Source organism: Dioscorea cayenensis, chromosome 9 (assembly GCF_009730915.1).
Source record: "Dioscorea cayenensis subsp. rotundata cultivar TDr96_F1 chromosome 9, TDr96_F1_v2_PseudoChromosome.rev07_lg8_w22 25.fasta, whole genome shotgun sequence".
Taxonomy (NCBI): domain Eukaryota; kingdom Viridiplantae; phylum Streptophyta; class Magnoliopsida; order Dioscoreales; family Dioscoreaceae; genus Dioscorea; species Dioscorea cayenensis.
Genome location: NC_052479.1, coordinates 6,399,129 through 6,471,217, shown reverse-complemented (window position 1 = coordinate 6,471,217; position 72,089 = coordinate 6,399,129). Strand labels below are relative to the sequence as shown.

General features: G+C 35.9%; 1 protein-coding gene and 3 non-coding genes across 4 annotated transcripts; 2 read left to right on the top strand and 2 right to left on the bottom strand.

Moving 5' to 3' along the window:
- Positions 1 to 24,176: 24,176 nt before the first annotated feature.
- On the bottom strand, positions 24,177 to 24,283 carry LOC120269579. The gene has a single exon (XR_005539228.1). It is a non-coding gene; the product is annotated as a small nucleolar RNA R71 (small nucleolar RNA).
- Positions 24,284 to 30,797: 6,514 nt separating this feature from the next.
- Positions 30,798 to 30,904, bottom strand: LOC120269757. Its single transcript, XR_005539394.1, has one exon. It is a non-coding gene; the product is annotated as a small nucleolar RNA R71 (small nucleolar RNA).
- Positions 30,905 to 36,431: 5,527 nt separating this feature from the next.
- LOC120269528 lies at positions 36,432 to 36,538 on the top strand. Its single transcript, XR_005539179.1, has one exon. It is a non-coding gene; the product is annotated as a small nucleolar RNA R71 (small nucleolar RNA).
- Positions 36,539 to 40,521: 3,983 nt separating this feature from the next.
- On the top strand, positions 40,522 to 41,034 carry LOC120268435. Its single transcript, XM_039275848.1, has one exon. The coding sequence runs from the start codon at positions 40,522 to 40,524 to the stop codon at positions 41,032 to 41,034; it is 513 nt and encodes a 170-aa protein (XP_039131782.1).
- The last annotated feature ends 31,055 nt before the right edge of the window (positions 41,035 to 72,089 follow it).

Below are 72,089 nucleotides of genomic sequence, written 5' to 3'. Positions count from 1 at the left end.
CTAATCCTATGTTTTCTTATATTAATATGTCATATTCTTTAATCAAAACCCTAGTCCTATGATTTCTTTTTGGTATAACCCTATTTTTGGAATCCAAAAACACTAAACTCCGTGCTTTCTTAATGTCCACTATTTTCTAATCAAACCCTAATCCAATCTCATATAGTAATGTTTTCTTATTTTTCAATCAAAACCCTAATCCTATGTCTAAATCTATACTCTTTTGTATCAAAAACCCTAATCCTATGTCTTACGTTTTTCTTTATATTAATGTATCTCTATTTTCAATTAAAAACCCTAATCTTATGTTTCTTTTCGAAATGTATCATATTTTTCAATTAAAAACCTACTTCTATGTTTTCTTGAAGGAATGCCTTCTATTTTTTAATCAAAACCTCATCTATGTTCACTTATATTTTATGACTCTAGCTTTCAATAAAAACCTTAATCTTTTACTCCATGTTTTCTTTTTAAATGTCTCATAGTTTTTGGGTACAAGAGACATTTCCAATAGAAAACGATACTAATCATTTCTTCTTTAAATAAAAACTAAAATTATTTGTTTTCTCTTTCGAAATGTTTTCATTTTTCAAATCAAAAAGATAATCGTATGTTTTTCTTTTTGAGATGTCCGCTCATTTTGAATAAAAATCGAAATCCTATTTTTCTTCTTCGGGATGCCTTTTAGTAATCGAAACACTAAATCTTATTTTTCCCTTTTGGAAATATACGCTATTTATGAATGAAAACCCTAATCCTATGTAAATGTCCCCCATTTTATAATTTTTAATCAAAACCCTAATCCTATGTTTTCTTTTCAGAATGCATCCAATTTTGAATTAAATTCTAATCCTATGTTTTCTTTTCGAATGCCTCCTATTTTTCGAATCCAAACACTAATCTTATCTCTGAGAATGACTACTATTTTTGAATCAAAACAATAATCGTTTGTTTTTTATTTGTAATGTCCCAAATTTTTTAATCAAAATCCTAACCTTAATTTTTTTTGGGAATACCTCCTACTTTTTAATCAAAACGCTAACTATATGGTGAATGTTTACATGATTTTTCAATCAAAACGATAATCCTATTTTTCCCTTTTGTAGTGTCTCATATTATTAATCAAAACCCAAATCCTTTGTTTTCTTTTATATATGCCTCCTATTTTTCAGCTAAAACCCAAATCTTATGTTTTCTTTTGAATGCTTTGGGTGCTTTGAATATCTACTATTTTTGAAATGAAATTAGGGTTTTGAATGAAATGGGAGAATTGTTATAAGAAAATAGTCAATTAGGTTTTCATTCAAAAATAGCGAACATTCGTAAAAAGAAACATGAGTTATCGTTTTGATTAAAAATATGGGACATTTTGAAAAAGAAACATAGTATTAGAGTTTTGATTGATAAGAGACGTATTTGAAAAGAGCATAGTATTATAAGTTTTGATTTGAAAAATAAGGACATTACTATAAGAAAACATAGGATTGGGGTTTTGATTCAAAAATAGTAGACATTATGAAAAGAAAACATAGAATTATTTTTCTGATCGAACAATAGAAGACATTCCAAAAGAAAACATAATCGATTGTTATTTTGATTCAAAAGTAGCGAGACATTACCAAAAAGAAAACAAAAAGATTAGGAGCTTTGATTAAAAAAACTAGGCATTCCCAAACCTTGGATTAGGGGTTTTGATTTTAAAAAGTACGCATTACTATAACAAAAGCGTAGGATTAGGGGTTTTGATTAAAAAATAGTTGACATTCGATAGAAAAAACGTAGGGATTAGGGTTTTGATTGAAAAATAGTAGGCCTCCCGAAAAGAAAAACATAGAATTAGGGTTTTAATTGAAAATTATAAGATATTCTAAAAAGAAAACATCTTATTAAGATTTTGATTAAAAATAGCAGAGATTTCCAAAACAAAACGTATGATTAGGGTTTTGATTAAAAAAATGAGACATTATGAAAAGAAAACAAAGGATTATGGTAAACCTATAAAATAAGACACATTCCTAAAAGGAAACATAGGATTAGGGTTTTGATTTGAAAATAGTAGGCATTCCAAAAAGAACTAAAAATTAGGTTTTTTTGATGAAAAATATGAGATACTTCAAAAAGGAAACATAGGCTATGGTTTTGATTCAATATTAATTCATAGGAGACAATAATAAATATGATTCGGGTTTTGATCGAAAGATAGGAGAAATTCTGAAAAGAAAACATCGGATCTATTTTGATTCAAATATGAGTGGCATTTCCAAAAATGTTGGATTAGGGTTTTGATTGAAAAATAGGAGGCATTACTATAACAAAGCATAGGATTAGGGTTTTGATTTAAAAATAGCAGACATTCAAAAAGAAAAGATAAGATTACAATTTTGATTAAAAAATATGAGACATTACTATAACAAAAGATAAGATTAAGGGTTTGATTAAAAACCAAAAAGTAGGGTACATTCCTAAAAGAAAACCAAGGATTAGAATTTTGATTCAAGAATAACAGACATTTCCAAAATAAAATATATTATTAGGGTTTCAGTTAAAAAATAGCCAACATTCTAAAAAGAAAAGAATGGGTTAAGTTTTTGATTAAAAAATATGACAATTCCGAAAAGAAAACATAGGATTTGGGTTTTGATTGAAAAAAATTTGAGATATTACTATAAAAAAACATGGGATTATAGTTTAAATTGCAAAAATAGTAGACATTCCAAAACGAAAACTTAGGATTACGTTTTTCATTGAAAAATATTAGACATTTAAAAAAAACATAGAATTAGGGATTTGATTGAAAGATAGGAGGCATTTTGAAAAGAACACATAATATTAAGATAGTTATTCAAAAATCGGAGTTATTACAAAAAGAAGACATGATTAGGATTTTGATTAAAAATTAGGAGAGATTACCAAAACAAAAGATAGGATTGGGATATTGAATAAAAAAATCAGACATTCTAAAAAAACAAAGGATTAGGGTTTTTATTCAAAAAGAAAAAAATAGTACACATTCTAAAAAGAAAAGATACTATTAGGGTTTTGATTAAAAAATAGTAGATAATCTGAAAAGAAAAGAAAGAATTAGTTTTTTGATTAAAAAATAAGAGAAATTTTGAGAAAAAAAAAGTTTAAGGTTTTGATTCAAAATTGATAAATAGGAGACCTTGAAAAAGAAAGCATAGGATTATAGTTATGATTGAAAGATAGGAGACATTCTGAAGAGAAGACATAGGATGAGGTTTTTGATTCAAATATAGTAGGCATTCTGAAAAGAAAACAAAGGATTAGTATTTTGATTGAAAAATAGGAGACATTCCAAAAAGAAAACATAGGATTAGGGTTTGATTCAAAAATAGTACACATTCTAAAAAAAAAAAACATAGGATTATGTTTTTCTTTGAAAAATATGGGGCATTTCAAAAAGAATACATAGGATTAGGGTTTTGATTGAAAAATAGGAGACATCATTATAAGAAAATATAGAATTACCATTTTGATTAAAAACCAAAAAAATAGTGGGCATTTCAAAATGAAAGTATAAGATTTGGGTTTTTGATTAAAAAAACTAAAATTATTGTTTTTAGTAAAAAAATAGCAGATTATTCCACATAAGATTAGTATTTTGATTGAAAAATAAGAGGTATTACAAAAAAAAATTTAGGATTAGGATTTTGAATGAAAAAATATGAGACATTACGAAAAGGAAATGTACAATTATTGTTTTGATTAAAAGTAGGCATTCACTAAACAAAAACATAAAAATTAGGGTTTTGATTGAAAAAAATAACGAGGCATTCAAAAAGAAAACATTGGATTAGGGTATTCATTGAAAAATATGAGACATTCCGAAAGAAAACATTGGATTAGGGTTTTGATTAAAAATTAGCAACATTTCACAAAAAAAAAAAGATAGGAATATGGTTTTGATTCATAAAAATGAGATATTCCAAAAAAACAAAGGTTTAGGGTTTTGATTCACAACTGAATAATAGGACACATTCGCAAAAGAAAACATAGGATTAGTGATTTGAATAAAAATAGTAGACATTCAGAAAAAGAAAAAAAAGAATTAGGTATTTGATTGAAAAAAATAGCGAGACATTATTAAAAAGAAAAACATAGGATTAAGATTTTTATTCAAAAAAATAACGAGATATTTCCACATAAGAATAGGGTTTTTCATTAAACAATAGGAGGCATTTTTGAAAAGAAAAATATAGGACTAGAATTTTTTTATTCAAAAAAATAGCGAGACATTCCCAAAAGAAAACATCAAACTAGGGTTTTGATTGAAAAATATGAGACATTTCAAAATGAAAACTTAGAATTCGGGTTTTGAGTGAAAGATGGCATTAGTAATGTTTTCTTTTTGGAAATGTAACCTTTTTAAAATTATGAGAAATTTTTAAAAAAAGAAGACATTACAAATTCTATCTTTCAATCCAAACCAAAAATTCTAAGTCGAAATGTCTCTTATTTTTCAATCAAAACATAATCCTATGTTTTATGTTCTGAATGTCTACTATTTTTGAATTAAAACACTAATATAATGTTTTTCTTATAATAATGTCTCATATTTTTCCAAACAAAACCCTAATCCTAATTAGGGTTTTTCAAATGAAAAAAATCAGAGATATTAGTATAAGAAAAACATAGAGTAAGGTTTTTGAATGAAAAAAATAGGAAACATTACTATAGGAAAAATATCAGATTAGGGTTTTTGATTAAAAAAATTATAAACATTTAGAAGGAAAACATAGGATTACGGTTTTGATTAAAAAAATATGGGACATTTTAAAAAAAGTAAACCCAAGATTAGGGTTTTGATTGAAAAAAATAAGAGATATTACAATAAGAAAAACATAGGATTAGGGTTTTTGATTCAAAAAATAGTAGACATTCAAAAAATAAAAGAAAGGATTAGAGTTTTGATTAAAAAAAAAAGAGGCATTCTAAAATAAGAGGCATAACTATAAGAAAACATAGGATTAAGGTTTTGATTCAAAAAAGTAGCGAGACATTCCGAATAGAAAAAGAAAGGATTAGGTTTTTTTGATTGAAAAAAATTGGAGACATTCAAAAAAAGAAAACATTGGTTAGGGGTTTTGATCGAAAAACTTATAAATAGGAGACATTAATAAATGAAAAACATAGGATCCAAGTTTTTAATAAAAAAATAGGATATATTCGGAAGAAAAACACATTATTATGGTTTTGATTAAAAAAATATGAGACAATAAAAAGAAAAACATACAATTAGTGTTTTTTTATTCAAAAATAGCAGGCATTAAAAAAACAAATACTATTAGGAAATTTCCAAATCAAAACCCTATTGTTTTTTTAATAAAAACCCTAATCCTTTGTTTTCTTTTCAGAATGTCTCATATTTTTCAATGAAAACCCTATACCTATGTTTTCTTCCGGGTATGCCTCCTATTTTTTCTTTTCAAATGTCTCCAAGTTTTGTTATAGTAATGTCTATTTTTCATTCTCAAATAATCTGAATGTTTTCTTAATGTCTCCATTTATCAGTAATGTTATATTTTTCTTTCGGAATATCAATTCTTTTTAAATAAAACTCTAATAATAAAAAGTTGCCATTTGACGAGTGCTCCCACAAGTGCACGGAGTTGTCGAGTAATAAATCCAAGGTGAGTGGGGTATCGTATCCACAGGGAAAAGGGGATAAAAAATTCTTAATTTGCTTCTTAACTATATGAAAGATGAATAGTGATATGTGTGACAAGATTCAATTCTCAAAAGTAAAACAACCCAAAAAAGAGCAAAAGTAAAGGAGAAGGTAAGGCATCGATAAAGATGGGGTACCCCGGGTATTGATCCGCCTAAGAAAATCATTTCAAGTGCAAGAACTCTCTATTATGCTTCCTAACTAATGCAATTGTGAGTCAGGGACATCCTTAAATGCATGGCCCCGAATCTAGGGTTAACCAAGCCTAATCCTCTACATGTAACGGAGGAGAGGTTGAACAACCTCTCAACCTCGCACTCGTAAGAAGGATTTCATTAAGCTCTGGGGATTGCAAGTGATAAATATCTTCCTAATTATAGACCTAACCCTTTGGTCCAGAAGAAATGTCCCTAACAACAATTAAGTCGTAGATGCTAAAATCACCTCAACGCTTCACTCCGTTGCACTCGCAACTAAGCCCCAGCGGAGGGTCATCTTGTACCTCTCGACTCACCCTGTCAATCATCTCCAATCAAGCATTGTCTAACTCTCGTGGTGTGTCACTCACTCACAAGGGTTACCACATGAATTCTCAACCCTAGTGTCACTCTAAGGGAATATTCAAACAATCAAACATTCAAGATTGGAACTCACAATAGCATCAATTAATTGAAAGCATAATAAAAAGATTCAATGAAACTAATACATCCTAGGGTTCACAAATGCCCAAGTACCCACTAGGGGTTTAGCTCTCCATGGAGCACAATACAAATGATAATGAAATCAAATGTAAAAGAAAATAATCCATAAGAAAACCCCCCTCAATAGTCATGGCGATGGTCTTAAGGAGAGTCCTCTACTCATTGCAAGATCCCCTTGTCCGGTATAAGATACGCCTCGCCGAATCAATCCGACGGAGGCTCCCTTACCAACCATATTCCAAAGATATGACAATGTCAGAGCTGGAGAACCTCTCAAAATCCCTAGCCAATACCTCTCAAAACCCTAGCCGCAACCCTCTCTCGAGTTGGTTAAAAGATGGAGAAAAGAAGCCTCAAATCAGGGCTGAAATCGACCTTAAATAGGATTGGAATCCGGATTCCACACGCCCCTGTGGATATTCCACACGCCCGTGTGGCTCCTCTGTTTTGCTCCTTATTCTCCCGGCTGTGAACAGTACCTGCTACTGTTGCCGCCCGAAATACTCCCGAATCCATGCTTTCATCGAGGTAACATAAACGGGCACACGTTCACATCATAGATCGTCTTGGTTCTTCAATAAACATCCACGTTAGTGGATATCTTGCTAAATATGCACAAGCCAGAATACAAGGATGTAACTGCCTTCGTACCCCTCCGAATCATTGCCTTAGCTCGAATACAAAGAGGTTGGCATACATTCTAGCATTCTAAACCCGACTCATGTCTCCGCGTTTTAGCCTTCTCAAGATCTCCTCCAAATAATGCGTAAAACGATCTACAATGGCTTCTTTCACAAGTAATCGGCCTCACAACCCAACCTCGATAAAAGTACATAAATACACACGTATTAGCGCTAAAACCTAAGTAATGCTTATCATAAGGAAAGAACGCTTCGCATTCTTATCGCACAAGCACTTATCACCATTCCTATTTTTAAATTAAAACACTAGTTTTTTCTTTTGGTTTGGAATTGTCAACTATTTTCGGCTTTTAATCAAAACAAAAATAATATAGGACATTTATTATTCAAATATAGTATATTTGATTCAAATATTGTAGGCATTTCCAAAAGAAAAAATGGGATTAGGGTTTGATTGAAAAATAGGAGACACAACTATATGAAATCATCAGATTAGGTATTGATTAAAAACTGATAAATAGGAGACATTAAGAAAAGAAAACATAGAATTATGGTTTTGTTTGCAACATAGGAGACCTTCGGGAAAAAAATAGGATTATGACTTTCATTCAATTATAGTTGGCATTATGAAAAGAAAACATAGGATTAGGGTTTTGATTAAAAAATAGTATACACTTCAAAAAGAAAACATAAAAAGATTATTGTTTTGGCTGAAAAAATAACACATTTCTATAAGAAAAAATAGGATTAGGCTTTTGATTAAAACCCAAAAAATAGGGGACATTTCCAATAGAAAACATAGGATTAGGGTTTTGATTCAAAACTAGCAGACATCCCCAAAAGAAAACATAGAATTAGAGTTTTGATTAAAAAATATGAGACATTCCGAAAAGTAAATATCGAATTTGTGTTTTGAGTGAAAATTAGGAGACATTACCAAAAGAAGATTTAGGATTATTTGTTTGAAAGATAGGACTAGGGTTTTAATTAAAAAATGAGGTATTTTGAAAAAAATCATAGGATTCAGGTTTTGATTGAAAGATTGGTTTAGTAATATTTTTTTTGGAAATGTCTCCTTTTTTTCAAAAATATGAGACATTTCGAAACCTTTCATAATGCCTCATATTTTTCAATAATATTTCCAGAAGAAACTATTGGATTAGGGTTTTTATTGAAAAATAGCATACATTCCCAAAAGAAAATGTATGTTAGGGTTTTGAGTGAAAAATAGTAAACATTCCAAAAAGAAAACATAGGATTATGGTTTTCAATATAAAAATAGGACATATTCTGATTAGGGTTTTTGATTAATAAAAACCATACATTTCAAAAACAAAAGATAGGAGACGAGAGGAAAAGAAAAAGAAAAGCATAGAATTCAGATCTTGATACAAAAAAAGATAGAATTAGAAAAAGAAAACAAAGGTTTTGGGTTTTGATTCAAAAACTGAAAAACATATCATTTGGGTTTTTAATTGGAAAAATATGAGACATTACGAAAAGAAAAATATAGGATTATTTTTGTTTTAAAAAAATAGGAGATATTACCAAAAAGAAAAACTTAAGATTAGGGTATTTATTAAAAAAATAGGAGCCATTTAAAAAAACATAGGATTAATTTTTTTAATTAAAAAAATATAAGACATTCAAAAAAAGGAACATAGGATAAGTATTTTTATTAAAAAAATAGTAGACCTTTTCTAAAAAGAAAAACATAAGATTAGGGTTTTGATTCAAAAAAATAGGAGGCGTTCGGAAAAAGAAACATAGGATTAGGGTTTTGATTGAAAAAAATAAAAAGACATTACTATAAAAAAACATAGGGATGATTGTTTTTGATTAAAAAAACAAAAAAATAGGGCACATTTTCAAAAGAAGACACTGATTAAGGTTTTTTTATTAAAAAATAGCATGCATTAAAAAAATATAGGATTAGGGTTTTTGATTGAAAAAAATATAAGACATTACAAAAAAACATAACATAGGATTATTGGTTTGATTTAAAAAAATAGGAGATATTCCTAAAAAAGAAAACAGGTTTTGATTGAAAAATAATGAGACATTACTATAAAAAAAACTTAGGATTACGGGTTTTAATGAAAAATGGGAGAGATTACTATTTTTTTATAGTAGAAAGGATTAAGCTTTTGATTCAAAAAAACATAGGAGCCATTTCAAACTCTCCTTCACTTGTCTCTTATTTTTCCAAACAAAACATAATATTAGGGATTTCAATCCTTTGTTTCTTAATCAAAAGAATAGATTGTTTTGGAATGAGAAAATAAATCATAGGATTATGGTTTTGATTTATGTATTGTAGCCATTCCCATAGAATTAAGGTTTTTGATTGAAAAAAATAAAAAAATATTATTATAAGAAAAACATAGGACTAGGTTTTTGATTAAAAAATAGTAGACATTGCGAAAAAAACATAAGATTGTGGTTTTGATAAAAAAAAGTAGACATTTAGAAAAAGAAAAAGAAAGAATTAGAGATTTGATTCAAAAAAATAGGATACATTCTGAAAAAGATAGGAGACATATCGGAAAGAAAACTTTGGATTAGGCTTTCCAAATATCCCTTGATCTGAAGAGAAAACATCAAATTGGGGTTTAGATTGAAAAATATGAGACATTATGAGAAAGAAAAACATAGGCGAGAGATTCCAAAAAAATAAAAAGATAAGATTAGGATTTTTGATTAAAAAAATGAGACATTCTGAAAAAAATAAACATAGTATGATAATTTTTTTATTCAAAACTCATAAATAGGAGATGTTATGAAAAAGAAAACATAGGATTTGGGTTTTTCATTCAAAAGATAAGAAACATTTCAAAAAAAGAAACATAGGATGAAGTTTATATTCAAATATAATAGGCATTCCGAGAAAAAAATATAGGATTAAGGTTTTGATTAAAAAGAGGAAACATTACAATAGTAAAAACATATGATTAGGGTTTTTGATTAAAAAAATAGTACACATTCTACAAAGAAAAAAATATGGGATTAGGGTTTTGAAAGATAGGATTTAGGCTTTGATTGATAGATGGGAGACATTCCAAAAAGAAAACATAGGTTAGGGTATTGATTCAAATCCCTAAGATTTGAATCAAAACCAAAATCCTATGTTTTCTTCTGGGAATGCCTTCTATTTTTTAAAAAGCTAATCCTATATTTTTTTAGAATGTCTCCTTTATATCATAACATTACTAATAAATAGGAGACATTAAGAAAAGAAAACATAGGATTCGGCTTTTCAATCAAAACACTAATTCTATTGTTTCTTTTCGGAATGCCTACTATATTTGAATCAAACCTTAATCCTACATTTTCTTTTTAGAATATCTCATATTTTTTAATCAAAACACTAATTCTAAGTTTTTGTAGAATGCCTCTTAATTTTTAATCAAAACCCTAATCTTATGTTTCCTTTAGGAAATGTCTCTTATTTTTAAATCAAAACAATAATCATATGTTTTCTTTTGGTAATGTCTCATATTTTTCAATTAAAACTCTAATCATTTGTTTACTTCTCAGAATGGCTCCTATTTTTGAATCAAAGCCAAAATCTCATGTTTTTTTTGGGAATGTCTTCTATTTTTGAATCAAAACCCTAAACCTATGTTTTCTTTTGGGAATTTCTACTTTGTTTTGGATCAAACAATAATTGTACATTTTCTTTTCATAATGTCTCCTGTTTTTCAATCAAAACAGTAATCCTATATTATTTTTTCGGAACGCCTACTATATTTGAATCAAACCTCTATTCCTGTGTTTTCTTATTGAGATGTGTCCTATTTTTTTATTTAAAACTCTAATCCTATCTTTTCTTTTGAAAATATCCCCTATTTATTAGTTTTGAATCAAAAAAGTAACCTATGTTTTCATTTTTGAATATCTACTATTTTTTAATCAAAACCAAAATTCTATGTTTTGTTATAGTAATGTCTCCTATCATTCAATCAAAACCCGAATCCTATGTTTTGTTTTTTTTAAATGTCTACTATTTTTAACTCAAAACCTAGATCATATGGTTTTTTTAATGCCTAATATTTTTTAATCAAAGCCCTAACCTTATCTTTTATTTCGTAACACCCCTTTTTTTTAATCAAAACACTACTCCTATGTTTTCTTTTCGCAATGACAACTATTTTCGAATAAGAACCCTAATCCTATTTTTTATTATAGGAATTTCACCTATTTTTCAATCAAAATTTTAATCCAATATTTTCATTTTTCAATTCCTACTATATTTGAATCAAAACCCTAATCCTATGTTTTTTTTTCGGAATGTCTCCTATCTTTCAATTAAAAGCAGAATCTTATAATTTTTTTTCTTAATATCTTCTATTTATCAGTATTGAATCAAAACCCTAATCAAATGTTTTCTTTTTGGATTAGGGGACAATGCAAACCCTAACCCTAAGTTTTCTTTGCGGAATGCTTCCTATCTTTTCAGAATGCCTCCTGTTTTTAAATGAAAACCCTAATAATTTTTTTCTTTTCGAAATTTCTGTTATTTTTTATCAAAAGACTAATCTTATGTTTTTCTTTTGGGAATGTGTACTATTTTTTAATCAAAACCCTAATCCTAAATATTCTTATAGTAATGTCTCTTTTTTCAATTAACACTTAATCATATGTTTTCTTCTCATAATGCCTACTATATTCAAATCAAAAGCATAATCCTACATTTTCTTTTTCGAATGTCATCTATCTTCTAATCAAAACTTGAATCCTTCATTCTCGATTCTTAATGTCTCCTATTTATCAGTTTTCAATCAAAAGTGTAATCCTACGTATTTTTTCCCAATGTCAACTATTTTTTCATAATGTCTCATATTTTTCAATCAAACCCCTAATCTTATGTTTTTTTTACTTAATATTTCCTATTTTTGAATTTAAACCTTAAACCCATGTTTTACTTTTGCAATGTGTCTTATTTTTCAATCAAAACACTAATTCTATGTTTTATTTTAGAAATGTCTGCTATTTATCTGTTTTAAATCAAAATCCTAATCTTATATTTTACTTTTATAATTTCTCCTATTTTCAATAAAAACCCTTAGACTATATTTTTTTTAGAATGTCTCCTATTTTTTAATCAAACCCTAATCCGATGTTTTCTTTTAAGAATATTTCATATTTTTTTGTTTTGAATAAAAACCTTAATCCTCTGCTGTCTATTTAAAATATCTCCCATTTTTTAATCTAAACCTTATTCCTATGTTTTCGTTTTGATATGTCTCTTATTTTTTTGAACTAAAAACCCTAATCCTATGTTTTCTTTTTTTGAAATGTCACTTCAATTTTTGGTTTTCAATCAAAAAAACCTAAACCTATTATTTCTTCCAAAAAAATGTCTTCTAGTTTTTTAATCAAAACTCTAATCCTATGTTTTCTTTTCAGAATGTTTAATTTTTTTCTTTTTTTCTATCAAAACAATAATCCTATGTTTTCTCTTCAGAATGTCTATTTTGTTTTGTTTTTGTAATGTGTCCTATCTTTGAAAGCAAAAACCCTAATAATATATTTTCTTTTTGTAGTGCCTCCTATTTTTTAATCAAAATCATAATACATATCTTATGTTTTCTTTTAGTTATGTCTCGTATTTTTTAATCAAAACAATAATACTCTTTTTTTTTAATTAAAACAATAGTCGTTTTTTCAGTTTTAAATACATTTGTTTTCTTTTTGGAATGTCTCATTTTTGTTTAATCAAAAACCCTAATCCTATCTTTTTGTTTTTTTAGAGTGGTTGCTAATTTTTAAATCAAAAAAACCTAATCCGATGTTTTCTTTTTTTCGAATGTCTCATATTTTTTTCAATCGAATTCCTAATCCTATGTTTTTCTTTTTCGGAAAGCCTCATATTCTTAGTCAAAAACCCTCATCATAAATTTTTCTTTTGAATACCTCATATTTTTTAACCAAAAACCCTAATCCTATGTCTTCATTTCGTAATTTCTACTATTTTTTAATCAACACCCTAATCCTATGTTTTCATATAGTAATGTCCCCTATTTTTATATTTTCTTTTTAGAATGTCTACTATTTTTGAATCAAAACCCTAATCTTATGTTTTATATAGTAATGTCTCCTATTTCTAAATCAAAACACTAATCTTATGTTTTCTTTTGGCAATGTCTACTATTTTTGAATCAAAACAATAATCGTATGATTTTCTTTTGTGATGTCTCATATTTTTTATCTAAACCCATATCCTAAGATTTTTTTTTTGTTTTTTTTGTAATTCTTCCTATTTTTTAATCAAAACTCTAATCCTATATTTATTTTTAATGCCTCCTATTTTTGAATAAAAATCCGAACTTTATGTATTCTTTTGGGAATGTTTGCTATTTTTGATTGAGAACAATAATCATATGTTTTGTTTTCGCAATTTCTCATATTCTTTAATAAAAAATAATCCTAAGTTTCTTTCTTGGAATGTTTCCTATTTTTTAGTAGAAACCCCAATCTTATGTTTTCTTTTGGGGATGTAATCTATTTTTAAATAAAAAAACAATAATCCTACGTTTTCTTTTTCGAATGTCTCATATTTTTCAGTCAAAACCTCTAATCCTATGTTGTTTTTTTTAGAATATCTACTATTTTTTAATCAAAACCATAATCCTATGTTTTCTTATAGTAATATCTCTTATTTTCATTCAAAACCCTAATCCTATATTTTCTTATAGTAATGTCTCCTATTTTTTTAATCAAAACCCAAATCCTATGTTTTCTTCTTGGAATGCCTTGTATATTTGAATTAAACCGTAATCCTATATTTTCTTTTCGGAATGTCTTCTATCTTTCAATCAAAATCCTAATCCTATGTTTTTTTCAGAATGTTTCCTATCTTTCAATCAAAGCATGAATCCTATGCTTTCTTTTCTTAATGTTTACAATTTATCAGTTTTGAATCAAAATCCTAACCTATTTATTATTTCAGGAATTTCTCCTATTTTTCAATCAAAAACCTAATCATTTCCTTTCTTTACGTAATGTCAGCTATTTTTGACTCAAACCCTAATCCTATGTTTTGTTCGGAATGTGTCCTATATTTCAATTGTGAATCAAAACCCTAATCTGTTGTTTTATGTTTAGAATGTCATATTTTTTTGGATGAAAACTATAATTCTATGTCTTCTTTTTCTGAAAGATACAATTAGGATTTTGATTCAAAACCCAATTTTGGATATGACACATTAATATGAGAAAAACATTGGATTAGTGTTTGAATCAAAAACTTAATTCTATGTTTTCTTATAGTAATATCTCCTATTTTTCGAATAAAAAAATATTAATTGTATGTTTTCCTTTTTGGAATGCCTCTTATTTTTTTAATGAAAAAAACCCTAATTCTATTTTTTTTCTTTTTCGCTAGGCCTACAATATTTGAATCAAAATCCTATATTTTTTTAGTTTTTCAATCAAAAACTCTAATCCTATATTTTTGTTTTCGTAATATCTCATATTTCTTAATTAAAAACTATAATCCTACTTTTTTTCCATATAGTAATGTCTACTATTTTTTTAATCTAAACCCTAATCCTAGGTATTCTTTTTCGAATGTGTCTTATTTTTTTCGAGTTTTTGAATCAAAAACCCTAATCCTCTGTTTTTCTTTTCAAAAATATCTTATATTTTGGAATCAAAACAATAATGTGGTAATTCAACTTTTTTGTATTTCTTCCTTAGTGTTTCAACTTGTTTTGGTCAGTAATTTTAATGTGTGATAGTGTTTTAGAGTATCCCAAGTCGTTATCATAAAAAGGAGGTCAAACAACAATTAATTGAGTGGCTTAGACCCATTTTGTATAGGCTGAACGGGCATGACGGGGTTCATATGGGGCCGTATGCACCCTGGTATGAATGTCCAGAAACTTTCTATAAGGTCATGCGGCGCCGTATGGGCCGTATGGAACTCGGCATAGGGCGAGATTTTAGGGTTTAAAAGCCATTTTTCTTATCATTTTCTCATTCTTTTTACACTCTTCCTTGAGCTCTTTTCCCTTTTACTTTCCTTCTCCTCTAGAACCTTCATCTCCACTTCTCAAACCCATCATCTTTTGCCTTAAATCAAGAACAAACTTGAAGATCTCTTCTTTCTCTCTTGAGAAGTGCTTTTCCTTGGTGTTTTGGAGAAGCTTTGAGGTAAGGCCCCTTGGTCTTCTTCTTTTCCCTTTCTCTTTGTTGAATTTCTTTGAGGTTATTAGTGTAAAATCCTAGTTTTGGTTGGATCTAGAGTATAGAAGAAGTTTGAAGTTGTAAAACCTTGAATCCATTGAGAATTGAGAGAGATCTTTCATCTCTTCATAAGGGTTACTGTAAAAAAGATGCAAGTTGAGTTTCTTTTGCTTTTCTTATTAGTTTTGATGGTTGTGAGAGTTTCATTCTTGTTATATCTTCTTGTTAGAATGCTTAGCAACCCCTAGGAGCAAATATTTTCCCATTTGGAGCATTTTCCTTCATTCAAGTTTATCAAGTTGTTGATGATGTTTGGTTGTTGTTTTGGGTTGCTTAATTGCTTCTAGGAGGTGAGAGTTCAAGCAAAGTAAAAGAGCCAGTACATAAGTAACACTCTGGTGTTTTAGCTCGCTAAGTTTGTGAGTGGTATTTACTAAATTATGGATTATAAATCATGCATGTTTCCAAATGTTTAAGTTGCCTTGCCCTTGAATGATAATTTATGGTTGCTAACACTCTTGAAATGTTTTCTATGGCATTTATAAACTATGATGATTTATTTTTTAACTTATTTCAAGAACATTTGAAAATTATACATTACTTGTGATAGGAAACTCTATGTTTTGGATCATACGTTTCGAAGTGTGTATTTTCAAGAAAACTTGATGTTTTTGTTATAATGACGAAATGACTTGTGCCAACAAAGTTGAATTTCATTATGATGATGTTATACTTATATTTTACTTTCAAAGGTTGCTCTTACATGATGCTTTCTTCATGAATAAGGATCTCTTTGGAGGCTTATGGTCAATTGATTCACTCCTCTAAAATTATGGTCGGTTTTTTAAATAATATATTTAGAATATTTACTATAACGTTATTTGTGTTGAAAAACTCAGTTCTTGAAATACATCTTCAAGGAATTATTGAAATTGGTGTCTTCCTATATTAAAAAATTTGTTTTATGATTGTCGTAGCATTTATTTGATTTGATATGTGCAATTTACTCATCCTTGGAGTGAGGATGGTTTATGTGAAAAGTTGAGAATTTAAGATGAGAATGATTTTACATTTTCTTTAAATGATATGTCAACATTTCTAAAAGTTCTCGAATTGTTTTCTATGGTGTCTGAAAAAATAATAATTGGATCATGACTGATTTCATTGAAAGATACTTACAAGAATGTCGTATTTGTATTTGAAAACTTTATTATTGTGTTTTAAATATTCCAAAATGTATGTTTTTACGAAACTTGGGACTCTTGTTATGATATTAAATGAGTTTACGCAAACCCTTTCTGCAACACATTTTGTGTTATTATTGAAGTTATTCTTGAAAAGTATACTCAAGGATTATTTTTCAAATGATGCTTATTTGATTAAAAGATGTCCAAATGTGGTGTTTTGAATAGCTTACTCACTAATGGAGTGAAAGTTATATATGATAAACCTTGTGATAATTTGATGAGATTGATGCTATATTTGAAGTATATTTTCAAAGAATACTCTTGTATGATGTTCTTGATGAAAATGTTTTCATTGAAGATGTTATAAACAGGTTATTCACTCTTGGAGTGAAAGTTGGTGAAAACTTATGATCTCTTGATGAGACTTATGCTATCATATTGATGTATATACTTAGCCTACGGGTTGTATTGTTATTTAATGTTTCAATGGTGACATGGGGGGATCCCCAATACTTACTGCAGTAAGGGTTTGAGTTTCCACGGGCAGGCCTAGTTGAGGTGGCGTGGAGTACTTAAATGAGGTTTCACCCTTTCAGGGGGCGTGTAGAAACATTGAAAGGTGTGCAGGGTTAGGTGCCTGGAGTCACCCCACGGGTTCCCCAATGGCTAACGCCAAGATACGCGTGTCTTGGTGGCTCTAGACCTAACCAAGGCCATGATTAGTGATGAAGGGTTTTCAAGGCAATTTTTTATACTATCGACATTTCATTTATTTATTTATACATTTATTTTTTCAATATTTTCAATTGTTGAGTTATTGAAAGAAAATGTATAATTTTTGGATTTTAGACATGTTTCTGTTTCCTCGACGAATTAAAAAGGTTGTTGACTTGTACTTCTTGGTGAAAGGCTCACATTCATGGTTTCATACTTGATGTCTACAATATTTTATCATTGTTGACTTTTAAAGCTTATTCTTGTCTCGCATTTTCTATTTATTCATGTATAAGCTATAGTTCCATGTTTGTCCATCACTTGGTAACCTAATTATTTTGAGGCTATTTACTATGATTAGGTCATCAATTGAAATATTGAAAGTAATGGATGCCTTTGGAATTATAATTGGTTTTAAATCATTTATGCTTTAAAATGGTTATTAATAGCGTATATTGTTTATGTGAACATGGGTTCTTGTTTCGTGCTGGTTAATTATACTATCTTGGTTATGATTGCCCTTTTGAATCATTTAACATGTTACAACTATTAAACTTCGTGTTATGCAAATACCTGGGTTTGAAATTATTGAAAGAAAATTATTTTTGTTTAGCTATTGTTTTTTTCCGCAGACTTATATTTCTTGAATTGTTTGGAAAGTGATTCCTGTTTGAGTTAGCTCTTGGCTTTGATCAATTGTTATTGTAAATATGTTTGTTGCTATACTTTGTTCTTTGTAATTTTAGTGTTACTATATGGTTACTATTTTCTTTATTTTGGGTATTGGTAAACTCTTTAAAAGTTTATTGTTATATTGCTTATATTATTTTGACATTTATGATTTTCTAGTTCCATACAATTCCCCTCACTGAGTAACAAAGTTACTCAGGCCCTCTTTCTTCTTCCTAGGTGTTAGTTTAGTGAAGCGATGCAGACGTGAAGTGGTTGCCAAGATTTTGTTTCAGTGTATTTACTTTAAGTCTATGTATGTATATTCTAGTACTCGGCATGCATGGTGTCGGACCATTTGTATATTTTTTTTCTTCCTTGAGTGTTCATGTATGTTGCTATTCTCAAGTGTTGTTTGAAAAACTGTGCCCAGTGTTTGGGGGTTGTTATCATTGTTGTTATGACTTTCTATGTTGTGATTATCCATGTGTCTACCTTGTGTTAAATTGATGTTTTTGTGTAGAAATGTTGTTATTTGTCCTCATTTGTTAAATTATTCCTTGAGGTTATAATAACATTGTACAGAGAACAGGTTAGCCTTACGTCGAATCTTTGGTTGAGGCAGATGTTTGACCTCCCCTCGGTTGTCGTGGTGGTATGCCACATGTCGGACCCACAGGTCAGGGTGTGACAAATAATCCTAGTTTTTTTTGGAATGTCACCTATTTTGCAAACAAAACCAGAATCTTATGTTTTCTTTTCTTAATGTCATCAATTTATTAGTTTCGAATCAAAACCCTAACATATGATTTCTTTTGGAATGTCTACTATTTTTTTCAATTAAAAATATTAATCCTTTGTTTTTATTGGAATGTCTACTATTTTTTTGAAAAAACATATTCCTATGTTTTCTTTTTTTGGAATTTATCTTATTTTTCAACTTTTGAATCAAAAACCCTAATCCTATATTTTCTTATAGTAATGTTTCAAATTATTCAATCAAAAATTGTAATCCTATGCTTTCTTTTCGAAACGTCTCATATTTTTTAATCAAAACTCTAATTCTATATTTTCTTTTCCATATGTCTACTATTTTTTAATCAAAACCCTAATCCTATGTTTTTCAATCATTGAATCAAAAACCCTAATCCTTTGTTTTCATTTTTGGAATGTCACATTTTTTTGAATTAAAACCCTAATCCTATTTTTTTCAAAAAAACCTAATCCTTTGTATTCTTTTTCATTATGTCTTCTATCTTTCAATCAAAAACTATAATCTTAAGTTTTCTTATAGTAATGTCTCCTATTTTTTTTCGGTTTTCAATCAAAACCCTAATCCTTTCTTTTCCTTTTTTTGGAATGACACCTATTTTTTTTCAGTCAAAAACCCTAAGCCTTTCTTTTTTTGGTAATGTCTACTATTTTTTTCAATTCATACCTTAATCCTAGTTTTTTTCTTATAATAATGTCTCGCATTTTTTTAATGGAAACACTAATCCTATGTCGAATGACTACTATAATTTAATCAAAAACCCTAATCCTATGTATTCTTTTTTTGGAATGTCTACTATTTTTTTGAATGAAAACCATAATTCTATGATTTCTTTTGGAAATGTCACCGATTTTTCAATGAAACCCTAATCCTATGTTTTTCTTTTTAGAAATGTCTCATATTTTTTTGAAACAAACCCGTAATAGTATGTTTTTATTTTTTTGAATGTCTACTATTTTTTAATCAAACTACTATTCATATGTTTTCTTTTCAGAATGCCTACTATATTTGAATCTGATGAGTGCATTTTCTATTGTATTCACTCACCCTCTTTGCACTCATTTACTTATCATTTAGCACGATTTTATCCATTTGAGGTGCTATTCCGAGTATTTTTTGTTCATGTACAAAAATCAGGGGCTCGAAGCAAAGTGGAGTGAATTCGGGGAGTAATTGAGTAGAAGAATCAGGGTTCTGTTAAGTTTCGGGACTAACACCAGCAGTGCACAACTGTGTGATGCCCCCTTAAATTCCACAGCCTGGCAAAAAATGAGAAAGAACTTAAACAGGATTGTGCAATCAGGCTTGATACGGTCGCTGCACGACTGTGCGCGTTCCTGTGAAAATCTCGACCTGAAGCCAGTTTCCTCGATACAAGGGTACCACGATCTGGAAGCTCTTCGCATGACTGTGCATAGGCTAGACACGGGCATGACATGATCGTGTCTCTTCTTTTAAATATTCCAGGCCTATTTCAGTCAGAACCATCATTGGGGACACAGTCATAGCAAATTCGTGCGTGGACTATTTCAAGCCTAAAATGTGACATATTAATTCAGAATTCTTGGGTTTTGGGATCATCTTTGTTCGGGGATTCTTTTCTCCACTGGGATGACTTGTATGAGATCGAAGATCAGGCTTTACAACACCATCTATGGAGATCAAGGGCGAGTTGGAGGCACAAGAGAAGTGGGGTTGGCACCAATGAAGATCATCTTGTGCAGAAAGGGGAGAATCATGTCCTCTTTCTCTAGATTTTCATTTATTTCTTCCTTGTTGTACTCATCCATGAGGGGCTAACCATCCACGATGCCCTTGGGTGTTGATATACAATGTTTTGTATGCTTTGACTAATTGTTTTTAGTGTCTACAATGTTCTTTAGATTCTAATGTTAAATCTTGTGTTGCATAACTTGATGTGTTTGATGTGCACACATACTTTGAAAAAACTTGGTGTATGGATGACCATAGTTGTGATTGCTTCTTGTGATTACAAAACATGAAGTGTTTGATGTGCACACATGCTTTGGTAAAACTTGGTGCATGGATGACTATAGTTGTGATTGCTACTTGTGATTGCAAAACTTGATGTGTTTGAGATGCACAGTTACCCTATTATACATTCGTGTATTTGAGAACCATAGATGCAATATCGCTTTTGAGCACACACTTGAACCTTAGGATGTGATAAGTGCTTGTGTGTTAAGAATGCGATGTATTCTTTCCTTATGATGAGCATGACTTTTATCAGGTTTAAGCGCTAATACATGTGTATTTGTGTTTTTTTGCGCATGTAGGTTTGTAAAGCTAAGTATTAAGAAAAGAAATCAAAAGTAGATCGTGAACGCACTATTTGTTGGAATCTTGGAAGAAACAAATGCGAAGACACAAGTGGGGCTCTAAGATACGTGAATGTGTGCCAACCTCTATGTATTCAAGCCATTATAATGAGTTGGAGGGGCACGAAGGCAATCAAATTTGCGTATCCCAACTTGTGCAATGATAGCAAGATCTTCACCAATGAACCCGTTTATTGAAAAAGCGACGCGATCTACGGCATAAACGGGAGTGTTTTTGCCGAAAATCAGAATTCCAGAGAATCCACACGGGCGTGTAGAAATTCAAGACGCCCGTATGGAAATTCCACAGGGTCGTATGGAACATCCACATGCCCATGTGGAAACCCGATTCCAGTCTATTTAAAGCCGTTTTTCAGCTAGATTGGAGAGAGTTGAGAGGGTGAGTCGAGAGGTAGCAGAGCGTCCCCTTTCCCCTCCGGTGTGATTTATCCTAGATCCATTTTCTTGAGTTCTTTGCGGCCACAATAAAGTGAAGTGCTAGAGGATGAACTCCGCTATGGCATAGTTATGCGAGTGACAAATTGAAGCATTGAAGTGAACTTTAGCATCTAGGGCTTAATTGTGACTAGGGGCCTTTCACCTGGAAAAAAGGGTTAGGTCTAAAAATAGGAATAGGGTTTATCACTTGGAATTCCTAGAACTCCATGCAACTTTATATCGTGTTAGGTGTTGAGACTGTTTGATTTCTCCACCGGGGTATAGTATAAAGTTAGTGATAAGTGCTTGTGTGATATGAATGCGAAGCATTCTTTCCTTATGTTGAGCATTACTTTTCCCTGGTTTTTACACTAATATGTGTGTTTTTATGTTACTTTCGTGCAGGTAGGGTTGTGAGGCTGAGTATGGAGGAAAGAAGCCAATGTGGATCATAATGCACCGATTTTGGAGGAAATCTTGCTAAGGTTCAAACGCGAAGACATAGGTCAGGTGCGAGATGCTAGAGTGTGTGCCAACCTCCTCGTATTTGAGTTAGCAAAACCATTTGGAGGGGCACAAGGGCAGTCACACTCAAGGATTCTGACTTATGCACATAGAACAAGATCTCCACCAACTTGTCCGTCATTAAAGAAGCAAAGCGATCCACAACGTTAACGTGTGCCCGTTTGCGTCACCTCGATGAAAGTATGGACTCGGGAAGTATTTTAGGCCAAGTACTGTAATGGAACACTGTAGCAAAAGTTCTGTAGAAGCACTGTTCACAGCCGGCCGAGAAAATAGGAATTTAGAGAATCCACACGGGCGTGTGGAAATTATACACGCCCGTGTGGAAATTCCAGATGGGCGTGTGAAAAATCCATAGGCCTGTGTGGTCACCCGATTCTAGCACTATTTAAAGCCGATTCAACACCGATTTCAGTATTCTTTTCTCCATCTTTTCCCCAACTTGAGAGAGGGTTTTGGCTAGGGTTTTGAGAGGTATTGGCTAGGGTTTTGGAGAGGTTCTACGGCTCCGACATCGTCATTCCTTAGGAAGAAGGTTGGTAGGGGAGCTTCCGTCGAGGCGTATCCTATACCGGACAAGGGAATCTTTGGACGACGAGTAGAGGACTTTCCACAAGACCATCGACATGACTATCGAGGGGGTTTATCTATGGATTAATTGCTTTTACATTCTATTTCTTTCATTGTACTTAGCTACATGGAGAGCTAAACCCCTAGTGGGTACTTGGGTATTTGTGAACCCTAGGATGTATTTGTTTCATTGAATCTCTTTATTATGCTTTCAATTAATTGATGTTTATTGTGAGTTCCAACCTTGAATGCTTGATTGTATGAAGATTTCCCCTAGAGTGACACTAGAGTTGAGAGTTCTTGTTGGTAACCTTATGAGTGAGTGACACACCACGAGCGTTAGACAAAGCTAGATTGGAGAGGGTTGAGAGGGTGAGTCGAGAGGTACAGGAGAGTCCCCTTTCCCCTCTGACGTGATAGATTCTACCTCCGTTCCTCAAGTTGTTTGCAGCCATAATAGAGTGAATGGTCTAAGAGATGACCCTCCACTGGGGCTTAGTTAGCGTGCAGCGGAGTGAAGCGTTGAGGTGATCTTAGTATCTAGGGCTTAATTGTGATTAGGGACCTTCCACCGGACCAAAGGGTTAGGGTCTATAATTAGGAAGAGATTTATCACTTGGAATCCCTAGAGCTCATTGCAACTCTATTCGAGTCCGAGGTTGAGAGGTTATTTAATCTCTCCTCCGGGACATGTATAGAGTTAGGAATAGTTGACCTTAGATTTCGGGCTATGTATTTAAGGATTTCCACGACTCACCATTGCTTTGATTAGGAAGCATAATAGAGGGTTCTTGCACTTGAAACGATTGTCCTAGGTGGAGCATTATCCGAGTACCCCATCTTTATCGATTGCCTTACATCCCTCTTTACTCGTACTCTCTTACTTGTTGTTTTTTACTTTTGAGAATTGAATCATTGTCACACTTATCACTACTGATCTTTCACATAGCTAAGAAGTGAATTAAGTGTTTTTATTCCCTATTCCCTGTGGATTAGATACCCGCTCATTCGGGATTATTACTTCAACAAACCCGTGCACTTGCGGGATATACGCAAGGGGATCTTGTCAAGTTTTTGGCGTTGTTGCCGAGGAATAGGCGTTTAGAGATACTTTGCACTTTGTTTTCTTAGCTATTTCACCATACATTCTATTTCATATCTTCTTATTCTATTATCGCTCTGATTTCTTTTTCTTTCTTTTTGGGTGCAGCTCCAGGTTATGACCCGAGGGAATCCCTCAATATTGATTGAAGGAGATCCTGAGCTTAAACGTACACTTGGAAGAAAAGGGAAAGAGCCTGTGCAAGAACAGTCTAATTTAGCTGATTTGGAAGTGGAAGGATCTGAAAACAAGACAGAACAGAATGAGAAACAACGGACATTATCTGATTATGCCAGACCTTCAGTGTTGGGGACACAATCGAGCATCGTGCGTCCCTCGATCACAGCTCAGAACTTTGAGCTGAAGTTGGCATTCATCCACATGTTGCAACAATCCATACAGTTCAACGGTTTGGCCGATGAGGATCCAAACAGTTATATAGAGAGTTTTCTCGAGGTGTGTGATATGCTGAAGATAAACTGAGTGATGGATGATGCCATCAAGTTGAGACCCTTCCCATTTTCACTAAAGGGGAGAGCGAAGCAGTGGCTACACTCATTACCTAGAGCATCAATTACCACATGGGAGGAGATGGTAGAAACTTCTTTTTCCTGTTATTTCCATCCCGGAAAATCAGCAAAGCTTAGGAATGAGATCTCATTCTTTGTTTAGTTGGAATTGGAGTCTCTATTCGAGACATGGGAAAGGTTCAAGGAACTCCTGAGAAAATGCCGGCAACATGGATTTCCAGAGTGGATGATTGTTCAGACCTTTTACAACGGTTTGAATTCGAGTCCAAGGCAACTCTTGGATGCGGCAGCAGGAGGTACTTTATTTAGCAAGACCCCGATGAGGCCCGTCAATTAATTGAGGAAATGGGGCTAAACGACTACCAATGGAATGCTAGGGAGAAGAAAAAAGGTGGCGGGTCTCCATGAAATCGATCGCGGTAACTTCATTGGCGGCTCAAGTGGAAAAATTTGAGTAAGAAGTTAGATCTTCTAACTTCAAATAGAGTGGCGGCCGTGACTAATTGCCCCGGGTGTGGTGGAGGACATGCTCCCTCCGATTGCCCGATCTCTATCGGTGATGTTTCTTCGATGGAGAACGTTGATTTTTGTAGGTAATGGCATGAGACCTGAAGAAAACCCATATAGCAATACCTACAATTCTGGTTGGAAGAATCATCCCAATTTCTCATGTAGTAATCAGGGTCCACAAAAGGCCATGGGGCCACTGGGTTTCCAACAACAACAACAAGCCCTCAGGTGGAAAACACAGTCTCAGGTCTGGATACCCGAATGAATGACTTAGAGAAGCACTTGACTAGATTTGTGCAATCTGCAAATGCAAGGTTTGAATTAGTCGAGGCTACACTTCGCAACCACACCGCCTCTTTGCATAACCTTGAAAATCAAGTGGGGCAAATTGCAAAGTCTCTCTTTGAAAGGCCACATGGAAGCTTGTCGAACAATATAGAAACCAACCCTAGAGAGCACGTGAAGGCGATCACTTTGAGAAGTGGTCGTGAGGTTGAAGGTAGGCTTCCGAGTGAGAAGCCAAAAGAACACGCACCCGATGTTATAGAGGTGGAAGAGGAAACAAGCAAAGAGAAAGATGTGGCACCCCCACCTTTCAAGCCAAGAATCCCTTATCCCTCTAGAATGAAAAATGACCAAGGGGATGAACAGTACAAGAAGTTCCTGAGTTTGTTCAAGCAACTCCACATCAATATTCCTTTTGTTGAGGCATTGACCCAAATGCCTAAGTTTACGAAGTTCTTGAAAGACTTGTTGACTAACAAGAGGAAATTGGAGGAAAGTGCTTCAGTGATTTTAGATGCTTCATGCTCGCCGGTATTGCAAACGAACATGCCGAACACCTTCTTTCAAAAGCTAGGCTTGGGTGAGCCTAGGCCTACTTGGATGACTTTGCAACTAACGGACTGAACAGTATGACATCCGAGAGGCATCATTGAAGACGTGCTTGTCAAGGTGGACAAGTATATTTTCCGGTTGACTTTGTAGTGCTAGACGTCGATGAGGATGCAGATGTACCTTTGATACTTTGGAGACCGTTCTTGCGGACTTCCAAGGCATTGATTGACATGGACGGCGGAGAGCTAACTTTGAGGGTTGGAGATGACAAGCTCACATACCGCCTTGCTGAAGCCATGCGGCATTCTCTTTATTTTGATGATACTTTATATTTTCTAGACACTACTGATGAGATTATTGATGAATACATGCAGGAAATGTTCAATCCGGACCCATACGAGGGTTTGTTCGGCTAAGATGAGGATTATGAAGAAGTAATGATTCTTGGTTCGATGGAAGAAGTACCATCTACCCCAGGGATCTTAAAGAAGGTGCTCCAGAAAATGAAGAGTGCTAGGAGACGCCACCGGAAACACTCCAAGTATGTTGGAGACAGATGTGAACCGAAGAAGTTGGACGAATCATTGTTAGGTGGTCCGAAGCCCGATAATTCATCTTCTAATCTCAAGAGACTTTGCACATCATGCTTTCAAGCCATGGGTAAGACGGAAACTTTCATTCATGAACCCCCATGAGGTAAGACAAGGTACGTCAAGCTTAGTGACGTTAAACAAACGCTTCTTGGGAGGCAACCCAAGTGTTTACTGTTTTCTTATCTTCTAGTTTACTTTGTTTGCATGAATAAATTATTAAGTGTTGGTGTCTTGATTTTTATATGCTTATGCTGAGATTTTCTTGTGAACTTTGAATATTCATCGTGTGTTTTCATGTGGAATTGGTGAAGTTATGTCGTTTGAGCTTTATTCCACGTTTTTCACTGGTAAAACTCGCATACTAGGGCATGCTCTAAGTGTGTAAACATGTTCAGAAACTTTCTACAGAGCCTGCAGGTTTTTCTAAGGCTGACCCTGTGAACGACCAAGCGAATATCGCACGCCCGTGGGTAATTTACGCAAGGGCGTGTGAATTCCTACAGAGTTTAACCGATTATCCCGAGAGCACACAGGGGCGTGAACTCGTCCCTGTGTGCGACCTTTTGAAACGTACACGGGCGTGGGTAATTTCCACATGGCCGTGTGATACTCTGCAGAGGAGCCCTTTTTATCCCGAGAAGACACAGAGGCGTGTGGGTGCCCTTGTGAGTTGGGCATGTGAATGTCCACGCCCGTGGGGAATTTCCCACGGGCGTGTGGAACACTTAGCGATTTTTCACGGATGTCCAGAGAAACCACAGGGGCGTGCGGCTGCCCCTGTGGGAAGGGCGCACGGGCGTGGGTATTTTCCGCACGCTCGTGGGAGAGTGTTCAGAGACAATGAGGTGTTTCCCGAGAGCGCACAAGGGCGTGTGTACGCCCCTATGCCTCTCTCGTAATGAGGCACATGGCCGTGGATAATTTCCGCAAGCCCGTGTGGATGCATAGAATGCTAAGGGGCGCGATTTATTTTTAAAGAAGAATAGTTTCTCTCGTTCTTCACGTCTTCCAGTCACCTGAAAACACTCTCACATCATTTCCCGACTTCATAGCGCCAATTTGGTGGGATTTTTGCCAGGTTTTCCGGCCGGTTCTTGATTTTCTCTTCCCATATCGTCGGTAAGCCCTATTTAATATTTTCTTCGCAAATTCATGGTTTCCATCGATGAATTTAGAGAAAAATGCTTCGTTTATCCAATTAGAAAGATTATTTGTGTTTTAGAATGAAGAAGAGGTAATTTCACGGTGTATTTTTGGAGTTTTATGGCGCGGCCGTGCGGCTTTCACGCCCACGGGCGTGCGAAAATTCCACATGACCATGTGGATTTCTGCAGAGTTAGTTTATCAACTTGTTTGATCGATTTCGTTTCAAATTTTGCAGATTATGGCACCTTATTCGAAGAAGCAAGCTGATAAGAGGCCGCGTGAGTCATTCCCTGAGCCTGAGGACATGAGTTTCACGATTCCAAAGCATCAGGTTCGCTATGAACGCCTGTCGAGACTCCGGTTCGGACAGACTCGAATCCCGGACATGAGTATACTGAGAGATCTATAGAATGGAGATGAGCTCGCAGATGAGGTCGAGGATCTCGTTTCAGCAGGTGGTTGGAGGTAGTTATTAACGATTAGAGAGCCAGCCATCCGAGAATTTGCACTGGAGGTGCTATCATCATTCGAGTTTGATAGATCTTACACGAGCTTCGACAGTTTGGACACCATTCAGTTTAGAGAACTTGGACACCACGATAGCTTGAGCATCACTCAGTTTTCAGTTCTGCTTGGCTTATATGAGGAGGCATTCACAGACACTGAGGAGTACACTTAGTTACCAACTGATTACCCTGGAGCCTTGACCCCGTAGAGAGCTTACAGAGTACTATGTGGTCATGGTCTGTACGAGCCGGGGATGTCCAAGGCCACGTGCCTTTCCCGACCTGCATACAGATATTTACATGCATCATGAGTAGGTCGGTGAATGGCCGTGTTGATAGCACTGGTGTTCTGAGCCGGCAGGAGCTTCCATACTTGTACTCGATGGTGTAGCGTGTACCGATTCACTTAGGACACATCATGGCAGAGTACATAAGACATCAGGGGCATTATGCTAGACTGGGAGCAATCTTCTCAGGCCCCGACATTACGAGACTAGTGCTGGGCATGGGTCTCTTGGATTCAATTCTTGGGGCTGAGAAGACGGGTATACCTATCCCCCTAAGTTTAGAGACACTGAGATTAATGGGCATGGTCCGTTGAGTTTGGATAGGGGTTTATACTTTGGTGCTACCAGCTCCAAAGATAGCTGAGGATGAGGGTGATCATGCTGAGGCTTCCCAGCCTGCCCCCGAGCCCCCGTGCGTATGTTTTCACCATCTCGAGCCCATGATCACTTTGAGAGGCTCGAGAATACGGTGGGAGTGTTACAAGCGAGAGGTTCGTTTGAGGCTCGGCGAGATTGCCTAGATTAGGGTTACGCGAGTTACTCATTACACGAGTTCATGGCATGTTTCGACGTATTACGGTGAGATCTTAGAGCGAGATGTCGCCTCATCATTTTATCTTGCGTCCGAGGGACTCCTCGAGCTCCCTGGACACCTCCGAGTATCCCCATCACCTATTCTAGCACCACGGGATCCACCATGTGCTTCTCCACCACCAGAGCGAGAAGAGTGCATGTAGCGGAACAATTAAGGGAAAAGTCTTGTGCAGACACTATTTCTGATGGCCGAGAAAACAAGAATTCGGGGGAATCCACTGCGGGCGTGTGAAAATTATACACACCGTGTGGAAATTCCACATGGCATGTGACAAACCCACAAGCCCGTGTGGACGCCTCGATTCTAGCCCTATTTAAAGCCGATTCAACCCCGATTTTAGCATTCTTTTCTTTATTTTTTCCCCAACTTGAGAGAGGGTTTCGGCTAGCGTTTAGAGAGGTATTGGCTAAGGTTTTGGAAAGGTTCTACGGCTCCGACATCGTCATTCCTTAGGAAGAAGGTTGGTAGGGGAGCTTCCGTCGAGGCGTATCCTATACCGGACAGAGGGAATCTTTGGACGACAGTAGAGGACTTTCCACAAGACCATCGACATGACTATCGAGGGGTTTATCTATGGATTAATTGCTTTTACATTCTATTTCTTTCATTGTACTTAGCTACATGGAGAGCTAAACCCCTAGTGGGTACTTGGGTATTTGTGAACCCTAGGATGTATTTGTTTCATTGAATCTCTTTTATTATGCTTTCAATTAATTGATGTTTATTGTGAGTTCCAACCTTGAATGCTTGATTGTATGAAGATTTCCCCTAGAGTGACACTAGAGTTGAGAGTTCTTGTTGGTAACCTTATGAGTGACTGACACACCATGAGCGTTAGACAAAAGCTAGATTGGAGAGGGTTTGAGAGGGTGAGTCGAGAAGTGCAGGGAGGCGTCCCCTTTCCCCTCCGACGTGATAGATTCTACCTCCGTTCCTCGAGTTCTTTGCGACCATAATAGAGTGAATGGTCTAAGAGATGACCCTCCACTGGGGCTTAGTTGCGCGTGCTAGCGAGTGAAGCGTTGAGGTGATCTTAGTATCTAGGGGCTTAATTGTGATTAGGGACCTTCCACCGGACCAAAGGGTTAGGGTCTATAATTAGGGAAGAGATTTATCACTTGGAATCCCTAGAGCTCATTACAACTCTATGCGAGTGCGAGGTTGGGAGGTTATCTAATCTCTCCTCCGGGACATGTATAGAGTTAAGCATAGTTGACCATAGATTTGGGACTATGTATTTAAGGATTTCCACGACTCACCATTGCATTGATTAGGAAGCATAATAGATGATTCTTGTACTTGAAACGATTGTCCTAGGCGGAGCATTATCCGAGTACCACATCTTTATCGATTGCATTACCTCACCCTTTACTCGTACTCTCTTACTTGTTGTTTTTACTTTTGAGAATTGAATCATTATCACACTTATCACTAGTGACCTTTCATATAGCTAAGAAGCGGATTAAGTGTTTTTATTCCCTATTCCCTGTGGATTCGATACCCGCTCATCCGGGATTATTACTTCGACAAACCCGTGCACTTGCGGGATATACACAAGGGGATCTTGTCAAGTTTTTGGCGTTGTTGCCGAGGAATAGGCGTTTAGAGATACTTTGCACTTTATTTTCTTAGCTATTTCACCATACATTCTATTTCATATCTTCTTATTCTATTATCGCTCTGATTTCTTTTTCTTTTCTTTTTTTGGGTGCGGCTCGAGTTATGACCCGAGGGAATCCCTCAATATTGATTGAAGGAGATCACGAGCTTGAACGTACACTTAGAAGAAAAGGGGAAAGAGCACTGTGCAAGAATAGTCTAATTTAGCTGATTTGGAAGTGGAAGGATCCGAAAACAAGACAGAAACAGAATGAGCAACAACGGACATTATCTGATTATGCCAGACCTTCAGTGTTGGGGACACAATCGAGCATCGTCGTCCCCGATCACGACTCAGAACTTTGAGCTAAAGTTGGCATTCATCCACATGTTGCAACAATCCGTGCAGTTTCAGCGGTTTGGCCGATGAGGATCCAAAGCAGATCATATAGAGAGTTTTTCTCGAGGGTGTGTGATATGCTTTGAAGATAAATGGAGTGAAGGATGATGCAATCAAGTTGAGAGCCTTCCCATTTTTTTCCCCAAAGGGGAGAGCGAAGCGAGTGGCTACACTCATTACCTAGAGCATCGATTACCACATGGGAGGAAATGGTAGAAGCTTTCCTTGCCCGTTATTTCCCTCCTGGAAAATTTGCAAAGCTTAGGAATGAGATCTCATCCTTTGTTCAGTTGGAATTTGAGTCTCTATTTGAGACATGGGAAAGGTTTAAGGAACTCCTGAGAAAGTGCCCGCAACACGGATTTCTGGAGTGGATGATTGTTCGGGACCTTTTACAGCGGTTTGAATCAAGTAGAAGGCAACTCTTGGATGCGGACGAGGAGGTACCTTAGGTAGCAAGACCCCGGATGAGGGCCCGTCAATTAATTGAGGAAATGGGGCCGAACAGCTACCAATGGAATGCTAGGGAGAAGAAAAAAAGGTGGCGGTCTCCATGAAATAGATCGCGATAACTTCATTGGCGGCTCAAGTGGAAAAATTTGAGTAAGAAGTTAGATCTTCTAACTTCAAATAGAGTGGCGGTCGTGACTAATTGCACGGGTGTTGTGGAGGACATGCTCCCTCCGATTGCCCCGATCTCTATCGGTGATGTTTCTTCGATGGAGAACGTTGATTTTTGTAGGTAATGGCATGAGACCTCAAGGAAACCCATATAGCAATACCTACAATTTTGGTTGGAAGAATCATCCCAAATTTATCATGGAGTAGTCGAGGGGTCCACAAAAGGCCATTGGGGCCACAGGGTTTCCAACAACAACAACAAGCACTTTCGGTGGAAAAGCGAGTCTCGAGTGCGGAAACCCGAATGAGTGACTTAGAGAAGCACTTGACTCGATTTGTGCAATCTGCAAATACAAGGTTTGAATCAATCGAGGCTACAATTCGCAATCACACCGCCTCTTTGCATAACCTTGAAAATCAGGTGGGCAAATTGCGAAGTCTCTCTCGAAAAGGCCACATGGAAGCTTGCCGAGCAATACAAAAAAACCAACCCTAGAGTGCACATGAAGGGGATCACTTTGAGAAGTGGTCGTGAGGTTGAAAGGTAGGCTTTTCGGGTGAGAAAGCCAAAAGAACACGCACCGAGGGTTATAGAGGTGGAAGAGGGAACAAGCAAGGAGAAAAAGGTGGCACCCCCACCTTTCAAGCCAAGAATCCCTTATCCCTCTAGATTGAAAAATGACCAAGGGGATGAATAGTACAAGAAGTTCATGAGTTTGTTCAAGCAACTCCACATCAATATTCCTTTTTGTTGAGGGCATTGGCCCAAATGCCTAAGTATCTCGAAGTTCTTGAAAGACTTGTTGACTAACAAGAGGAAGTTGGAGGAAAAGTGCTTCGATGATTTTTAGGCGCTTCATGCTCGGCAGATGTGCAAAAGAACATGCCGAACAAGAAGAAAAGACCGGGAAGCTTCATCATTCCGTGAAATATTGGCAATCTAGGTGAGGAAATGACATTAGCGGACTTAGGGGGCCGATATCAGCGTTATGCCATACACCTTCTTTCAAAAAGCTAGGCTTGGGCGAGCTTAGGCCTACTCGGATGACTTTGCAACTAGCGGACCGAATAGTGCGACATCCAGGAGGCATCATTGAAAGACGTGCTTGTCAAGGTGGACAAGCACATTTTTCTGGTTGACTTTGTAGTGCTTGACAAGGTCCCCTTGCGTATATCCCTCAAGTACACAAGTTTGTCGAAGTAATAATCCCGGGATGAGCGGGTGTCGAATCGACGAGGGAATAGAGAATAAAAAAATACTTAATTCGATTCTTAGCTATGTGAAAGATCAATGATGATAAGTGTGACAATGATTCAATTCTCCAAAGTAAAAAAACACAAGTAAGAAGGCACGAATAAAGGAGAAGGTAAGGCAATCGATAAAGATGGGGTACTTATGCAGGTCGGGAAAGGCACGTGGCCTTGGACACCCCCGGCTCGTACTAACCCTGACCACATAGCACTCTGTAAGCTCTCTGCGGGGTCAAGGTTCCAGGATAATTAGTCGGTAACTGAACGTACTCCTCCGTATCTGTGAATACCTCCTCATACAAGCCAACTAGTACTGAAAAATGAGTAATGCCCAAGCTATGGTGGTGTCCAAATACTACGAGCCGAATGGAGTTCAAAGCTGCGAAAGCTCGCGTCCGATCATGTCAAACTCGAATGATGATAGCACCTCCGATTGCAAAAATCTCGGATGGGTCGGCTCTCTAATCGTCAATAAGCTGCCCTAACCACTGCTTTGAAACAAGATCCTCTACCTCATCAGCGAGCTCATCTCCCTGCTGTAGAGCTCGCAGTATAGTCGTGTCGAGGAATCGAGTGCGCGAAGCCGGAGTTTTCGACAAGCGCTCATAGCGAACACGATGCTCTAGAATCACAAACCTCATGCCCTCGGGGCTCGGGGGATGACTCACGCGACCTCTTATCAGACTTGCTTCTTCGATCGAGGGTGCCATAATCTGCAAAAATTTGAAAGCGAAATCGATCAAACAAGTTGAGAAAAATAATCTGCAGAAATCCACGCGGTGGGTGTGGAATTTTCCTACGCCCATGTGAAACCACGGGGCGTGAAAACCGCATGGTCGCGTTTCAAAAAAATCCAAAAAAATACAACGTAAAAAAATACTTCTAGCTTCATTCTAAACATAAATCATCTTTCTAATTGAAGAAAGCGAAGCATTATTAACAAGATTAATCGATGGAAAACCATGAATTGGCAAAAGAAAAATGATAAATAGGGCTTACCGAGCGAGATGGGATGAGAAAAATGGAGAACCGGCGGAAAACCTGCATAAAAAAATCCTACCAAATTGGCTCTATGCAATCGGAGAATGATGTCGAGTGTTTTCGGATGAATAGAGGTCAGTGAAGAGGGAGAGAAAACTATTCTTCTTTAAAAAAAGAACTACGCAACTCTTGGCGTTACTGTGCATCCACACGGGCTTGCGGAAGTACCCACGCCGTGCGCCCTCGAGGAGAGCTTCACGAGGCGAGTGCAGCGCTCTTGGGAAAAAAACTCTCAGCGACTTTCGAGCGATCTCACGGGTGTGCGAGAAAAATACCCGCCCGTCGCCCGACCCACGAGGCGGGCGCGCGCCCTGGCTTCTACGAACATCCGAGAAGAATACCAAGTGTTCTACGCCCACTGGCAAATTCCGCATGCGCGTGGACATTCACATGCTCAACTCACGAGGCGAGCCACACGCCCCGGTGTCTTCTCGGGATGGGGAGAACTCCTCTGCGAGATTCACAGGCGTGTGGAAATTACCCCTGCCGTGCGTGGTTCACTAAGGTCACCCACGAGGCGAGTACACGCCCAGTGTGCTCTCAGGATAATCCGCCCAACTCTGCAGGAATTCACACCCCCGTCCGGAAATTACCCACGGGTGTGTGACAATCACATGGTAGTTCACATGGGCAGCCGCACGCCCCTGTGCCTTCTCTGGATGAGCTCGCAGTGCAACTCCACGGGCGTGCGAAATTTCCACACGCCCGTGTGTTTTCTCTGGATGACTTAGAAAAATCTGCAGGCTCTGCAGAAAATTTCTGAACATGTTTACACACTCAGAGCCTACTCTATTATGCAAATTTTACCAGCAAAAAACATGAAATAGGGCTCAAACGACCATACTTCGCCAATCCCACATGAAAACACACAATGACTTTAAAAACCCACAATAAAATCGTAGCACAAGCATCATAAAAATCAAGACACCAACACTTAACAATTTATTCATGCAAACAACCTAACTAAAAATAAGAAAACAGTAAACACTTGGGTTGCCTCCCAAGAAGCTCTTGTTTAACGTCACTTAGCTTGACATACCTTGTCTTACCTCACGGGGGTTCATAGATGAAGGTTGCCCTCTTACCTATGGCTTGAAAGCATGATGTGCAGAGTCTCTTGAGGGTAGAGGCTGTATTATCGGGCTTGGGACCGCCTAGGAATAGTTCATCCAACTTCTTTGGTTCACGGACGTCTCCAACAACCTTGGAGTGTTTCCGGTGGCATCTCCTATCCCTCTTCATTTTCAGGAGCACCTTCTTCAAGATCCCCGGGGTGGATGGTACTTCTTTTGTCGATCCAAGCATCATTACTTCTTCATTGCCCTCCTCTTGGTCTAACAAACCTTCATACGTATCTGGATTGAACATTTCCTTCATGTATTCATCAATAATCTCATCAGTAGTATCTAGAAAGTATAAAGTATCATCGAAGTCAAGAGAATGCCGCATGGCTTCAGCAAGGCGGTATGTGAGCTTGTCATCTCCAACTCTCAATGTGAGCTCTCCGCCGTCCATGTCAATCAATGCTTTGGAAGTCTGCAAGAACGATCTCCCAAGTATCAAGGGTACATCCGCATCCTCATCGACATCTAGCACTACAAAGTCAACCGGAAAAATGTACTTGTCCACATTGACAAGCACATCTTCAATGATGCCTCTCGGATGTCGCACTGTTCAGTCTGCTAGTTGCAAAGTCATCCAAGTAGGCCTAGGCTCGCCCAAGCCTAGCTTTTAAAAGAAGGTGTATGGCATGACGTTGATACTTGCTCCTGAGTCCGCCAATGCCATTTCTTCACCTAGATTACCAATATTACACAGAATGATGAAGCTTCCAGGGTTTTTCTTCTTGTTCGGCATGTTCTTTTACAATACCACCGAGCATGAAGCATCTAAAATCACTGAAGCACTTTCCTCCAACTTCCTCTTGTTAGTCAACAAGTCATTCAAGAACTTCGCATACTTAGGCATTTGGGCCAATGCCTCAACAAAAGGAATATTGATGTGGAGTTGCTTGAACAAACTCAGGAACTTCTTGTATTGTTCATCCCCTTGGTAATTTTTCAATCTAGAGGGATAAGGGATTCTTGGCTTGAAAGGTGGGGTACCACCTCTTTCTCTTTGCTTGTTCCCTCTTCAACCTCTATAGCCTCGGGTGCGTGTTCTTTTGGCTTCTCACTCGGAAGCCTACCTTCAACCTCACGACCACTTCTCAAAGTGATCGCCTTCACATGCTCTCTAGGGTTGGTCTCTGTATTGCTTGGCAAGCTTCCATGTGGCCTTTCGGAGAGAGACTTCGCAATTTGCACCACTTGATTTTTAAGATTATGCAATGAGGCGCTGTGGTTGCGAAGTGTAGACTCGACTGATTCAAACCTTGTATTTGCAGATTGTATAAACCTAGTCAAGTGCTTTTCTAGGTCACTCATTCGGGTTTCCAAACCTGACACTCTGTTTTCCACCTGAGGGGCTTGTTGTTGTTGTTGGAAACCCGGTGGCCCCATGGCATTTTATGGACCTTGATTACTCCATCAGAAATTGGTATGATTCTTCCAAACCGGATTGTAGGTATTGCTATATGATTTTACTTGAGGTCTCATGCCATTACCTACAAAATTAACATTCTCCACCGAAGAAACATCACCAATAGAGATCGAGCAATCGGAGGGAGCATGTCCTCCACCACACCTGGTGCAATTAGTCACGACGGCCACTCTATTTGAAGTTAGAAGATCTAACTTCTGAATCAAATTTTCCACTTGGGCCGCCAATGAAGTTACCGCATCTATCTCATGGAGACCGGCCACCATTTTCTTCTCCCTAGCAATCATTGGTAGCTATTTGACCCCATATCTTTAATCAACAGACGGGCCTCATCAGGGGTCTTGCTACCTAAGGTACCTCCTGCTGCCACATCTAAGAGTTGCCTTGTACTTGGGTTCAAACCATTATAAAAGGTTTGAACTATCACCCACTCCGGGAATCCGTGTTGTGGGCACTTTCTCAGGAGCTCCTTGAACCTTTCCCATGTCTCAAATAGAGACTCCAATTCCAACTGAACAAAGGATGAGATCTCGTTCCTAAGCTTTGCTGATTTTTTTGGAGGGAAATAACGAGCTAGAAAAGCTTCCACCATCTCCTCCCACGTGGTAATTGACACTCTAGGTAACGAGTGTAGCCACTGCTTCTCTCTCCCCTTTAGGGAAAATGGGAAGGCTCTCAATTTGATGGCATCATCCGTCACCCCATTTATCTTTAGCATATCACACACCTTAAGAAAGCTCTCTATGTGACTGTTTGGATCCTCATCGGCCAAATCATTGAATTGTGCGGATTGCTGCAACATGTGGATGAATGCCGGCTTTAGCTCGAAGTTCTGAGCTGTAATCAGGGGGCGCACAATACTCAATTGTGTCCCCAATACTGAAGGTCTGGCATAATCGGATAATGTTCGTTGTTGCTCATTACATTACGCCATGTTTTTCAGATTCTTCTACTTCAAATCAATTTGGATTAGACTGTTCTTGTACAGGGCTCTTTCCCTTTTTCTTCTAAGTGTACGTTCAAGCTCGGGATCTCCTTCAATCGATGTTGAGGGATTCCCTCGGGTCATAACACGGAGCTGCACCCAAAAAGAAGGAAAAAGAAATCAGAACAATGATAGAATAAGAAGATAGGAAATAGAATGTATGGTGAAATAACTAAGAAAACAAAGTGCAAAGTATCTCTAAACGCCTATTCCCCGGCAACGGCGCCAAAAACTTGACAAGGTCCCCTTGCGTATATCCATGAAGTGCGGGTTTTGTCGAAGTAATAATCTCGGATGAGCGGGTATCGAATCCACGAGGGAATAGGGAATAAAAAAATACTTAATTCGATTCTTAGCTATGTGAAAGATCAATGATGATAAGTGTGACAATGATTCAATTCTCGAAAGTAAAAACACAAGTAAGAAGGCACGAATAAAGGAGAAGGTAAGGCAACGGAGTGAAGCGTTGAGATAATCTTAGTATCTAGGGCTTAATTGTGGTTAAGGACCTTCCACCTGGACCAAAGGGTTAGGTCTATAATTAGGAAGAGATTTATCACTTGGAATCCCTAGAGCTCATTGCAACTCTATTCGAGTGCGAGGTTGAGAGGTTATTTATTCTCTCCTCCGGGACATGTATAGAGTTAGGCATAGTTGACCTTAGATTTGGGGCTATGTATTTAAGGATTTCCATGGCTCACCATTGCATTGATTAGGAAGCATAATAGAGGGTTCTTGCACTTGAAACGATTGTCCTAGGAGGAGCATTATCCGAGTACCCCATCTTTATCGATTGCCTTACCTCCCTCTTTACTCGTACTCTCTTACTTGTTTTTTACTTTTGAGAATTGAATCATTGACACACTTATCACTACTGATCTTTCACATAGCTAAGAAGCGGATTAAGTGTTTTTATTCCCTATTCTCTATGGATTCGATAACCGCTCATCCGGGATTATTACTTTGATAAACCCGTGCACTTGCGGGATATCACAAGGAGATCTTGTCGATTAGTCACGAGTTGACCTTAGATTTAGGGACTGTGTATTGTAGGGATCTCCACGACTCATTTATGCATTAGTTAGGAAGCATAATAATTGGTTTTGCACTTGAAATGATTATCCTAGGTAGAATAGTATTCGAGTACCCTACTTTATATCGATTGTCTTTCCTCTCACTTATTTGTGCTTCTCTTTCTTATTCTTTTATTATTGTTTACATCACACTTTATCAACACAATCATTGTTCATCTTCACTTGGTTAAGTAGCAACTTAAGTATTTTTATTCCCTACTCTCTGTGGATATGATACCCCACTCACATGGGAATTTATTACTTGACAAACCCGTGCACTTGAGGTCACATGCAAGGGGCATTGTCTGGATGTACCTGGTAAGTACTAGAGACAATTCAGCATGCTATGACTTATAGGAATCACATCGGGCCATTGCTCTGTTGTTGTCGAATACTCAACCCTGGTCTACCCGTTCTTCACATCATTCTTTTCAAATTTTGCCTTATTCTTGTTTATAAGCAACTCAATCTTTCATTCACTACAGATCAGAGGAAAACTTAGTACTTTGAGTTTTAGTCCTTGTGGTTTAACAAGCCTACCCCTCACAGGGTACCAATTTACTACTTGCTTACGACCCGTACACTTATGGAGAGTGCATCAAGTTTTTGGCGCCATTGCCAAGGATTGAAAAATTTTAGGAAATTTTGAAATCTGGTTATCTTGTTTGTTTATAGTAATCTCTTATTGTGAATATTTGTCTTTCTCCTTTTCTCCTTTGTTCATAGTAATTTTCACTCGTTTTATTTTTGTTTGATTTATTTTACCCACTTGAACTTATATTGGTCTATCTTTGGTGCATAGGCAGACTTGTATGACTCATGGAAGCACCTCATCTTCATTGGCTAATCTAGATCCAGAAGTTGAGAGAAATTTCCGAAGTAGAATTAGACATAGTAGTTTAAGTAAAACATGGTCAGTGGAGATCATTCTGGAGGTTGGTCAAGAGGAAGAAATGGCCGGGAACCTACAATAGCTGAGTATTTCTGATTTTGCCCAACCAAACTTGGTGTGAGTAAGGTCAAGTATTGTTCGTCCTCCTGTCGCTGTAAACAAGTTTGAGCTGAAGCCAAACTTTATCCAGATGGTGCAATAGCTGTGCCAGTTTGATGGGGTTTAGGATGAAGACCCGTATGAACACTTGAGAAATTTCTTAGAGATTTGCGACACTTTTAAGGCAATTAATGCGTCAGAGGATGTTGTTCATCTCAGAATTTTCACATTTTCATTACGAGGAAGGGCCAAGCAGTGGCTAAGTTGCTTGTCACTGGGATCACTTACAACTTGGAAGCATGTCTCCAAAATTTTCATTGCAAGACATTTTCCTCCCATTCAGATCACTACATTAAGAAGCAACATTTCATCCTTCTTACAAATGGAGTCAAAAAACTTCTACGACACTTACGAGAGATATAAGAAGATGTTGAGGAAATGCCCACGGCATGGAATAGTCAAGTGGATGCAGATCCAAATTTTCTACAATAGGTTGAATAATGCAACTAAGCAGATGTTTGATGATGTCTCTGCGGGATCGCTATGTAACAAACAACCAAGTGTAGCCTATAATTTGATCGAGGAAATGGTAAACAATGTGTACCAATGGAGTTATGAGAGGAACAAACCTACAAAGGAAGTCGGGATTTATCAAGTTGATGCCGTCACCACTTTTGTTGCACAAGTTGAAGCGATTACTAAGAGATTAGATGCCATACATTCGACTCCCGTGTTGGGAACTCCTAGTTATTGTTGGTGGCCTACTAGTGACCCTGGTTGTTCTGCTGAAGAGGATACTGATAGTTCGAGCAGGTGGACTTTGTGAGGCAGAATCATCAATTCCAAAAAATCCATACAGCAACTCCTGTAACCCATTGTGAAGAAATCACCGAAACTTATTATGGCGCCAACAATCGCAAGGACATGGAGCACAGTAATAGTATAAACCTCCACTCCAAGCTCAATAAGCATCATTTTCTTCATGTATAGAGCCATCCAATGAGCTTGTCAGGTTGTTAACCTGATTCATCAAGAGCACCGAGACACATCTCTTAGGACATGAAGAGATGATGAGGAATATGAATGGAACTGTGAGGAACCTCGAGCACCAAATGGCCCAAATGTCTAAGTTGATCGAAGAAAAGCTTTTGAGCTTCCTCCCGAGCCACATTGAAGTCAACCCTAAAGAATCTTAGAAGGGTGTCATCTTGAGAAGTGGAAAGGAACTTCCTAATCCTACTGTAAAGGAGCCTAAGGTAAAAAATGTTGTACCTTTGGTTGAAATTAATTTAAATAAACATGTGGGAGAGTTGGAAGAAAGAGGGGGTAAGGGGAAAACTGAGCTACCAAAATAATAACCTAAGCTTCCTTACCCTGCAAAATTGAAGAAACATCAACAGGAAGAGTAGTATAAGAAATTCTTGTACATATTCAAGACCTAGCACATTAGTGTCCCATTCGTAGAGGCTCTTGATCAAATGCCAATATATGCCAAGTTCTTAAAGGAACTGTACATGAACATGAGAAAGTTAGAAGAAGTGTCTTCAATGATAATTAGTGAAGAATGTTCAGCCTTGATCACTAACGAACTCCCCAAGAGAAAGAAGGATCACAGTGGGTTCATCATTCCTTGTACCATTGGAGGTTTAGTGGATGAGAAAGCTGTTGCTGACCTTGGAGCTAGCATCAACCTCATGCCCTACAAGATATTTCTAAGGCTTGGGCTTGGGGAGCAAAAACCCACTGCCATTACTCTGCAACTGGTAGATAGGTCCATCAGACAATCACGAGGAATAATTGAAGACATTCTAGTGAAGGTGGACAAATTCACATTCCCAGTGGATTTCGTTATTATGGATGTTGATGACAAAGTAGAGGTGCCACTGATTCTGGGGAGACCATTTTTAGCAACTTCAAAAGCTCTCATTGATGTAAAAGATGGTCGGTTGGCACTTCTAGTGGGTGAGGAAGAAATCATATTTAAGCTTTGAGATTCTATGTGGCACAGAATGGATTTTGATGATACTTGTTATTGTACAGATGTTATTGACTGTTTAATTTCTAATTTTGTGGAGGACACTTTCATGAAGGATGAGTAATCCGAGCTGCTGGGGCACAACCTTCAAGAGCATGAAAACATGAAGGAGGTCATAGAGTAATCCCAATGACAATAAGTAGTGATGGTTGAGAAACCTATTTCCCCTAAGCTGCCAAAGAAGAAAGTCTCCTGAGCAACTCAGTGGTGGAAAAAGGTGACCACCAAGAAGAAAAAGCCACCCATATCACTTTCTTGTCCTAGAGCATCTAATCATTCACCATCATGGACCTACGGTGTGAACAGTTTGATTAATTCATTGTTACCATATTCTTGTGGTTGTTTTTCAGGTGGCAATGAGAGGTCACGATTCCATGAACTTTTATAGGGACTGAACAAGTACGCCAAGCTAATGATGTAAAACAAGCACTTCTTGGGAGGCAACCCAAGTTGTTTTGTTTCCTTTTGTCGGTGTCCTTTTGGTTTTGGTTTTTCATCTTTGTGTCTTAGTTGTTCTTTGTGTGCTATGGTTCACTTTAATTGGTGTGTCTCGAGTTGTCTTTTAGTGAATTGAATGTTTTGGTGGTGTTATTTTTCATCTCATGTGGCTAAATTGTTTATCTTGGAGGAAGGAAACACTTTTCCTTGAGTTATTATGGTGGCGCACTTGCTCATCACGCTCATGCGTGTGCCACTGATTTTCACTGGCTCGCATTTTCTAAAACTCAGGGAGGATAAGGGCCAGATACGATCATGTCAGGCAGGGTTGCATGGCTAGCCTGCTCCTCACACGGTCGTGTCCTCCCCTTTAGAGCACTAAGGAAATTGTCCTAACATTTTCAAGGTGAGGGACACACCCTAGGCATGAAATTTTCCCTCCTGGTTGTCTTACATGATCATATCTGGGGCGTGTCCCGTCGTGACTCTTCAGCCCCCGAACCCTACATTTCAAATTCCAACTGTTCGTCGTGACCCCCAGCCTTCCATCCCTTCTTCATCTATTTATAACCAACATTTTGTGGTTTTCTCACCGAATTTTGACCGAGTTCACCGTGTCGCTCCCTCATTGTGCTCCTCAACTTTGGTAAGCCACCGACTTTATTTTTTATTATATTTGGGAGCTTTCGATCGTTCTCCCTTGACTTTCAGATGTCTTGGTTTTCCATGGTCGATCTTCATGTTTGGCACCTGATTTTTTGGGTTTTTTGAGTCAAAACCTTTCACAACTCTTCGGTAAAGATGACTACCTCAGGACACGATCGTGTCTCAAACCTTACCACGATCGTGTCTCTTCATTTATGACGGTTGAGGAGAAAGTGCATAATCATGTCCTCTGGAGGAACACGCACTTCGTGCTCCTCACACGATTGTACGACCCCTATTTTCTCAATTCATGCACTGATTGCTCTACTTTCTTTTACAAAGAATATCGGGGAAGCACATTTTAGCCGAGCCTTCCAAATTGCCCTGAGTTGAGACATCCACTCCTCTCACAAACTACATGCCTACGTTCCATACTCCAACGCACTAGGAGCGCTGCACACGTTTATCCCGTCACCATTTTAGCAAATCTCGGGAAATTGATTGGGATATTCTCCGAGATGTTGTACTCGAGGAGGAGGTTTAAAGATTGATGAGTGTCTAGGCATGGTGACAGTTATTCCAAATCACCCACAACACCTACAAGCAGCTAGCGCTCGAGGTGTTAGCTACTTTTAAGCTATCCCACGGCTCTATTGCCTTCCATCAAGCTATTCACATTCAGTTTAAGGTCTTTGGGGTGCTGTAGTGGATAAGCCTCAAAAAGTTCTAAGTCTGGCTGGGACTATATGATGCGGAGTTAACCAGAACTTCTGCATATGATGAGTTACTAACCTCTCGGGCGGCTAGGGAATCGGTGGAGGAGGCCTAGCCATGACTGATCGTTATACCAATTTATGACCCTCATTGGACCAAGGACACCACACTCAATTCTCCGGAGCTTTGGTACATTTATTACATGCTCAGTCACACTCTCACTAGACATGGTGACTATACTGGGGTTGTCAGTTGTCACGATTTTGATTTCTTACTGAGCATGGTGGATGGGTTCACCTCCATCTAGGTTATGAGATGGTTGTTTCTATTGCATATCAGGGGATCAGCCCCTGTATTTGAGCCCTATTTGTTGACCAGTACATCACTCATGTCATCATGATTATGGGCCTACTTCAGGGGGCTGATCGGATAAAGATTATAGGAGACTTTACAGCGATGTACTTGGAAATCCTTAAGTCGATAGGGATGCTGCAACGGGTTCATACCGCTAGGAGGTTTGAGTACAGGGTCAAGCAGTCCACTACTTTGACTATTGCTTTTGATGTATCCCCACTAGATGATGATTCGCCTACCCCACCACCACCTTCTACCGCCTCACGTCAAAGATCCCGGTCACCACCTCGTGCCCTTATACCATAATACTTGTTCTTTGGCAGCATTCTAGTGGCTACAGAGGAGTGTCACTCCAATCCTTGAGCATTTAGATGTGAGGTTATCCCCGTAGGAACCCATTCATCATATCGAGGTCGATACTTCTGATCTGAGGGAGTCGATGGGGATACTGTAGCGGGTTCAAATCGCTAAGAGGTTTGAGTACATGGTCCGGCAGTCCACTACTTCGAGTACTACCTTGGATGTACCCCCAACAGATGATGATGCACCTACCCCACCACGACCGGCTACCGCCTCACGTCAGAGATCCCGGTCACCACCTCATGCCCCCATACCATAATACTTGTTCTTTGGCAACATTCTGGTGCCTGCAGAGGAGTGTCACTCCAATCTTTAAGCATTTAGATGTGAGGCTATCCCTATAGTGACCCATTTGTCATATCGGGGTCGATACTTTTGATCTGAGGGAGTCTCAGGACGATTCTACCTCCTCGGGTAGCGATTTAGAGGCCAAGAGTGCACTGTTTTAATCACATCTGCGCAGCCACGGTCTTTACTTATCTTTCTTTACTTTACTTATATTTCCTTTTATTGTTTCTCTTATTGTCAGTTAGCAAGGGAAGTTCCTTGCTATATTTTAGTTTATTTATCTTCATTTTGCTGTGGTTGTTATTCTTTTCAGTGTTTCTTAATTTATATTATAATATTTCTTGAGCCTTACTTGTGTCCTCCACTACTTTCAAGGATTGTGTGATTTCTTGGAGTGGGAAACATATTGAGAGCAACAACACCGCTATGATTGCTTGTATGGATGAGTGCCTTGCTAATTACGATCTATGATTATTTTGTTTGAAATTATTAAACTTAGGGGACACGAGCATGTTAGGGACTTATTTGGAGCAACTTGTAGACTCACTTTTAGTCTAATGACCTAAGACTTCATCACATTACCCTAATTTTGGAGCGACTTACTTTAGGGTGGAAACCTCTGACTAAAAACCACGTTGCATTAATTTAGCGTTAAAATTAAAAAACTAGAAGTTGGATTTCTTTTTGGGATGCCCTACCAGTCTAATTTTAAAATTTTGAGTTTTAAAATATGGTAGAAAGAGCTATTACTCTAGAGGAGTGAAAGCTACTCTTGAGCAGTTGAATTTTGGGCATTATAAGTGTATATTTGACGGCTTACCATAAGAGAAGACTACCCCTAGGGTGTATGTAGCTACTACCTATTGTTCTAAGTGAAATAAAAGTTAATTAGTGATAAGTTGAAGCCTAGAGACTTTGGGCCACTCATTTTGGGTTTGTACACATGTAAGGTCCTCAAAGTACAAGTGTTCTCCTTTATCAAGCATTATTGTTTGAACTAAAACTAGTTATTCCCTTTGCTTAAGGATGTGCCATTCCCTTGAGATTAGAGGTAATGCACTCATCCCCTCTTTAATTGAGTGGCGTGAGATCTCTTGAGGACAAGCAAACATTCAAGTGTTGGTGTATTTGATGAGTGCATTTCATATTGTATTCACTCACCCTCTTTACAATCATTTTACTTGTCTTTTAGCATGATTTTATCCATTTGAGTTGCTATTCTTGGTATTTTTTCTTCATGTGCAGAAATCAGGGGCTCGAAACAAAGTGGAGTGAATTTGAGGAGTAATTAAGCAGAAGAATCGAGATTATGCTAAGGTTCAAAACTGATATGGGTAACGCACGAAGGTGCGTTGTCCTCTTGAATAACGCAGCCTGCAGAAAAACAAGAAAGAACTCAAACAGGATCATGCAATAAGGCTTGACACGGTCACTGCAAGACCATGGGCGTTCCCATGAAAATCTCGGCATGAAGCCAGTTTCCTCGAAACAAGGACAACATGATCTAGAAGCTCTTCGCATGACTGTGCACAGGCTAGACACGGGCATGACATGATCGTGTCTCTTCTTCTAAATATTCCAAGTCCATTTCACTTAGAACCATCATTGAGGACACGGTCATAGCACGATCATGCATGGACCGTGTCAAGCCTAAAAAGTGCCATATTACTTCAGAATGCTAGGGTCTCGGGATCATTTTTATTCAGAGATTCTTTTCTCCACGGGAGGACTTGTATGAGATCGAAGATCTTTCTTCATAACACCATCTACAGAGATCATGGGTGAATCAGAGGTACAAGAGAAGTGGGGTTGGCACCAAGGAAGATCATCTTGTGTAGAAAGGGGAGAATCATGTCCTCTTTCTCGAGATTTTCATTTATTTCTTCCTTGTTGTACTCATCCATGACGGGCTAACTGTCCAAGGTGCCCCAGGGTGTTGAAATACAATGTTTTGTATGCTTTGACTAATTGTTTTTAGTGTCTACGGAGTTCTTTGTATTCTAGTGTTAAATCTCGTGTTGCATAATTTGTTGTGTTATGTGCACACATGCTTTGGTAAAACTTGGTGTATGGATGACCATAGTTGTGATTGCTACTTGTGATTGTAAAAGTTGGTGTGTTTGAGATGCACAGTTACCCAATCAGACTTTGGTGTTTTGAGAACCATAGATGCAACATCATTTTTGAGCACACACTTGAACCTTAGGATGTACCTGGTAGGCACCAAAGATAATTCAGCATGCTATGACTTGTACGGATCACCTTGGGGCATTGCTCTCTTATTGCCAAATACTAAACCCTAGTAGGCCCATTCTTCCCATTCATTCTTTTCAATTCTTGGCTTGTTCTTGTTTATAACCAACTCAATCTTTCATTAACTAGAGATCAAAGGAAAACTGAGTAATTTGAGTTCAAGTCCCTGCGGTTCGACAACCCTACCCCTCACAGAGTATAACTTTACTACTTGCTTGTGACCCATACACTTGGTGAGAGTGCATCAAAATCAAAACCCTAATCATATATTTTCCTTTTTGAATGTCTCCTATCTTTTAATCAAAACACTAATCCCATGTTTTCTTTTTCTAATTTGTCCTATTTTTTGGTTTTGAATTAAAACCCTAATCCTTTGTTATCTTTTCTAGATGTCTCGTATTTTTTAATCAAATTCGAATACTTTCTTTTCTTTTTTTGCAATGTCTCTTGTTTTTGGAATCAAAAACCCTAATCATATGAGGATTTCAGGTTTTTGTTTGCAAAAATAAAAACATAGGATTTAGTATTGTCTCATATTTTTTTCAACCAAAAACCATAATCCTTTGTTTTTCTTTTTCAGAATGCCTCCTATTTTTTTAATGAAAACATAATTCTTATGTTTTTCAATTGGAAATGAACCCTATTTTTCAATCAAAATCATAATCCTTTCTTTTTTCAGTTGGAAATGAAATTCTATCGTGTGCGATCATACTACACTAAAAGCACTTTGGATCCAATCGAACTTTGTAGTTAAGCGAGCTTGGGCAATAATAGTACTAGGATGCGTGACCAACTCCAGAGTCTTCGTATTGCACCCCTCCCCCTTTTTTTTGTTACATGGTTGATTTTTATAATTTTATTAATTAAAAAATATAACAATTAAAATAAAAGAATGAAAGACTAACATATTTTTTGGAATTCCTACTAGATTTGATTCCAAACTCTAATCCTTTGTTTTATTTTTGGAATGTCTACTATTTTTTAATCGAAACACTAATCCTATGTTTTCTTATAGTAATGTATCTTATTTTTCATTCAAAACCTTAATCCTATGTTTTCACATAGCTACGTCTCCTTTTTTTCAATCAAGACCCTAATCGTATGTTTTCTCTTTGAAATGTCTCATATTTTCAATCAAAACTTTAATGCTATGTTTTCTTCTTTGAATGTCTACTATTTTTAAATCAAAACAAAAATCCTATGTTTTCTTATCATAATGTCTCCCATTTTTAAATCAAAACCCTAATCCTGTGTTTTCTTATTGTAATGTCTCTTCTTTTTTAATCAAAAATCCTAATCCTATATTTTCGATTCAGAATGTCTCCTATTTTATAAACAAAACACGAATCCTATGTTTTCTTAATGTCTCATATTTTTTGAACAAAACATTAATCTGAAATTTTTTATTCGAATGCGTCCTATTTTATAATCAAAAATCTAATTTTATGTTTTCTTTTGGGAATGTCTGCTATTTTTTATTGAAAAACATAATCCCATGTTTTATTTTCGGTGTGTCTAATATTTTTCAATCAAAACTAGAATTCTATGTTTTATTTTCTTAATGTATACTATATTTCACTCAAAACCATAATCCTATGTTTTCTTTTTAGAATGTCTACTAATTTTTAATCAAAACATAAGCCTATGTTTTCTTATAGTAATGTCTCTTATTTTTCAATCAAAACAATAATCATATGTTTTATTTTTGGAATGAATACTGTATTTGAATCAAAACACTAGTATTGTGTTTTCATGCTGGAATGTCTCCTATTTTAAAATAAAACCCGAATCCTATATTTCCTTTTCTTAATATCTCCTATTTATCAGTTTTGAATCAAAATTCAAACCTATGTTATCTTTTAAGAATGTCTCCTATTTTTCAATCAATACGCTAATCCTTTCTATTCTTTTTGAAATGTCTGCTATTTTTAAATCAAAATTCTCATCCTATATTTTCTTTTCGGAATGGGCCCTATTTTTCATGTTTGAATCAAAACCCTAATCCTTTTTTTTTTCACAATGTCTCAATTTTCTTAATCAAAATCCCAATCCTTTCTTTTATTTTGGGCATGTTTGCTAATTTTTACTCAATAACATAATCTGATGTTGTTCTCTTCGGAATGTCTCATATTTATTAATCAAAACACTAATCCTATGGTTTGTTTTTAAAATATCTGATATTTTTCAATCATGAACCTAATCCTTTGTTTTTTTTTTTCCGGAATGCCTGCTATATTTGAATCAAAACTCTAATCCTATGTTTTCTTTTTGGAATGCCCTTTCTTTCAACTAACACACTAATTCTTTGTTTTCTTTTTTGAACGTTTCTTATTTTTGAATAAAAGGCCTAATCCTATGTTATCTTTTGTAAATATAACCCATTTTTTGGTTTTTAATCAAAACCCTAATCCTATGTTTTATAATGGTAATGTCTCCCATTTTTTTCTATCAAAACCCTAATTATATGATTTATTTTTTTGAAATATCTCATATTTTTTTCAATCAAAACCATAATCTTATGTTTTTCATTTTTGGAATGTAATTAAAACCCTAATCCTATGTTTTCTTTTAGTAATGTCTCATATTTTGCAATTAAAATCGCTAACCCCATGTTTTCTTTTCATAATGTTTACTATATTTGGAAAAAAAACATAATCCTATGTTTTCTATTCGGAATGTCTCCTATTTTGTTAACAATACCCGAATCCTATTTTTCTTTTTTAAATGTCTCATAATTTTTTGATCAAAACCCTAGTCCTATGTTCTTTTTAATGGTTCTTATTTTTTTTAATTAAATCCCTAATCTTATATTTTCTTTTGGGAATGTCTGCTATTTTTTATATAAAACCCTAACCATTTGTTTTATTTTCGTAATCTCTCATATTTTTCAATCAAAAAGACTAATAATATGATTTTTGTTACAAATACCGACTGTGTTTTAATCCAAACCCTAATCCTTTTTTTTTCTTTTCTGAATTTATACTATTTTTTGAATCAAAAACCTAATTCTATGTTTTATATTAGTAATCTCTTTTATTTTTCATTCAAAAACCTAATCCTATGTTTTTTTGTTGTAATGTCTACTATTTTCAATCAAACCCCTAAACCTATATATTCCTTTCTGAGTGCCTACTATATTTGAGTCAAAACCTTAATCCTATGTTTCTCTATTGTAATGTCTCTTATTTTTCTATCAAAACCCTAATCCTATGTTTTGTTTTTGGAATGCCTACTATATTTGAATTAAAACCCTAATCCTATGTTATCTTTTTGAGAATGTCTCCTATATTTGAATCAAAACCTTAATCCTATGTTTTCCATAGTAATGTCCTATTTTCAATCAAACCCCTAATCATATGTTTTCTTATGCCAATGTTTTATATTTTTCAATCAAAACCCTAATAGTATGTTTCTTTTCAGAATGTCTACTATTTTTGAATAAAAAACCATAATCCTAAGTTTCTTGTAGTAATGTCTCCTACTTTTTAATCAAAACCCTAAGACTATGTTTTTCTTCTTGGAATACCTACTATATTTGAATTAAAATTCCTAATCCTATGTTTTAGTTTTGGAATGTCTCCTATCTTTCAATCAAACCCCTAATCCTATGTTTTCTTTTTTGAATGTGTCCTATTTTTCAGCTTTGAATCAAAACCCTAATCCTCTGTATTCTTTTTTGAATGTCTCCCATTTTTGAATCAGTACCCTAATGCTTTGTCTTTTTTGTTATAGTAATGTCTTTTATTTTTCATTCAAAACCCTAACCTTATGTTTTCTTGTAATAATGTCTCCTATTTTTCATTTAAAATGCAAATCTTATGTTTTCTTATATCAATGTCTCTTATTTTTCACTCAAAAACCTAATTCTATATTTTATTATAATAATGTCTCCTATTTTTCAATCAAAATCCTAATCTTATTTTTTCTTTTTGGAATGCCTACTATATTTGAATCAAAACCTTAATCCTATGTTTCCTTTTCGTAATGTCTCCTATTTTTCATTCAAAACCCTAGTCATATGTTTCCTTCTAGGAATGTCTCCTATGTTTTCATTTCCGAATGCCTACTGTAATTCAATCAAAACAATAATCTTATATTGTTTTTTTTGGAATGTCTATTATTTGTAAATCAAAACCCAGGTCCTATATTTTCTTATAGTAATGTCTCCTATTTTTAAATCAAAATCCTATGTTTTCTTCTTGGAATGGCTACTATATTTGAATCAAAATCCTAATCCTATGTTTTTTGCTTTTCGGAATGTCTACGATTTTGCAAACAAAACCCAAATCGCATATTTTTTTTTCTTAACGCATCCTATTATTGGTTTTGAATAAAAAAACTAACCTATGTTTTGTTTTTGGAATGTCAATTATTTTTAATGTTTGCTATTCATTAGGACACATTCCCTTATTATTTCTATAATGTCTCATTATGCCTCATATTTTTTAATCAAAACGCTAATCCTATGTATTTTTTTCGGAATATCCACGATTTTTCAATCAAAAACATAAAATTAGGTTTTGATTTAAAAATATGAAACATTTAGAAAAGAAAATATACGATTTATAGTTTTGATTGAAAAATAAGAAACATTACTATAAGAAAACATAAGATTATTGTTTTGATTGAAAATAGGAGTCATTCCGAAAAGTAAATATAGAATTAGGGTTTTCATTAAAAAATATGAGAGATTACGAAAAGAAAACATTGGATTATTGTTTTTATTATAGTAATGTTTCCTATTTTTCAATCAAAACTCTAATCCTAAGTTTTATTTTCGGAATGCCTACTATATTTGAATCAAAATTCTAACCTATGTTTTTTTTTCAAAATGTCACATATTTTTCACTTAAAACCCAGATCCTATGTTTTCTTTTCGGAATGTGTACTACTTTTCAATTTTGCATCAAAGCACTAATCCATTATTTTTTTTTGGAATGTCTACTTTCTTTGTATGAAAAACCTAATCTTTCTTTTCTTTTCGGAATGTCTACTACTTTTGAATAAAAAAATTAATCCTATGTTTTCTTAAAGTAATGTCTCCTATTTTTAAATCAAAACACTAATCCTATGTTTTCTTTTATAAATACCAACTATATTTCAATCAAACAATTAATCCTATGTTTTCCTTTTGTAATGTATGCTATTTTTGAATCAACACCCTAATCCTATGTTTTCTTTTGTAAATTTTCACTATTTTTCAATTTTTATTCAAAACCATATTCATGTGTTTACTTATAGTAATGTCTCCTATTTTTCAAACAAAACTTAATCCTATGTTTTCTTTTCGCAACGTTTGATATTTTTCAATTAAAACCCTAATCCTATGTTTTCTATTTAAAGTGGTATATTTTCATTTTTGAATCAAAACTCTAATCTTTTCTTTTTAGAATGTCTAGTATTTTTGAATCAAAACTCCTGATCCTATGTTTTCTTTTCGGAATGACTCCTATCTTTCAATCAAAATCCCAATCCTATGTTTTTTTCTTAATGTCTCCTATTTATCAGTTTTAAATAAAAACCCTAATCTATGTTTTCCTTTCAGAATGCCTCCTATTTTTTAAAAAAACCTAATCCTTTTTTTTTATTACAGAATATGTCATAGTTTTCAGTTTTGAATCAAAACCCTAATCCTTTGTTTTCTTTTCGGAATGTCTCATTTTTTTCATTCAAACCCTAATCCTATCTTTTGTTTTTGGGATCTTTGCTAATTTTTAATCAAAATCGTAATCCTATTTTTTTCCTTTTCCAAATTCCTCCTATTTTTGAATCAATGTTTTCATGTGGGAATGTTTGCTATTTTTGAATTAAAACAATAATCGTATGTTTTCCTTTCGTAATGTCTCATATTTTTTTAACAAAATCCTTATCCAAAGTTTTTTTTAAATGGCTACTATTTTTTAATCAAAACCCTAGTCTTATGTTGTCGTTTGAGAATGTCTGCTATTTTTTATTCAAAACAATAGCCTTATGTTTTCTTTTCTTAATGTCTCGTATTTTTCAATCAAAAAACTAATCTTATGTTTTATTTTGATAGTGTCTCCTATTTTTGAATAAAAATCATAATCCTATGTTTTCTTTTGGGAATGTCTGGTATTGTTTAATCAAAACCCTAAACCTATGTTTTGTTTTAGAAATGTTCCCTATTTTTCGGTTTATAATAAAAACCCTAATCCTATATTTTTCTAATAGTAATGTCTCCTATTTTGATTGCAAAAATAATAATGTCTCTTATCCTAATCAAATGTTTGCTCTTTGTAATGTATGCTATTTTTGAATCAAAACCCTAATCCTTTTGTTTTTTTCTGGAAATGTTAACTATTTTTCAATCAAAACCCTAATCCTTTTCTTATCTTTTCGAAATGTCATCAATTTTTTGAAACAAAACCCAATCCTATATTTTCTTTTCAGAATGCGTCCTATTTTTTAGTTTTGAATTCAAACACTTATCCTTTGTTTTCTTTTCGGGAATTCATACTATATTATAAAATAAAACCCTAATTCTTTGTGTTTCTTTTTCAGAATGTCTCATTTTTTGAATCAAAACCCTAATCCTTTCTTTTAGTTTTGGGAATCTTTGCTAATTATGAATCAAAACCCTTATCCTATATTTTCTTTTCATAATCCCTACTAAGTTTTAATCAAAACCTTAATTTGATGTTTTTTTTCCTGTAATGCCTCTTGTTTTTGAATAAAAATCGTCATCCTATGTTTTCTTTTTGAAATTCCTCCTAGTTTTCTTTAGTGTTTTCATTCATAAATAAGAGATATTACAATAAGAAAACATAGGATTACGGTTTTGATTCAAAAATAGTAGACATTCCTAAAAGAAAACATAGGATTAGTATTTTTATTCAAAAATAGGACTCATTATGAAAAGAAAAAATAGGCAAAGATTCCCAAACCAAAAGATAGGATTAGGATTTTGAATAAAAAAAATGACACATTCTGAAAAAAAAAACAAGGACTCAGATTTTGATTCAAAACTGAAAAATAGGACACATACCAAAAGAAAAACACATGATTCAAGTTTTGATTCAAAAATAGGAGCCATTTCCAAAATAGAACATAGGATTATATTTTTGACTGAGAAATATGAGATATTCTGAAATGAAAATATAGGATTAGGGTTTTGTCAAAAATAGCAGATATTCCAAATATAAAACAAAGTATTATTGTTTTGATTTAAAAATATGAGATATTCCGGAAAAAAAAGAGGAGTAGCGTTTTGATTAAAAAATAGGAGACATTACGAAAAAAAACATAGGATAAGGATTAGGATTTTTATTCAAAAAAATAAGGGGAATTATGAAAAAAACTTAGTATTAGAGTTTTGATTCAAAACCAAAAAATAAGAGACATTCAGTTTATAAAAAAACATAGGATTATAGTTTTGATTGGAAAATATGAGACATTACAAAAAGAAAACATATGATAAGGGTTTGGACTCAAATCTAAAAAAATATGAGACATTCAAGAATAAAAAAAGGAAATAAGATTAGAGTTTTGGTTCAAAAATACGAGACATTACGAGTAGAACATATTGGATTAGAGTTTTGATCCAAAAATAGAATACATTCCAATGAAAAAACATAGAATTAGGGTTTTTATTAAAAAAATAAAAAACAATAGGTGACATTCCAAAAGCAAGACATAATATTGTATTTTTAATTTAAAATTGAAAATAGTGGACATTACAAAAAGAAAGCCTATCATTGCGGTTTTAATTAAAAAAAAAAGCAAACATTCTTAACAGAAAAAATAGGATTAGCGTTAGTATGCGGGTAACATACCTTAATCTGAGGTAAGGAACGTCTGTCTGCGGTAGCCGTAACTTCTCACCCCAAAGTAATTGCTCGATAAACCGCATGACGTAGACGGCGCAATCGACGCTTCCTTGTTTTTGGCGTGGGGTTTCCAAGTCGTGCACGAGCGGGTACTTTGCCGTCGCCGACTCGCCGAACTCCATATCGACACAATTGTCGAATAGATTCCGCTGTCGAGATATGCAAGTCGAGATTAGAATACCGATTAAATACCAAACAGATATTAATCGGACATAATTAAAGAACTTACCATGTCCAACGCGTCCTTATCGTACCCCGGACATGAAGAATAATGCCTGTATTCTTGTTTATCATTGTCCAGGACGACGACATGGAAGTGGCCATTCATGATTATCGGGAGGATGATAATTTGAACTTCATGCAGGTTGCGCACAGCATCCCCGACCATAGCCATAATTGTTTCATGTGCGTCGTCCTGCTTTGACATAAACAGCGCAAGCGGTCTGGTGATGGAGGCGCGCTTCTTGTAAGGATATGGCTCTTTGCTCAGCGACTTTTGTATTATGCATACGAAAGCGTCCATCACATCATCAGTGACCATCTCCTTCCCCTCAAGCAGCGTGTATAATTTGTCGCGTGTGGTGCTCACAGCGTCATTCTTCCACACGACAGTGCTGAGGTTAAACGATAACAGATATAATAAGACCATATTGTAAATATTTAAATGATATTATCAATTGTTACATGATATTATATATAATTAAACGTTAAGTAGACAAAGTAAATGATAACATAAGGGCATTAAACACTATTAGAAAATCGTTAAACACTATAACAAAACCTTTAAACAATATCATAAAAACTTTAAACTTACCCGTCCATAGAGCAGTTGAGGAAGATCCTCATCAACTCCTGCTCGTATTTGTTAAGACGCGACAGGCCAACCCATTTCTTCTTCTTCAGAATAAAAGCTTTCCGGGCCGTCTGGTCCCATTTGTGATTGGCCTTGATCATCTCTCTCGTTGCTCGGTCGGGGTCTTCAGCATCATCTTCCTTCGATGCGGGGACGATGGCGACAGCATCAACTGCAGACACATCCTTACATGGTTGTTCTTGTTGTGGGATTGTGTCTGGCTTCGATGCGGGGACGACGGCGACAGCATCAACCGCAGACACATCCTTACATGGTTCTTGTTGTGGTGGGATTGTGTCCTGCTTGGATGCGGTACTGTCGGCCACCGCCACGGCCACGGCAACAGATTCAACGATCTTCTCAACCGTGGCCTTGACAACATCATCATTGGGAGACACACCCTTAACTTGTTCTTGATCTTCAGGGATTGTGTCCATCTTTGATGCCGCAATCTCGGCAGCCGGTTCCACCGGGTCGAGGATTTCATCAAGAAGAGAGTTAACGACCTTCTCAACCGCGGCAACGGCCACATCATCTACGATGTCCTCCACCGTCATGGCCATGTCATCAACGGCGACAGACTCAGTAACAGCATCAGCCGCCGATGGTGTTGCTATTGTTTCATCGTCAGCCGGCGGTGGAGACAGAGGCAGTATTGTTCTCCTCTTTTTCGCAAGTCTCTTCGAATGTGGCCGCCTTGGAATGACCTTCCCGATGATGTCGTCGTCGTCAAATTCCGACGCCTCGCTCGTCCCGGTGCTTCAGTCTTTGAGGGATGGCGCAGCCGGTTGGAACGTCCCTTCCAGTGCCTCAACACGAGCGACAAGCCGAGGAAACTCGATCATCAATATCTGGCATGCCTGCATAAGAGTTGCGGTGACATCTTCGCCTAATGTCGCCGGGTGGGGCTGCCACGGCCGGAGGGGCTGCCATGGTCGGGGGCCGCCACAATCGGGGGACCGCTCGTTGTCGTGGTAGGGGGTTGTTGCAATCGCGGGGTAGGGGGAGGGCTTCTCCGGGCTCGAGGAAATGCGTGCGCGTGGTGGGGTCGGAAGTAGGAGAACGGCGCCCAGCGCAGCACGATGAGGGTCGCCCTCTCATCCCCGCCTTCGAGCAAGTGGTTCCCGGAGCAATAGCATCCGTCCGCTCGGTTGGCCCCAACAAATATTTCTTCTTCAAAGATTCACGGAACCATCTCAGAAACTAACATATGTAAACCAAACAATTTCAAATGAAATCATTCATTTTAAACTATAAAAAAACTATATTTAAACAGTAGTGTTTATATATTTAAACGTTATAGAATATAATTAAACGGAGAACAAAAATATTTAAACCAAGTATGAATAATAGTTAAATGGTAAATACTAAAGTTAAACGCTAAATAAAAATGTTTAAACATTAAAGACTTATGTTAAACATTGTCCATGATTTATTACCTCTTTTTCCATCGAGCGATGACAAGTCGGTTTCTACCGTCGCTTGCTTCCGGTAAGTACTTTCACCGTAGCACAAAGCATCCTTGGGATCTTGCCGAAACGGACTTTTCTTCCCCGCTCCGGTCAGCTCGTAAAACCAGACGTTAAGCGCGACCGAGCAACCCTTAATGTACCTCGTGTTGGTCTTCTTCCCGGCGATCTAGCTTGCACTCGAGCGGCTGCTTGTGGAATATCCTCCATAAGCCACTTGTGCGCCACCTGCGCCCATGCATATCGCCCCATGGGTCGGTAGATCATCGACATAATCAACGATCCAGTTCGAACCGAGCATGACGTATTTGGGAAGAGGACTGTACCCATGAGGTACACCATCAGGAGTTTGACAAAAATTATCTTCTTCTCCCTCCGTCGAACAAGTTGCACCAGAGTGCTCTTGATGGAGTCTCCGTGTCTCTCGTAGGTTTTTTTGATAGATACCTCCCTTCGAACGCCGACCGGGTTTTCTTCTTCGAAAGACCATCGCGTCGCCATCGCAACGCAGTACCAAGAACGAGGGCCACATCTTGAGGTCTCGAAACTCACAGAGCTTTCCCCGATCCTCGAATTTATTGATGCGACCATCGTATCTTTGCAAAAAGAGAATCAAGAAGGGCCCTCTCTTGGTATATAGCTTCTAGCTCAGTGAACGCTGCAAACAGTGTCCGTCGAATAATCTCCCAATGTCGAGGGGTCATGTTATTTTTTTCAATTCACCTAAAGTCTCCACTACCGGGTGTCAAATAGCATCGCCCATTAACTAGGGTTGACCGCCATAATCACCACTGCGACAATAACAACACATTCAACATGCAGATTCACAAAAAGTTTAAGCGCAAATTTAAGGTTTTAAACGGTAACCTCTCGCTTATTAAACAGAGATATCAAATGTTACACGTAGACCCACTTTTATTAAACAGAGACGAGAATACTTAAACAAATGACAACAAAAACTTAAACTCAGAACATCTCATTTCTTAAACGTCAACCTCATTTGTAAAACTCGCAACCATATCAAATGAAAGGGGAAATGTACATTATAAATATTACACTAAATCATAACAATCGAAAAAAACTTTTTTTCGATAGTGTATACTGCATCGAAAATGCAAAACAAAAACAAAAACCCTAGCCGAGAAATCTCCCGCAGACTAACAAAAACCCCCACTGAGAAATCCCCCTCAGACTTCAATATCTTCCAACAAAAAAATAGGAACACAAAAACAAAACCGAAAAAAATCTTTCTTTGTAATGTAACAGCTTAACATAAAAACCATACTCAATACCTTAGATTGCAAACCCGATGAAATGCCAACTAGTTGCGTGGGGACTTCTCCTTTGAGATACCGTGGAAAGGAAAAAGTCAGAAATACAGAGGCTTCACGGTAGAGACAACTTCGGAGACACTTGAAAATGGAAGAGTCAAGACGCGAGTTGAGAAAAAGCAAGTAAACGGCTCCAATAAATTCGTCTCTCGGGGTTACCCTACGGAAAACCACCCCACTTCCTCTCAAATCGCCGAGATGGCTGCAGCCACGACTCCCCATGCAAGGGCATTTTTCGTCCATAAAATTTGAAACTCACTCCGCTCACATCCGTTCATGTGGTTTGGGGGTTTGAAAAACATAGAGTTTAAAAAGGAGGGGGTTTTTTTAGGGATTGCAAAACTAACGGGTGTTTTTTTAGCAATTTTACAAACTTAAAGGGTTTTTTTGGCAATTTCCACTTTTTTTCTAATAAACAATTATATTTTTAAAAAAATTATAATTTTAAATTTCTAGATTAACATTAGAATATTAAACAATATTAATGTTCCTTTTAACATGAGCAATAGACAACACATATTATATGAAATTTTAAATGAATGTTGATATCATTTTCAAGTGAAAAGGTGACTTCCTCATATTTATAAACATTACTTGTTTAATTTCATTTTTTTAATTTAATTATGTTTTTATAAAATTACCATTTTATCATTATCCCATGATCTAGTTGAGGTCCATTGAAGCTCACATCACATTAATAAGTTTGCGCATTTGTCACCGAAATCAAGTTTCTTTTCAAAAAGTTAACCTCGAACATCAAATATTACCATTAGCTTACCTCGATCAAGGCAAGCTCACTTAAGGCGGAACGAGCTCTTTGGTGAAGATAGAAGAATTGGAAGCATATAAATATAAAATTTTTGAGGTGTTAAATTGGTTCTTTTGGGAAATTTTTTTTTTGGAAAGAAAAATTGAAGGTCTTTTCTCTGCTATAATGTCTCTTTCACTATTGTGGTGCTATATTCTAAAGCTGCTATCAATGATTGTCATTGAAGTTGGGGATAAGAACACTACACTTCAATATCACTCTTTTTTAAGAAGGAATATAATTAGTAATAAGTTAGGGATAAGGAAACTCCACGTAAATAACACCCTCTGTTAATATAATTAAAATATAAAGAGAAAAAGTGGTTGGACTCATTTTTTAATATTAGTCGGTCTTTTGTCGGCTACCAAAGAACATGAAATTGAAGGCTTACTATTTTCCTAGGACCAAATGATTTTTGCTATAGTGCTAGTTCTACTGTAATAAGTGTGTGGGGTTGTTATTATTTAATGTTCAATACGAGTCGAATGCGGTGATGTCAAAAATGACTTTCTGTTGTAAGCCTGGATTTGTAACACAATCACTATATCCACCTGGTGAGTGTATTTGAATCGAACGATCAATTATTGGTGGTATGTACACTCCTAGCGCGTAGTTTATCCATTTTACTAAAAAAGAAATCTCCTAAAAAAGAACTGGAAGCACAAGTTTGTTACAAGAGTTCTGTTATGGCACGCGAGGAAAGTAACCATTAATAAAGATGGTAGTGAAGGACAAAAGAAAGCTAAATATAATTTAGACCGTAGAAAAAAGGGTGATAGGAATTATATATAATAATCAAGATGGCAAAGGTAGTTGGGTTTGTATGTGATCATAAAGGATTTTGTAATACCCTCCTCAACTTTTGCTATTTATCTTAGGTAGCGTTTAGTTTGATGTAATTCTAAAAACAGTAACTTTTTAGTTAGAATGTAAATGGAAATACATGGTTTTCAAAATACAGTACACTCAAATCTTGTGTTTTGTTGGATGTAACTGGGATTACTGTATTATAAAATTTATGTTTATTTAGAAGGATTTGTAACTATGGAATTGGAAAACACATGTGTATAAGTGTATGCATATGTCTGTGTATATGCATATATATATAGACATATGTATATGAGAATATATATATATATATATGTATAAACATATGTATATGTGTGCATATATGCATATATATATACATATATGTAAACAGGGACGGAGCCAGGACTTGATGCTAGAGGGGGTTGAACTCTAAAGGCAAAACAAAAAAATAAAAGTAAAAAAAATAACCTAACAAAATAATTATTTTAAATGAAGAATAATGTGCTAATAATATAACCAAAATTTGAATACACATATTAAAAAAATATAAAGTATAATTTAAAGTTTTGTTATTACCGATAGAAAATATATGAGATTTTCAATAATTTAACTAATAAGAATACATCTCAAGTTTGTATTTTTTTTAAAATATAGTAAAATTGATCCTCCTCACTACAAACAACCAAACTATTGTTTATAAAAAAACTTTTGTTGTTTCACTCTAGCATATATGGTACATTATAACATATATGTATATACGTTATACCTCATGATCAATTCAAACTTTTTTTAAATTACTAAAATTTGTATATAAAATTTATTTTATTAAAATTTTGAAATAATAGTAATTTTTAATTTAAAAATAAAATGTGAAGAAAATGCAAAATTTGTATATAAGATTGAAATTGTAATACCCTGAACCTTTGGATAACTGTTGGAAAAATATATTCAGGGTATTACTACAGTTGCAGTAAGACTTTTCTACATAGTAATCTTGTTGAGAAACCCCAAATGGAAAAATAAGAACCTAAATGTAAAAGTTTTTAAAAGATTTTGGGTTAAAGAGTAATAGAAAAAAAGATTGATATAAAATGTTTCTGAAAACTAAGGACTGAAAGGTAAGCCGGTAGGGACCTTTTTGAAATACTGTGTTATACTTCAGGGACCATTGGATAGTTTGAAAGGACCTTTTGAGAATACTATTTTATAATTCAGGGACAATTGGTGATTTTCCAGGGACTGTTTTGTAAGAAATTATATTTCTAGGGACTAAAAGAGAATTTCGGTCGAAAACATAAGTTAGAAAAATCTAGATTTTGATGGTTTGTTCATCTTCTTCGTCTCCTTCATTTTGCTACAGTAACCCGAGAGAGAGGAAAAAAAGAAGTAAAAAGGGAAAAAAATTGGATATATGAGGTGGAAGACTTGGAGATCATCGGAGGGAGCTCGCCGGAGTGTTTGGTAAGAGTTATTTGGTTGAAATGATGTATAATGTTTAGTTAAAAAGCTTGAGCAACCATGCTAGAATTTTAGTATGTTTTTGTGAGGTTTGGCTTGGATTTGAATGGTAAAACCATGTTAGATTGTTGTGGATGATTGTTACTTCAAATTTTTTTGGAAAAACCATTGTATTTCAGTTGAAATTTGCTTGAAATGGAGATGAGATTTTCGGTATTACTGTAGCACTACTGTAGCACCAAGATTAGGATTTAATTTGGTTAATTAAGTTGATGATTATGATGATTAAGTTGCTAAAAATGATGGTTGAATTGGAATTGGTTGGGTTTAGCCAAATTGATTTGGTTGGATCAAACCAAGTTGGAATTGATTTGGTTAAGTTGAATTGAATTGATTGAGCTGAGTTTAATTTGGTTGAGTGGGCTTGATCAAATCAAGTGAAGTGTATTTGATTTGGTTTAGTCAAGTTCTCTTAAATGAAATGGACTTGGGTTTGGATGAGAATTGGAGTGGTTGGGTTTAATTGAATTGATTTGGTCTAGGTTTGATCAAATCAATTTGAGATGGTTTGGGTTTGGTTCAGTTGATTTGGGCTAAGGGTTTTGGGCTGAACCAAGTTGGTTCAATAGATTTTGTATAAGAATTGAGTTGGTTCAAGGCTGGTTGGTTTAATTAAACTTGGTTCAGTGAAATTGAGTTTGGTTCAGTGTAATTGAGCTTGGTTCAGGGGAATTGAGATTGGTTCAGCAATGTTTAGCCTAAATTAAGTTAGTTTAAGTGCAATTGGAGACCGGTTTAATTATGCAAGGTCGGGTTTTAACCGATTGGAGTGAGTGGACCAATTAGAGAGTCAAATATTGGTTTATTGTATTTTCTTTTGGGTTTAATTGTGATATTTATATTTATTTTTATTATGTTATATTGTTAGGTGTTGTTCAGTCTTGGGAGGGAGTTCCAGGTCTAGCAAGGAACCCAAGGGAGACCAGGTGAGTTGATAGTGGCTATTATTTAAATTATTGGACAATTATTATTATTTTGAAAATAATTATTTAATGGTTAGTATTTTGGAAATGATGGTTTAATTATTTCATTTTATTATGTTTAATTGCGTATACTGTTGAAATATACTTATATTTATTATTATTTATTTGCCGTTGATGTGTCATGACGATCGTATTGATATACATGATTTTGTATAATTATACGTATTTTTAAATAGTGAAAATACACGTATATATGATTTAATTATTTAGTTCATGTGTTTATTTTTTATGGTTACACATGATTTGATTTGGAATGATTTGTGAAACCATGCGAGCATATTAAAATGTTTTATCGGTATTGTTTGTGGAATTGGCTTTCATTCCTAGTATAGGAATGGTATCATGGATCTGGACTTTACTGGTTTATGCATTGTTATACTTTTGGCATTGGCTTTGTGGAAAATAATGCTTATTTCCGAGATGTGAATGCTTATCCTGGATAAGGATCATGTGATATGATTTATACCGATTGTATTATTGCTATATCTATATGATGGTTTGGATGGTGACGGCGGGCTAAGACCTGACTACTGAGTAGTGGGTTCCCACGAGCCAGCCTTTAGAGGTGGCGTGGTGGACCTGAGTGTTGATTTATCCAGATCAGGTGGGAGCGTAGAGCCCTGATTGGATGATACATCGGGATCCCGGGGTCACCACACGGGACCGGTGGGCCAACATCAAGGTTATGAAGACCTTGGTGGCTCCCAACCTAGTCGTGACGACGGCTAAGTCGGGGAGAGTTTTCAGGCTATGGATTTGAGGACGGCTTTTATATTACTTGTTATTTTGAATTGTGATGAGGGAGCGAAGCCCAGCTGTCACTCTTAGGAGGGCAGTCTCTCACAATAATTTGGATTTTTGGGAAAAATTGATTTAATGTTGATTTGTGATGAAATTAAGTTTCAAAAGCTCTTTAAAGTTGTATTTTACCAAAATGTTGGTCTTTGTGAAAGTTTTGAAATTATTTGTTAAAATTGATCTTTATATGCTTTATGTACACTACATTTACTTGTTTAAAATTATTGAGCCACTATCGACCAATTGAACGTGCTGTAGTTGCAGGAGCAGGACCCTAGTAGATCACTGTTCGACTATAGAGCTAGTCAAGGTTGAGTCCAAGATTGCAGTGGGTCACATACCTTTATTTCTATTTGTTATTGTCGTGATCTTGTAGCGGTTGTACCCGCAAATTTGAGAAATTATATTTGTTGTATTTATGTATTTGAATCTTGTAGTTGGTGTAAAGTTATAAATTGTGATTTGTAAGTCTAATTTGGTTTTGAGAGGTGTCAGGTTTCCAGTTAAAATGGATTTTTAATTGATGGATGCCACATTTACCTTGGCAGAAGGGATGGGTTTGACAGAAATAATAGTAATTTTTAAATTAAAAAATAAAATGTGAAAAAAATACACCAAGTGGGATTTGAACTTATGTGAATCAAAAAATCACAAACCTTATGGATAAACCAACTAACCACTCAAGCACACCCACACTCCACAATTTAATGTGTCCAATGTTGTATTTTACATTAAATTAAGTATAGAAAAATCGAAAAACACCAAATCTTATATTGTTTAAAATGTATTTTCTCCGACGCCGAGGGGGGCTTCAGCCCCTGCTAGCGCCCCCTTGGTTCCTCCCCTGGGGATAAAGATAAAATGGTAATTTCATATAACATATTTGAATTAAAAATGAAATTGAACAAGTAATTCTTTTAAATGTGAGGTAGTACCTTTTCATTTCAAAATGATATCAATATTCATTTAAAAAATTATGTAATATGTCTTATCTATGCCCATATCAAAAGGAACAGTATTGTTGTTTAATATTTTAATGTTAATTTTGAAATTTAAAAATTATATTTTTTTAAAAATTTGTTTATTAGAAGAACTGTAGGAATGATTTTTTTCTCATTTTTTTGCATGTATACATAATTAAAAATATTTTAATTATCAAATTAACTAAACTTAAAAGGTAGTTTTAGAATACATGGAAAAAACATTATTTCAAGTTGCTTTCAAGTTAGGTTTTTTTTAAATAATGCAATTTTTTTTATTACAAAAATAGGTATATTTTAAATTATTTACGAATGTAGGTAAAACGAGAAGGTTGATCATAGTTTTAATACAATTTAAAGAAACCGGGATCAACTTTCCCTGCTTTTTCATCAGATATGGACCGAAACAGGAAGTTGATCCCTGCTTTTCGCTTTTTTTATTTTTTTATTTATTTTTTTAATTAGTATGCATGCATGCATGCATGACATCTCCACCTCCTTCACTCCTTCATCGGGTCAGTTATTTCAAACCACTCGGAATGCAAAGCACCACCTTCACCACCGAACTCCTCGCGGCACCGCCACCTTTCGAACCATGGCCTACATCCTCCCCATCAACGCCTCCATCCTCTCAAACTCTGGCGCCACCTGCTCCATCTATGATTACATCATTGTTGTCCCTTTCTGATCTTAATAAAATCTTTTTATCAGTAGAATATATGATTTTTGGTTCTAGAAGATCGGAAATAAGTTAATCTTTGGCAAACCCACTTTCCCTATGGAACTGGATCAATCTGCTACGTCATGTTAGGATAAGAAGCATGTGGCTATGCAGTGTCTTCAATATTCCCATAAGGGCTTCCTGACGTCGATCATCCAAATCTTGAATAATACCTTCACGTTGGAGCCAGAACTCAATAGGAGACATAACAACATAGCTCTGAGCAAGTAACAACAAATCTTCCAAAGTTTCCTTCCACTTAGGATGGCCTTCAGCATTCTTTTCCATTACGCCAATCAACTCCCCAGCAAAAACATCCAATTCTGAGTTAACTACGCATGGAGTTGTACAGGATGGAGGCATTGATGGGGAGGATGTAGGCCATGGTTAGGAAGATGGCGATGCTCGTGAGGAGTTCGGTGGTGAACGTGGTGTTGCGTTCCATGACTTTGAAAAGACACCCGATGGAGTGAAGGAGGTGCAAATGTCATGCATGCATGCATACATGCATACTTAATTAAAAAAATTTAATAAAAAAACTGAAAAAAAGGATCAACCTTCCTGTTTTCAATGCATGTACAATGAAAACGGGAAGGTTGATCCTGTTTTCTTTAAATTGTATTAAAACCTGGATCAACCTTCCCGTTTTACCTAAACTCTTAAATAATTTAAAATATACCTATTTTTGTAATTAAATAAAAAATTGTATTATTAAAAAAAAGGATTCAAGTTACCTTTCCATTTGAAAATGATATTAATATTCATTTAAAAAATTATATAATATGTGTTAATTATGCCCATGTCAAAAGGAACAGTATTATTGTTTAATATTCTAATGTTAATTTAGAAATTTAAAATTATAAATTTTTTGAATATAATTATTTATTAAAAAACGTACAGCATACGGATCAAGCCATAAGAGGAGCTCATGTACATGGGGCTGTGTGATAACTTCCAAGAGAATTCAAGCTAAATTGTGATTTGGAAGGCACAAAGGAAATTACACTCCCATGTCCCTCTTTGTGTTAAGAATGCGAGAGCTTCCCAACAATGATTGGATGATGAGAAGCCTCATAACCTACCACGTGGATGTGCGACCTACAATGTGGCCTTAAGAGAAGAGTGTGTGAGCCATGTTTATGAAGAGTGCTGTATCAAAGTATCCTAGCAAAATAATGTAGCAAATCACTGTAGCAGTACTGTAGAAAAACATTGTTCACACGGCGCGTGAAAATTCACACGGTCGCGCTGAGGCACGTGACAAATACGTTTTCTGACTATAAATTATCCTTTTGCCGTATTTTTTGAGACTTTTTTGCTAGCATTTGAAAGACAAAGCCGCTAGGGTTTTTAGGAGAGGTCTTTGGTGAATTTAGGGAGCGTTCTTCACCAACTTTGATAGATCTTTTCTCCGTCATAGCATCAAGGGAGCCTTCGGCAATCTAGCTTCAGATAAGGATCCTTCAAGATATTGAGTGCCCCATCAAGGCCATTATCACGAATTCAAGGGGATTTATTCCATGGTTTTCATTGCTTTTCATTGCATTATTCTTTGCTTTATAATTTGCCCCATGGAGGGCTAAACTTTAGTAGGTATTTGGGCATGTGAACCCTAGGATCATATCTTTGTATTGATTTACTTTATGTTTTCTATTAAATATGAGTTTACTTGAGTTTCAATCTTGTTTTCTCATTGCTTGCATGCCATATTAATCCTTGTGATTGATTTGTATTGCATGATTTACTGCCTTGGTGAGAGAGAGGTCTCCATTAGTTTTAGAACTCCAAGATTGAAAAGGGTTGAGATGGTGAGTCATGAGATAATGGAGTGTCCCCTTTCCTCTCCGATGAGTGCTTCTTATCTCCGTATTCCCTAAGCTTTATGTAACCATATTTGGTGTGAGGCATGAGATTGAGAGATTTCTCCTTCGGGACCCTGTAAGGGGTTAGGGATCTTTCACCTAAAAGTAGGGTTAGATCTATCTTTAGAAATCGGTTGTACTTTTAGGTATCCCTAGATTTTATTGCGGTCATATGTGGTGTGAGGTGTTGAGATTAAGCGATTTCTCCACCGGGACCTTGTAGGGGACTAGTAATGGTGGTCTAGAGGCAGTGACTGATTGTTCTTGGATTATCTCGACTCATTTAACTTGGTTTAGAAACATTTAGTAAGTCTTATGGTTCATGTTAGATCCTATGGGGAGTATTGCCCGGGTACCATATCTTTATTGATTGAGACTTCCCTTATCTTTACTTTTTCCTTGCTTGCTTGCAATATTCATACTTTTGCGATTGGGTTCATTTCACCATAATCTTGATTCTAACTAGATAACTGAGAAGTAGTTATTACTAATACTTTCATTCCCTGTGAATTTAACTACCCCACTCATTGGGTACTTTATTACTTTGACACCAGTGCACTTATTGTACACGCACACAAATTGGTGTGTCATATACATAATTACAATATTTTAATGATCAAATTAACAAAACATAAAAAGTAGTCTTAGAGTATAATATGATCCGAATTACGTGTGTGTACCGCAAGTGTATGGGTTTCGATTTAATAAAACATCCTGTGAGTTGAGTAGTTAAATCCATAGGAAATAGGGTTACTAGTACTAACTGCTTCTCTGCTATCTAGACTAATGACAAATGGGATGATGTGATGATCTAATGTGTAAAGAAATGAATACCGGAGACGAATATGCAAGGGTAAAATAGAGGGAGATCTCAATCAATAAAGATGAGGTATCCGGACAATGCTCTCCCTAGGATATAAAATGAAGCTCAAGACTTACTAAATACTTCTAAACCGAGTATAATGAATCGAGGTAATCCAAGAACACTCTGCCCTTGCCTCCAAGCTACCGGTACTAGTCTCCTATAAGGTCCCGGTGGAGAAATCGCTCAATCTCAACACCTCACATCCCATATAACTGCAAGAACCTCTAGGGATACCTAAGAGTGAAATCGATTCCTAAAGATAGATCTAACCTTCCTTCTAGGCGAAAGATCCCTAACCCTCTACAAGGTATCAGAGGAGAAATCTCTTAATCTCACGCCTCACACCAAATATATTTGCATAGAGTTTAGGGAATACGGAGATAGGAAACACTCATTGGAAGGGAAAGGGGACACTCCACTATTTCATGAGTCATCCTCTCAACCCTCTTTAACTTTGGATTTTTAACTCTAATGGAGACCTCTCTCTCGTCAAAGTAACAAATCATGCATATACAATCAATGACAAGGATCAATAAAACAGGCAAGCCATGGGAACATAAGATTAAAACTCAAATCAACGCAGATTTAACAGAAAACATAAAGAAAATCAACACAAAGATAAGATCCTAGGGTTCACATGCCCAAATACCTACTAGGGTTTAGCCTTCCATGGAGTAATTTACAAAACAAAGATTAATACAATGAATAGCAATGTAAACCATAAAGAAAAATCCCCTTGAATTCATGATGATAGCCTTAATGGATCGCTTAACGTCTTGAAGAATCCTTCTGTGAAGCTAGGTTGCCGAAGACCCCCTCGATGCTATGACGGAGGAAAGATCGATCAAAGTTGATGAAGAACAGCCCCCAATCTCTCCAAAGACCTCATCTCCATACCCTATTCGTCTTACCCCTCAAGAGCCGCACAAAAAATATCAAAGAATAGGGGAAAAAGGCTATTTATAAGCACAAATCGCGTCTGTTATGTGCCTTCACGCGCCCGCATGAACTGCAGGAACTTTAACGCGGTCGCGTGAACAATATTTCCTGCTACAGTGCTGCTACAATAAAAATGAAACAGTGGTTTACTACAGTACTTAGCTACAGTCTCTTCACAAACGCGGTTCAAACATTGTTCTCTTGAGGCCATATAGTCAAACACACGTCCATGTGGTAGGCTATAAGAATTTTCTTCGTCAACTCATTATTTGAAAGGTCTTGCATTCTTCACAAAGAGAAGGAGCATGGGGATGTGACTGCCTTTGTGTTATTCTAACTAACAAATTGGCTTCAATCTTCTTGGAAGTTGGGGCACACCTCCACGTTCATGAACTCCTCTTGTATCTTGATCCTTGAATTGAACAAGAACTCCCAAAATGTGTCTTTATAGCCTATCTTTGCTTTCTTTTCTCCCTTCAAGGCATTTACAACTTAATTGCACAAAAGAACACCAAATACACTATATGAGACATAAACCATGTGATAAGTGCTTGTGTATAAGTAATACAAAGTATTATTTTCTTACATTGAGTATTATTTTTTTTAGATTTTATCGCTTATTCGTGTGTATATGTGTTCTTTTATGCATGTAGAGTTGTAGAGACAATTGTGAAAGAAAGAAACCAAAAGTAGATCGTGGATGCACTTGTTGATGAAGTTTTTGGATGGAACAAACGTGAAGACACAAGTTGTGCTCAAAAACATGTGGATGTGTGCCAACCTCTGTTGTGCTTAAGCGAATACGCAAAGTGGAAAGGCACAAAGGCAGTCACACTCATGTGTTTTGACTTGTTCAATGCTAGCAAGATCTTCGTCAATGTGGTTTTATTGAAGATACAACACGATCTACTGCATGAATGTGTGCTCATTCATGTGGCCTCGATGAAAAGAGTGCATTCGGGAGCATTCCATCGAAGTACTGTAGTAGCTTACGCAGCAAATTAATGTAGTAAATCACTGTAGTAGTTACTGTACACAATGCGTGGAAAAACCAAAGTCTGCAAATCCACACAACAGTGTGAAAATTCCACACGTCCATTTGGATGCCGATTCCAGCCCCTATAAATACCGTGATTTCAGACATTTTGATTGATCTTTTTCCTATTTTTCTCCCATCTTTGGGGGCGCTTGCGGCTAGAGTTTGGAGAGGCTTTGGCTAGGTCTTTGGAGCGGTTCTACGGCTTTCAACATCGCGTTCCTTTGGAAGAGAGTTATTGGGGGAGCTTTCGTCGGCATCGATTCAGCGAGGTGTGCCCTAAGCTTGACAAGGGAACCTTTGGAGAAAACGAGGTGGCTCCACAAGACCATCGATACATACTGCAAGGCGGTTTTATCTATGGATTGCATATTTTTACTATTGATTTCATTGTTTATTGTGTATTACTCCATGGAGAGCGAAACCCCTAGTGGGTGCTTGAACTTGCAAACCCTAGGATGATTTGGGTTCATTGACTTTTATTATACTTCTTTAATTGATGTTTTAATTGAGTTCCATCCTTGAATTGATTTTTCCTTAGAGTGGCACTAGGGTTGAGAATCCATCTTAGTAGTCCTTGTGGATGGGTGACACGCCATTAGGATTAGACAAAGTAGGTTGGAGAGGATCGAGAGGGTGAGTCAAGAGGTAGCGGAATGTCTCCTTTCCCTTACGGTATAATCTATCCTACCTCCACATTCCAAGAGTTTTTTGTGCTCACGATAGAGTGAAGTGCTAAGAGACAAACTCCACTAGGGCTTAGTTGCGCAAGCAACAGAGTGAAGTGTTGAAGTAATCCTTAGTGTTGGGGCTTAATCGTAACTAGGGGTCTTTCGTCTGGGAATAGGGTTTATCACTTGGAGTCTCTAGAGCTTTAAGCAACTTTGCATAGTGTGAGGTGTCGAGAATACTCCTTTCTGCCGGGGCATAGTGTAGGGTTAGTCATGGTTGACCTTAGGTTTGGGACCGTGTGTATTCGGATTTTCACGACTCATTAAACATCAGTTAGGAGACATAATGATTAGTCTTGCACTTGAAACAATAGTCCTAGGGTGAGCAATGTCCGGGTGCCCCATTTTCTATCTATTACTTCTCTTTATTTCTATTGCGTCTCTATCTTCTTTTCGTTATTTTTACTCACATTGATATTGTTTATACCACCCTTGAATCATCTTCATTATAGTTAAATAGCAATACTTGTGTTTCCGAGCACTATTCCCAGTAGATACGACTACCCACTCACCAGGATACTTTATTACTTCGACAACCCGTGCATTGCGGTACACACGTGTAAGAGGTATGTCACCATGGTAAAAATGATGCTCAATGCATATAAAACATATTGAAAAATATGTCTACTCAAGCACTTATCAAAGTACACGAAAAAAATCATTATTTTAATAACAAATATGGTTGCTTTCAAGTCACCTTTTTATTTGAAAATGATATCAATATTCATTCAAAAAATTATATAATATGTATTACTAGGGGTGGCAAAAATCGAGGTACAGACAAAACCGGGTTCGGATAACTACTATTATAAGTAACTAAATTAGATGCCCGGACCTGTCCCGGTTTTAAATCTGGACAAGTGTGACTTGCCCAGACCCTTTTTTAAAAAAATTGGGTTGTCCAAATGTCCGAATTTTATTTGAATCTTGTAATATACATTTAAAATTAATTTAAATACTAAACTATATATATTTAAATCTGGACATTTAATATACATTTCAATGACAATCATGATTAAAGGACCGATTGTCCGGATATATATAAGAAAAATATGGGCTTGGGCTTTGAAATGTATAAAAAAAACATGAACAATCATATATATATATATATATATAAGAAATGAAAAACAGTCATAAATGTGCTTGGGCTTTGAATCATGAACAATCATTTAAATACAAAACTATATTTAACTAGCAATAAAAAAACATGGGCTTGGGCAAGTGGGCTTAACATTATATGTATAAGAAATTTAAAAATATAAAGGCCCCGTTGTCCGGATTTCTTGGGCCGGACCCAGCTCGGATTTAAATCTGGACAACCAGACTATGTCTGGACCCGGCCCATATTACTAAATTTTTGTCCAAACCTGATTTATTCCGGGTCGGACAAAATCGGACCGGTGGGCAAGGACAAATTATTGCCACCCCTATGTGTTACCTATGCCCATGTCAAAAGAAACAGTAATATTGTTTAATATTCTAATGTTAATTTAGAATTTTAAAATTATATATATTTTTAAATATAATTGTTTATTAGAAAAACTACAGGAATGATTTTCCTTATTTTTGCGTGTATACATAATTATAATATTTAATAATCGAATTAATAAAACTTAAAAAGTAGTCATAGAATACACGTAAAAAAAAACATTATTTCAATAACAAATATGGTTGCTTTCATAATTGTAATAAGTGGTAATTGCCAAAAACACCTTGACAATTTTCTTTATGGACAATTACCCCTCCCAACTTTTACTATTCTCAAAAAACCCCACCTTTTTTTTCAACTTACTTTTCAACCCATCATGCATCTAACGGATAGAATTAAAATTTTTATGGACGATATTACCGTTGCATGGGAAGTGTGGACAACAACCATGTAGTATGAAATAACCATCATGCCCATTATGTAACTACTTTGGCTTTTAAGAAGAAAAAATCATAAGATAAACAGTTTTTTTTGGGTATTCCTGAGAGAACTTCATCTTTATTGGCGGAAATTTTTTCCTTTCTTTGGCCTTTCATCTACTTGCAAGAGAGGACCCGCACTTCTTTCCCTTGTTCGCCAAGCGTTTGATCCCCAAGGATACTGTGTTATGGAGAAAATAGTTACTGGAAGCAAGCTTCCTTAGAACCTATGTTGTCATTCTTTGAACGCAAAGAGGTAATAAGTCATTAAGAATTTGTGTTATAGTTTTACAATATATGTTAATGCCTATCTGATTAAGTTTAGTAGTTTCCATTTAATAGTTTTGGGTTTCTATTTACGAATACGCTTTTTACGTTTAATAGTAGTTGTTTTGTTTAAGTTATCTTGTTTCCGTTTATCAATCCTGGTTTCTGTTTAAACTAACACGTTTTCGTTTAACAGTCTACTCTAGGTTGTTGTTTAAGTTTACTCGTTTATG

Excerpts from the sequence above, each read along its gene's own strand:
- LOC120268435 (XM_039275848.1), top strand. The coding sequence starts at position 40,522 with ATGCCAATATATGCCAAGTTCTTAAAGGAACTGTACATGAACATGAGA.